This window comes from Uloborus diversus, unplaced genomic scaffold, assembly GCF_026930045.1.
Source record: "Uloborus diversus isolate 005 unplaced genomic scaffold, Udiv.v.3.1 scaffold_592, whole genome shotgun sequence".
In the NCBI taxonomy this organism is placed as follows: domain Eukaryota; kingdom Metazoa; phylum Arthropoda; class Arachnida; order Araneae; family Uloboridae; genus Uloborus; species Uloborus diversus.
This window is the reverse complement of record NW_026558783.1, coordinates 58,927-120,091: the sequence shown is the minus strand read 5'-3', so window position 1 is coordinate 120,091 and position 61,165 is coordinate 58,927. Positions and strand designations below refer to the sequence as shown.

Here is a 61,165-nt window from a genome sequence, read left to right as displayed (position 1 = left end):
GTTTCACGGAGGTGAGAAGTTACAGTAAGCATACTTAGTTTTTAAAGCAAAATCTGTCTTCTTTTTTATGACAAAAATCTCACAATTTCTTTATGGCTGAAAGTAAACAAGGGAGCCCCCTTGTATCATGGAAAATAAAATTTGATGTCAAGACTGCCACGTGTTAATGAGGAATGGCATTTTGTGCTTCAATAACGGAGGTGAGAATTTATTGTGTGACACAACTCCTTATCCTACTAAAACGAACTAAAACACAATATTAAAAATTAAATATACTTAAACAATTGGTATTTAAGTCACTTGTGAAAGGAATAATAAATAAATAAGTATAAACTTTTAACTAAACAAGTTATAAAGCAACATAAACAGTTACACAAGGTGTGTAACATGCCACGGAGGTGAGAATTCACATGTTGTGAACCAAAAAAACAAAAAATACTAAAATAAAAATTATTATTAAAAAGTTGTTGGCAGGTTTAAATAGATATATTTTTGATGAAATTATAAAGTATTGTTATTGTTAGATGAATTGTTCCTTAAAATTTTTACTGTGAAAGGCGTGCGACTCAAAAGTTACTTTTTAAAAAATGACCCATAAGTGAAAATATCGACCGAACGACCTATGTATTTAGCAGCAATACATGAAATAATCAACGACTATTTCAACAAATTAGAATCTCAAATAAAGATTAAAAAAAAAGAAAAGAAAGTACTTGAAAAAATTCATTTCATTTTAAAGTGCTTGAAAACTTTGGAAAAGTGTGGATACAAACCATAAATTTAAACATTTATAACAAATGGTAGGGGTTAGAGGGATAGATGCTGAAGTATGTTAAATTTTGTTCCTTGCCTCATTCTGCATCAAAAATGCAAAAATCATGCTTCTCACGTTTCTGTAACATATTAATTGAGATAAATTGTTGTGACTCAAATGTTTCATATCTTGCTGTTTATTTAATCCCAAATGCAATGCATTATTTTGGAAATTCTAATATACTGCTTGCTTTTATCTTGCTTTGAATGCATATTGTTAATCTGTTCAGCACGAGAAAAAAAACTCTGCAATTGAAGAAAAAAGTTGTTGAGATGAAAAATCAATATATTTTTTTTCTTTTAAACTTAAAGTAATTGTATCTTACGAAGTTAGAACAATACTGTAAAACTGTAAAATCTAGTACTAAATTTCAGAGACTGAAAAGGGCAAATGAAGCCCAGAATAGTTTTAATTGTTCAGGAGTCCTTGAAATGGATTAGACGAATTTTTGAAATTCCTAAGCAAAGAGTGCTTCAAATTTATTTCTTATCAAGTGTATAAATTATGAATTATTCAAATGAGCAGCATGTTACTCTCTTGTTACCTATTTTCCAAATCTGTACACCGTTTCTTTTAAAGCACTTTTTACTATTGATCATTTTGTATTTAATTCATTGTTGTATTTGCGGGTGGATTGAAGACGTGATCAAAAACTAATTGAATTGAACCGACAGCCGATGTAAGCAAATAACAATGCATAACCTTCTATTCTACCTTGCTTTTTCTCTCTGAGGACTGCTGTCACTCATTTTCCAACACGAAAACAACTTTTACTTTGTATTATCATAATTCGCATAAGATTATTTTGCTATTTTTTTCTGAGATTTTTGTGGTTCCAATTACCCCTTATAAGGCTTAAAAATGCAGAATTTCATATCTATTTTACAAAAATTCCTCTGGGAGGGATACCCCCTGACCCTTTAAATTGGGGATATTCTATACACTACTTAAAAGGGACACTATTTCCCAGCATATACCAAATGTATAATGGGGGGGTCGGGGCTTTAAAATACGGCCTTTTTTGCCACCGACAGAAAAGCTGTTTGGACTACAAAATAGACTCCAACCTGAAATAGCTTAGGGTCACATGAAGTCTAAATCTAGCCTTGATTACAACTAATATTGCTCAAAAAAAAAAAAAAAAAAAAAAAATCCTGCCCCCCAGGAACTCAGTCCTAAATCCGCCTATGAAAAAGAGACACAGTCATTAAATTTTGTGAAGGAGAACGTGAAAAAAGTTATTTATGCATCTATTTCTTCTTGAATAAGTTCAAATATTTTTTTCCTTCCAAAGATCACAACTTTCATGTTCTAAAGAAAAATAAAATTCTTGGAAAAAAAAATCCTCCCCAAAAATTTTGATGGCGAAACTTGCGCCATAATCCCCCCCTGTGGGCACCCCCGAGTGGGAAGTAAACAAAACTTGGCAATACATTTGCCTGCATGACACTGGGATGTTAAAAACAATGCTGATCAGATAATTGAAATGTTAATGAACAGAATCTTCAGTTCAATCTGTATTTCATGAAAGTGGCAAATGTTAGTGCCAAACAGCAATTCTCTTTGTTTATTTCCTCTATCACTTATCCCTAATTGCACTATAGAAAACTCTGCTGCTTGTTATATTTTTCACACTTTACATTTTGTCACCTCAGAGCAACAGTAGGATAACTTAGTGTTATTTCTGGGATTAGATGACTTAGCGTATAGCTTTGAGGCGACGATGTGTAGTAAGTGTTTTTGGTTAAAATTGACTGTTCTTCTAAAGATTTGCTTAATGGAATAATCCTTCAGTATCAAAGTACTATAGATGTACAAGTTTTCATTTTGAAAAAAAAAAACTTTCTAACATTTTCATAAGAACATATACCAGTGAAAGTAACTAAATCCTCACTAAACTGTTGTTGGTGATTTTCGCCAGCATTCAGCCTCCAACTTAGGTTGAGAGTTTAATTAGCTTTTACAGTATAGGTTAGACATTATATGCATTTTACACTTTTCATATTTTCTTTTAGGCTCTGGATAAGGCTAAAGATGCAGCCAGCAAGGAAAGGGCTCTCACTAGACAAAGAGATCAACTGGCTTTAGAAATCACTCCAAATATGGACCTCACATTTTCGGTAAATAGTCTCTAATGTTAAAAACTTACTTTCTGTATTATCAGCTCACATTCTTTATTTTTTTCCTTACTCATTAGATATTCAAGTATTCTTAATGAAATAGTAAAATTAAGTGAACTAATTTGTTTCGTTTAATGATGGGATTGCACTTTCTTGTTTGCATGTTGATTATGATTCATTTATCGTACATAATCAATGAGAAACCTGTACCTAAATTTTTCTATTTGAATAGGAAAAATGTGGTAGGATTGGGGAAGTTGCCTAATGTTACAGTAAAATTATGTGTTTTCAAGATTTCATTTGTATATATGTTAAATTTGCAAGATAATCATGCAATAAACTTCAAAGCTAATCCAGCCTTTTTTTTTTCTGAATATGTTTATCGCATCTAGTATTTTTGTTTCCAATTATTTCGAAATGTATGTAATTATGTGCTCATTTTCTCGTAGGTTTTACTGAATTTAGCAACTCAGTATGGCAATAATGAGATGTATGGTGAGGCCATGAATACTTATCAAATTATTATAAAGAACAGGTCGTTTACCAATGCTGGTATGTATGTTGTGAATTCAAATTGCACTGCGTATTTATATTATTCATATATGCACTGTGTATTTATATTCAGAACTTGAGAACCTATGTTCTCAGGGTTCGTACGCTCCTTCAAAACTCCTCCAATACTCCTTCATTTAGTAAATTTTTTTGAAGGGCCCTTCAAACTCCTTCATTTTGGTTTGAACTCCTTCAAAGCTCCTTCTTTCTTAGTTCAAGACATAATCTTCCTCTATGACAGTAGCTTGAAATACTTCGGTTGACAACTTAACTTTGTCACAAGGGTAAAGGTATAAGGGCGATTTTAATCTAGTAATTTCGTTTATATATACATTTTTTTTTCATAAAGATGTGATTTACAAATTGATCATAGAAGTTATAAAAGTTTAAGGTTAAAATATTTTAGATGACTAAGACATTTCATAAATGAAGTAAACCTGCTTAAATGGTGCTTGGCTATTTTTTCAAGTTTTATGGTTATTTCTTTTCCCTCCACCCCACTCTCAGCTGCAAAAGTCAGTTTGTCTAATTGTTATTTAAATATTTGAAAATACATAAGCTGATGTACTATATTAAGTGATTGTGTTAAAAAAAACAATTGTTTAGCAAATCACCGTTATGATATGAGTCATCCACAAGTGATATTATGCCTTGAGGGGGAGACGAGTTCATGAAAGTGTGACAAGGGGAAGAGAGAGAATGACAAACAGTAACATCTCGCAGTTAATATAACAATATGTTTTTAAAAAATGTGACACGTGATAAGAAGAGGAGTAAGAAAAAAGTGTGACATTATTTAAGGACAGCCCATTAGTACTCCTTCAAAATCTCATTTTACTCCTTCAAAACTCCTCCAAAACTCCTTCATTTTATTTCTGAAATTGAGTACGAACCCTGGTTCTGAACCAACAGTCTAGTAACCTCATGGAACTTCTCTCTCTCTTAACTAGCCGTATCCAAATTGCAGCAAAACATCACATCCCTAGAGGAAAGCGTAAGGACAATTGGATTCCTTTTTGGTAGGATTACAGCATAGATACACTAACCAAGGAAAGAGACCAAACCTGTAAGGAACTCCAAAGTAACAACAGTGAGGAGTTAAGACGTAAACTTATAGAAGTAAGTCATAAGGTGGAAGAAGCCATCTCAGCCAGCAAACAAGAGAAATGGGCAGAGCTCTGCCAAAAACTTGACCCAAGAAAAGGCACGTCCCAATATCGGAATTTGATTAAGGCTCTAAATAACTCAAGCAGTACAGCAGCCAACACACAGGCGAAACCTCAGTCAAATGTGATCTCCACAAATGGCTTAAATGCCAGAACAAACAGAGAGACAGCAAACCTACTTGCAAAGCACTACGAGGTTTCTAGCAAACTACAGTGTTCTGCAGAAAACAAAAAAGTCAATAGAAAATACAAATATGTTATTAAAAGAAGCAGGAATATGACCAATAACAGCATCTTCACTTTTGACCTTAGTCCTGAGGAGCTGGAATCTGCAATCGCCTAGATCAAAAGAAATCCCCTGGTCCCGATCTCATTTTCGTACAAATGATCACGCATCTTGGTGCAAATGCTAAAAAAGATTTGCTGTATATCTTTAATACCTCATGGCTCTCTGGTAAGTTACCCAGGTCCTGGAAGAGCTCTGTAATTGTTCCCATCCTAAAACCTGGAAAATCTGCAAGTAACTGTGCAAATTATAGACCTATCTCGCTCACCTGCATTCTGTGCAAACTTATGAACCGCATCATTTATTCTAGACTGATGATTTGGATCACTGAGAACAATATTTTGCACTCATACGAGACCATATATAGAGCCAATCACAGCACCGTCGATCAGCTTTTCCATCTCTGCCAAACAATTCTTGATCACTCGGCTACTTTCGACAGAGTCTGGAGGCAGAAACTGATCAACATCCTACACAAAACAGGCATTACTTCAAATGCTCTAATCTGGATCAATGATTTTCTCAGGAAAAGAAGCTTTAAAGTCAGGGTTAATGGTGATTTCTCCACCATTCACCATATCTCGGCTGGAGTTCCTCAGGGCTCCGTACCTAGTCCTCTTCTTTTTCTTCTGTACATGAATATGATAGACCTCCACATCAGTGAAGAAATAAACGTTGCCTGTTATGCCGATGATATTGCAGTCTGGCACACCCACTCAAATCTCAAAGTCTCACAAAAAGTTCTTAATATCTGTATGAAGGGCATTGAAATCTGGTCCAAACATCTTAAGCTTAAAATTAATCCAGACAAAACAAACTCTTGTGTTTTCTCTACAGACAGCAAAAATGGAAGTTTGTTTCATCCAATTTTAAATTAAAAAAATAGAAATTATACAATCTAACCCCAAGTATCTTGGACTAACTCTAGATGCAGAGTTAAGATTCTCTAAACACCTTGAAAATGTTTCAAATAAAGCACTGAAAAAGCTTAACATCCTCAAAAGACTTTGTGGTGCTTCCTGCGGATCAAGTCCAAAAACTCTCAAGAATACTTACACTTCTATTGTCAGGCCTGTTCTCAAATACGCAGCACCCATATGGGCATCGACGAGGCCTACTGTTAAAGAAAAGATCAACAATGTTCAATAGAGAGCCTCTAAAATCATCACTAGAGCTGTTTCTTCAACGAATAACATCAAAATTGAAAAGGAATGTGGCCTTGCCTCCTTGGAAAGCAGAAGAAAATTAACAAGCATTAAATTTACCAACAAAATCCAAACCCTTGCTGATCGACATATCTCAAGTAGAACCTTTGATGCATGGAGTGGAAAGTGCAGGCTGAAGAGATCCTCAACCCTCCAATTCGATCGTGATATAAGGAATGATATCATGACATCAACCTCAAATATGAGACTTTCAAAATTTCTAAAGAGCCTTACAACATCCTGTGCCCTCTCCCCCAAACTAAAATATATTTAAATCTCTTACGGCCTTGCACCAGGAAAGAATCCACAGCAATAATGAAAGAAAAAGGCTGAATTGAAAAAACTCACGACTTCAACTCAAGATCTGACGATCGCCTTCACAGATGGCTCTTCCAACTCTAATCTGGATAGAGGAGGAGCAGGAGTCTTTTTCATCGAACCAGACGGAGCACAGAAATGCCACGGTATTCCTGTTGGGAAAATGGCTTTGAACTACACATGCGAACTCGTCATCAAAAGCGCTCTGGAGATTTATCTTTCTAGGGAGGACCAGAGTTCCAGAGGCATTATCATTTTCTCTATTTGCAGGCGATCCAGAAGGGCAAATGTCAACTTAGCCATCAGATCATTGAGCTCACAAACAAAATCATTGCTGCCCAAAGATCCTGCATTTTACAATGGATACCGGCTCATGTAATTATTTTTGGTAATGAGAAGGCCGATGAGCTCGCAAAGGCATCCCGTAATTCTCCTCAGCCATCCAACTCCCTAATCCTCGTTGACGCCAATGCAGTTGCTGGCCGAAGACTAATTGGTTAACAAGCTAAAAGGAACTCCATTCCGGATTTGAATTGTGACAGAGCCATATCGACTACTATAACCAGACTTAGGACAAATCACTTAAATGGGATGAGGATTTCTGCGGACAGACAGCATAGTTACATCAACTTTTGTCCTCATCACCCAGATGACATCCCACTGTCTCATCAACACATCTTCAGCTGTCCGGCAATCCAGGCCAAACTTTTTAACATTGACTTAGAAGACCCAGTGAACCTACTCTATACAGATAAGGCTGTCGAAGTTGCAAAGGCTGTCTACGACAGCTTCAGAGCCATATAAATGCATATTATCATAGACACGACATCATCATTATTCATACTGTCTTAAACAGAGAGGAAACTGTAATGAGTGTTGCTCATACCTCAAGTGTCACTGGGTGCAGTAAGTTGTGGTGTCACTCTCTGTCTCCCAAAGGTAACTACCGTAGGCAGCTGCCACAACAAAAAAGGGGGGGGGGGGGTTAAAGAGGTATGAAATGCTAGGGAGAAGAGACTCCTGAGGATTTTTTTGCTTTTGTAAATTTGCAATGTATTACTGAATTTTATCAATATTGATTTTGATCTCGAAAAAAGTGTGGAATATGACCCCTAAATTCGGATCAGAAGGCTACTGCAGGCTCTCCTCTTCAAATTCAAAGTTGCATTCTTATAGAAAAACATGAGGTAAATCCATTTATTTGGATTTTTTAATTTTTGTTATCGTGAAATAAACCAATCCACCAAGTAAAAAATTATTTTTCAATCAGTTGTTAATTTTTAACTCTGAAAAGTGAGGGGACAAAGACCCTTTACTTTTAAAAGTAAGAGGGCAGTTATACATGAAATAAACTGTCAGCTCAGTCAATTCCAGCCGAGGACTGCAGTTTCGTGCTTCTTAGCACTCATCAGCCCGGCATAGGAATGACTGAGCTAGAGGTGGAAAACCTCTTAAGGAAGCCTAGCGTGCCAAACAAACTGGTAGCTAATACAGGATTAGCACTGACCAGACGAGTGACCGAAACAATGGTTCGGTTCAACTTGAATATTGAAGGCAAGGCAAGTATATTCAGTAAGTTACCGTCCTATAATCAGGGCTAAGGCAGAAATACATGAAATACACCGCCAGCTCAGTCATTTCCAGCCGAGGACTGCAGTTTCGTGCTTATTAGCACTCATCAGCCCGGAATAGGAAGTGACTGAACTGGAGGTGGAAAACCTCTTAAGGAAGCGGTGTATTTCATGTATTTCTGCCTTAGCCCTGGCTATAGGGCGGTAACTTGCTGAATATACCTGCCTTGCCTTCAAAATTCGAGTTGAACCGAACCATTGCTTCGGTCACTCATCTGGTCAGAGCTAATTCTGTATTAGCTACCAGTTTGTTTGGCACTCTTGGCTTCCTTAAGAGGTTTTCCACCTCCAGCTCAGTCAGTCCTATGCTGGGCTGATGAGTGCTAATAAGCACAAAACTGCAGTCCTCGGCTGGAATTGACTGAGCTGGCGGTGTATTTCATGTATTTCTGCCTTAGCCCTGGCTATAGGGCGGTAACTTACTGAATAAGAGGGCAGTTGCCCCCCGTATAAGCTTCCCATAGTAACTACTTTTAACGATATGTATAAACATGAAATTTCAACAATTTTTATTTCCTAAAAAAGTTTTTTATATACTTCATTTTATTTATTTAATGCTACAAGAGTTAAAAACAATGTTTATTTGCTTTGCATTTAAGTAAAGCCAATGCTATCAGTAACGTATTTTATATTAAACCTGTCCTAGATACATGATATGCAGCCCTCTTTTCTCTAATTTTCTGTATTTTTTAAGCACAAAAATATTTTTCTTTGGTTTTTAATTCTTACTGTTATTATTTTATTTATTTATTTATTTGCTTGTTAAGTTTAAAGACTTAATTCGTTTCTGCAGAGAGATTTTTCACTTCTATTTTAGCTTTTCCTCATTTAACTGTGTCACACAATGCTTTATTTTCATGTATATGTTATTAAAAAGGTAACAACTCATTTATTTGTGATTGTCTTTGAAGTAAAAGAACCATTCTTTAGCAATTTTGTTTGTGTTAATTTAGTGAAGCTTTCATTTGAAACAGGCTTGAACATTTAGACCAGTTTCCAATGCTGATATGGAATGAGTGGAACAAAATGAAACTGTTTTAACGTGTCTGAAATAAATTAAACATCAACTTCTTTAATACAGACCAGTTTAAATGTTTGAAGACTTTTGTCTCTGCTCTTCTACCATTCAGCCTGCTCTATACATTTTTGATTGGTTAAGTTTTGTGCTATTTGCAGGCCATTCCAGCTGTGATTATCTTGGAGCCAAATTTTAGGTTGTGTTGTAATATGATATAGAAACATAAATTCCTATCCTATTGAAACATCAATTCTTCTTTATCAGGTAAACAATCACATGCTCGAGGTAGCAGTTTAGTAATGAGTATTTTATTTATACTTTTTTTGGACATTTCTATCCCTGCTCATCATAAAAGCTCTGCCCACATTTTTTCTTCCTTTTACAAAAAAGGAAGTATTGTATTCGCAAAAAAATTTTCACTCAAAAATCGGCCTTAATTTCCATTTTGCTCGCCCCCGAATGAATATTAATTTTTTTTTTCAACCCGACCACACATGGATATATGCCTAAGAACGTATAGACACCTGAAGAATTCATTTTGACAATTCCCAAGTTAATTACAACGAGTTTTCTCATGATGTCCGTATGTATGTATGTATGTGCGTATTTGTGTATATGTGTATGTATCTCGTATAACTCAAGAACAATATGTCCTAGAAAGTTGAAATTTATCACATAGACTCCAAGTGGGGTCTAGTCGTGCTCCTTCTCTTTTGGTTGCATTCGGACGTTCCAAAGGGGGTCTTTTACACCTTTTTGGGGTAAAATCATTGTTAATTTCAATGTAAACTCAGGCGGTGCTTTATTTTGGCAAACACTTAGCAATATATCTCCAAGCTTTTGGTCGCCAAGTTTTGTCGCCAACTTGGCGACGAATTTTTTTTTCTTTTTTTTAAAATCTGGTTTCAATTTAGCCATATTTAGATAGTTAACTATTGAATCACATTAAAACTGCCAATATTGGGAAAATTTATCTGTATAAAACGTTTTCTTTGCTTCGGTTTGCAACAGACTTGGAATGAAAGTATTTAAAGTGTTTTTTGCTCACTCCGAGGCACTATCATCTTTAAATTGGAGTAAAAGGAAGTCATGTGATGCACACATCAGCTTGTTATTTCTGTTATACTAACTGGTATCGTAGACCTAACTAGGTAATTGACAGCACCTGTAATGCAATCAAGTGTACCTGTAATACAGTTGTTACCGCATATCTACTAGCATTCTTTTGTATGTGCTTTATTCTATGGTTTTATGAGAATAAAACCAAAATATTTCTAGTTCTCTTTCACTTGTCTGCTTAATAAATTTTTTTGGTTAAATTGATTAACTGTGCCACTGTTATTTTATTTTAGGACGCTTAAAAACAAACATGGGGAATTTATGTTTTAGTCAAGGAAATTATCCAAAGGCAATAAAATTTTATCGCATGGCTTTGGACCAAGTGCCTAACACCCACAGAGATATGAGGTATTTGCACAAAACAAAAGCTTGATTTTCTTTCTCCTTTGTTTTGTAGTTATAATATTGAAGTTAGCATTTTTGGGTGCAATTGTCTTTCTTTGCGTATTATGTTTTGACTAGATTCTCTTTTAACTTTTCATTTTATTTCATTAAGAATGTGTTAATAAAACAAAAATGCTAAATTGTTTTCATAAAGTAACATGAAACATTTTATTAATACATTTAATTATAGATAAAGAATTTTTTTTTTTTTGCAACATCAAAAAATTATTGTAAACGTTTATCTTCCAGTTTCAGAAATATTACTCATTCATTGTATTTTTGTTAATTATTTCTAAGATATCTAGATAATAATATCGTCCCCTCCCTCCTAAAAAAAAACAGATTGTGGATTGATTTAATGCTGCTTCAGAGACATTGGAAAACAAAATTAGGCACCACCAGCAGCCCCATCATTAATGGGGGGGGGGGGGAGGGGGCAAAAGCCTCACTCTGACTTTGGGAAATGAATGTACTTACATAGTGTGTGTGTGTGTGTGTGTTTTTTCTTTTTGCTGTTTCTGGCTTAATTTGCATCAAATATATACCCTTTACTGCCCCTCCCCCTGGAAAAGCTTAAAAATGATGGACCTGACCACCAGTAAATGGTAGAATTTTTATTTCTTCAGTTATCACATCCTTTATAATTTGTTGTGCAAATAAAGTATAATATATATCATTCAATATATATATATATATATATATATATATATATATATATATATATATATATTTATACTTGTTTGTTAATTTAACACATCTGTCTTTTTTTTTTTTTTTGCCGCCAAATTTTCTATGCTTGCCTATGTATTTATGTTTTCAAAATTTGTCCAGTGTATCCAAATTTAGTCCAATTATTTGTCTGTACATGTGTTTCTCTCTTTACTTGTCTGATCCAAAGACAATAGAATCTATGCATAAAATAACAATTTTTATAAATGAGTCCAGCACTATACTTAAATGTCCATTTGGTCTGTATATTACTATGCCTTATTTTTTGGTGTATCTACTTCTGCCTAGTAGTAAAAAATTATTCTTTGCCTCTCTAATTAATTTATTGTGTCTAGCTACGTTTATACTTTTATTAACTACCTGTCTGCCAGTGTATTTGTTTTATTTAAAATTTGCATGCGTGTGTAAAAAATTTTACAAATGTTAATTTTTTTTAAACTAATTGCATTTTAAATTTTGTTTAAGAATTAAAATTATGAAGAACATTGGCTTAGCTTTTGTAAAGCTTGGTCAGTATACAGATGCCATTACATCATATGAGTATATTATGGCGGAAAAAGCAGATTTCAGAACAGCTCTACATCTTCTTCTGTGCCATTATGCCCTGGGAGACAAAGAGAAAATGAAGAAGAGCTTTACAAAGTTGCTGGATATTGTTCTGGATCATGTAGAGGATGAAGACAAATATTCTACTACTTCTGTGAGTGAAAAAAATTATTTTCGTTAGAGCATTTCGTTGTTAAAAAATCAGTTGCCATCGTAGTGCATAAAATGTATAAATAAAGAATGACAGATTGTCCTGAAATGATCTCACACTTTTCTCCACATATTTGACCCACCCCCCTTGTCACATGTTACACTCTACTACATTGCTATTAAAATATTTTATTTCAACTTAAATGACTGATATCACCTTCTTGTTACCCCTCCCTCCCCCTTGTCACAATTGCACGAATTCTCTTCCTCTATCAAAGCGTGATATTATTTGCGGATAACCCCTTAGGTCCTAAGCTATATTTGGCACTGCATTATAATACTGAATGATAAAAAGCCCTCAATTTACCGAGTCATAAAATCCTACTTAACTATGATAGATGGATTTAAACCGATGAAATCAATTTTTTTTGGTGTGGTTTTGGACTAAAAATATTGCAATGAATAATAGCCACTTTCACAACACACTTTTCAACCCGGTAAATCCCCGCTCTGGCTCCGCAAAAAATCGATTGAAAAATTCCCCGTTTCCAAGTAAAAAGAGGTTTCCCTTATTGTACCACAGAAAGCAGTTTTTACCCAGCATCCTTAGCAACTAGTAGACGAAGTTGTTTCGCGTAATGCATTCTGGGTAAAATTCTGCTTTACTCCAGAAACGAGCAGGAGGAGAAAAAATCCACATATATCCCTCAAATAACCGGAATGCGGTGAAAAGCAAGTTTTTTCCGGGGTCGAAAGTGTCCATGGAAACGGCCCTATTGTATAAGATTTATAAATGATATCACACTGACTACAATTTTTATCCAGGGATGCCCACAAAGGAAGGAAGATGTCATGGTACAGACTACCACTGAAGTGTTAGTCAGTGTTTTTAGGGGACTTTTCCCATTGGAGGGGTCTAGTTCTTGGGAGGGTGCTGCATGGTATTTGAGGGGCTGTTCTATTGTGTGTGTTTTTGGGGAGGGGGATAAGTTCCCCTGTTTTACTAGATAAGAAACATTCTTATTTATCCAGAACAAGATGCAGGCTGTCATTAGTTGCATTCTCAGGAGCAAAATATTAATGAAAGGAATAAAATCATATTCATAATAACCAGTTTATTTGTGAAAAAATTTAATTCAAAACTTTTAAGTTCAGCAAGTAATGTCTCTAATAATGTGACCTCTACTGCATGTGTAAGCAATCAATAATCTATGAAGTATAGTACGAGCAAACCTAACTTGGCAGCATTGTAGTGCTGTTAATAGGATCTGTGTAGCTCTCACAATGCTGCCAGGTTAGGTTTGCTCCAACTATAGTCATTTGCTTTAACCTCCTTCGACCTGAGGTCCAGATCTGTGAATCTTTCTTCGTTGCCTCATAAAATCTAAATCATTTATTTCTTTGGTATTCAGATATGCCTATTAGAACAGTCACTGCAGAGGTCTGAATGGAGTAACTTAATGGAGTAATTATATCCACCCTGCATGTATTTTTTGCTTTGTAAAACACTGTTTTTTACAAATGCAAAAGAAAGCAAGATGTGCTGTTTTGGGAAATAATTTGTAGCACTTAAGTTTTTAATTTAGGAACTAGAAGCATTTTACTTACATTTCAAAGACAATTTAATCATACTTAAAGTACATGATAATTTCCATGGAACAAATAACAAAAAATTTCTAAAGTTGTCGCTATTTATTGAATCCTATTTGCCCCCATTTTAACGCAGCCAGTAGGTACACAATTAGAAAATCTTGCTTTCCAGGCACAGTAAATAAAAATTGGGGAGGAAAAGGAGAAATATTGTCTTTAAGTAAATTTTCAAGTAAATAGTTCATTTGAAATTGTTATAGATAGAAAACTGGTACTTGGCTTTTTGAAGCAAAATTTCTTAATATCTTAACTTTTCCTTTTTTTTTTTTTTCTAGCTGAGGAAAAAAAAGTCAAAAACCAAGACTTTCCTTGGCGCTCTAGGAAAATGGTTACACTAAGATTGAAATAATTTCAATTTTGGAATTTGTGCTCAACCCATATACTATGAAATTTTAAGAAACTGCTAAAGATCTAAATTTTTAATATGCCTTTTAATCTATTACTAAACAATATTATTTCTATTCTTAAAACTTGGTTTTAGTTCCTGAAATCACAAATGCATATCTCATTTCCTTCTTTACTACTCAAAAGATGGCTTTTTTTAGAATGCTAATTTAAAAATATTCATTTCCTATATTCTTTTTTTCAACCTAATAATAACAATTCTTTAAATATGCTTTAACTATCTTTTAATTTTCATGCTATATAATACTTACAGGATGATCCTCAAACTAATCTTATTGTTGAAGCAATTAAAAACGATTCACTTCGTAAAATTGAAAGGCAGAGGTAAGATTCATTGTTAATTTTTAATTTTAAGTGCTGCATGAAAGTAGTCTAAAAATATTTTTGTAAAATTATTGATCCTAAAATATGAAATATGCATTGTCTGAAAATCAAAGGAAGCAAAGCAAAAGAAAAGGAAAACAATTTAGGAGGTAAGAGTAGGATATAAAATCAAAGAGTAAAAGGCATAAGAGGAAAGGCCATAGATTGTCTGTCAAGCATGGAGGCAGCATGAGCTCCATGTGTTCTACTTGTCTGACAACTGTTATGTGCAAGAGAACATTTTTTTCTTGTTCATTTCCTAATCTATAGATTTTGCATCCTCCTGCAAAAAATCAGTTGGGCTTAGCATACATACACCAAAATATCCAAAAAAAACTGACCATTTCTAAAATTAGTGCTTTTCTATGGCTCCTCTAGTCAAGTACCAAATTTATCTTTCAACTTGGCAAAAGTTAATACATTAACTTCAAATTCATAGCTGTCACAAGTGAAAAACAAAGCTGTTTTAACCCTTTTGGGACGAACGACGCAAGTTTGCGTCAGCAGCAGCTGCAAGTCCCATCCGAATCACACTTATCTGCGTTACAGCAAATGCTACTCAAAAATACAAACGACTGTGCGGCTTGGTTTCGGAACAAAATGTTTACTGCCAGATGGTGTTGCTTATCCATGTTCAGTCCAAATGATTGGTCTCGAACGTGACGTCAGAATAGGGGGATCCATCAAGTGTCTGTGATTTATTGGATTTCGTGAAAGAAAATCTAAGCATGTGCTAGCAAGTGAAAAGGGAAATGCATACTCATTTTTAAGCGGTTGTTTGTAGTTTCGATTCCATTTTAAAATGGGATTTTATGGGAAATATTCTAGCAAGGGCTTTTACTTTTAGATTCATTTGTGTGGCCATGGTGAACACGTTATCTTTCTGAGGAAGAAATATCTAAATTTATGACTGATCCATATATGAATCTTTTGGGCTACAGTGAAACAACTATAAATTATTGGAGTTCTTCATACAGTAATTACTTTCCATAATCATATGCTGAAAAAGAAAGCAAGGAACTCAGACGGAGTGTAGTATGCTCAAAGCACAATAAAAGACATAGCACTACTAGTGCAGTAAAAATAGGGGTCGGACCCAAAACATCCAAAAAAAAAAAAAAGCTAAACCTGGTGCAAATTGTTTATTACCCTCCCAATAAGAACAGGTAAAAAGTCCCACCCCATTGTGCGTCGGCTTTTGGAATGGGGAGCATCTAAAAATTGCCGTTTTGGGTATTTTTCCAGAATTTTTAGAGTAAATTTAAAGTGAGAATATTATGTTATACTAAATTTAAAAGCATGAAATTAAAGATGTTTGACCCCCAAGAGGGATGGCATAACTCGCCAATGCTACAGAGTCCCCCTATCCCCATAAAAGGAAGCAGTACCCCCGAAACCCCTCCATAAATTTCATATGGAAACATTATTTTATGCTAAGTTAAAGTTAGAAATCGAGTGTGTCCATCCTCCAAGATCGATGGTGCACCTCCTCTCAAAGCTACAGCATCCCCCCTCCGCCAAATAAAATAAATCCTCACCCCCCCCCCCCTTTTATTTCAAATAGAAGTACTATTTCATGCAAATCTAAAATGCATTAAATCAGGACTGTCCACCCCATAAGAACAGTAGCTCACCTCCCAAAACGAAATTATATACTAAAATATTATCCTTCCCCCCCCCACCCCCTCTGATGGTGCACATTTGATTAAATGGCCAGAAAAATTACGCTGAACTGTGTTTTACTTTCAAATGATTTCTTCTAAGCTTGTAACAAAAAGTCTTCGTTATCAAGATGTTTTTTGGAATCTAGATCCTCAGCAAAATCGTTATTGTTGCAGATATGTCTAACACAGTTTGTGCACATAATTGAGCACTTCAGTCCACTTTCGGACTTTTCAAACATTCACTATATCCAATGAACTCTTTAGAGCAAGCACAAGATTTGAGACGCCGAAAGTCTTCTAGAGCAGAAGGCTTGGCTGTTGTAATAGGACGCACATTATATTTCTGTGGTGCTTTCTTTGCACCCATCAAAAATGACACTAACTTTCCCATACTTACAAGTTACCTAACCAACCCTGCATTGCTGGCATATTTCCTTGAAGCTTACAGATCATTTCCAAAAATATGATCAAGCAGGTATCTTCCATCTATTACATATGAGGCAGTGAGAAGCAAAGGGATGTAAGTGGCAAAATTAAAAATTTGTGGAGATAACCAGTACAAATGTTGGTGAACCTCTCCTCTATCTTGGGGCAAGAGATGATACTAGTAGACCTGGTAGTTGCTTCTATACAGCATGATTTAGAAAAGAAAATCAATGAAAGTCTACCTAGGATTTTATCTTTAAACGCGTTTTATTCAAAACTTGAAAATGTCCACTTACATCCCTTTGCTTCTCACTGCCTCATATATGACACCAGCTGTTCGTTCTGTGATGGTGGATGAACCTTTTGCTTCAGATGATAGCACTTTAACGATACAAGATTTCTTTCCTTCTGAAACCAGATTCATCGAATACTGATGGAGGATCAGCGCATAACTCGTACCAGAAGTTTTTAACAATTTGTTATTCCATCTTTACTGTTCATACCATTCGGTGTAAAAGATGGTTTGGGCTTACACATCTTTACAGATAGTAACTACTCTTGTAACAGAAGCTAAAGACATAACTGCTTACCTCCTTTACAAAGAAATGCCACAAAATTGTTTGCCTTCAATATCCTTTGATGTTACTACCCGAACGTTAAAGTTCTCATCGCAACTCACCTTATATCATCAGCGAGCAATACCACTACCAACTTGAGAGGTAGGAAACTTCTGGGGGCTTTAGAAACGGATTGTGATTTCCAAACTGGGAGACAAAAAGGTGTAAATATTTAGCATTCTATTGTTGTATTGCTCATTGCTCTCATCAAGAATTGTTCTATCGTTGAATCACTACAGGTTCTAGACCACCTGAATTTGTCACTGCGTTACATCGTTGGATAGCTGATGTTTGATATGATCAAATTTTTTTTATTGCATAATGTACTCAAAAGTTTGAGATAGTGTTGCAAGTATATGTCTGCATATTTAGCATAATTCTCATAACCAGCTGCGTAAAAGAGAGGTAGCTCGGTGTTTGCAAATGAGAACCCCCACCGACTTAGAGGATGCAGAATTGCAGCATTGCCTGTCTCACTGTTGGCAATTTCGGTTTGTCCCCCCTTACGATGATGGCAAAAGATTTTAGAAAAGTTGAAGTAAGTTAATCAAGAAGAAGTAGTGAAACTTTGGTCAGTTTGGACTTTTTTTATGCTGCACAGGAATTTTGTTTTCCAGCGCTCTAAACAGTTTAATAACTCCAATCACAAATAATTTGGTTACTGATCTCACTTAGATCTTTTAGAATTATCATTCTGACATTACCATATCATTGTGTGGCATTTTATACTTCGGAAAAGTTTAAATCAGGGAATTTTTTTTCGTGAACTTCAGTGCAATAGCTGATTTTAGAATGTAAATTCAGGGTCCCCCCCCCCAAAAAAAAGCAATGGCGCACCCCTTAAGTGTGACGGAGTATCCATCCAGAATAAAAGCCCTCAAAAAAGAAAGAAATACCCCTTGAAAAAACTGCCTTAAAAATTCCAATGACGCAAAGCTGCTCCATAACCCCCCATTCCCCCCCCCCCCCCCCGCCTGTGCACCTCTGTTAATTGGATTTTTTTCTGTGAGAGTTTATTATTTTACTATTATAGAGTAGTTTCTGCGAGGTTTGAGAATTTTTTTTTAAGTAATAGAAATTATTTTTATTTAAATAGAGGATTATTTCGTCTCCCCCCCTTCCCCCCTAAACCCGACTCGCAAAGTGCTGGGACTTTTTACCCTTTCTTGCTGGAAGGGTAAGAAGTAATTTGCAACAGGTTTCACCTTTTTTTTTTTTGGATGTTTGGGTTTGGCCATTTTTTGGCCTAATTTTACTGTACTATACCTATGAGTGTAAAATGCGCAATGCGCATTGCTCAGTGCTTTGAAATTTTTCATCCGGCTTTGAAACGTTAATTGTTACAATATTCTTCAAGTATTTCCTAACATTAAGTGCCAATATTTTTCCTCTTTTTTACAAAATATATTGTTTAATTCTAGCACTATTAGTTATAGTAAAAAACTAGGTATTTTGTAATTTTTCTTTTGCTAAATATTGATTATTTTCATCAAATTTTTTTGTTATGATCAAAATTATAATATATTTTATCATATATTAAAAAAATGGTTTCGTTTCCACGTAAAGTACATTTTATGCATTATTATGTAATGCGTACTTTCCAAAATTGCGTATTAGGCTTAGCGGGAGAAATTGCCTCGACCTGTACGCACAGCCTGCGTGTAACAGCTGGCCCTCCTGAGGGAGCGCTATCCCAAACCGGTTAATACATCTTGGGTTTTTCTTTTTAAAAAAATTTTAGCATTTGAAATTTAAGTGTGTTAGTTTGAAAAAGTTTTTTTTTGAGAGTTGTTTCTTGATTTCTTCAAGGATGGGGATCTCCTTGCATTACTGGGCCTATGTATACAAATCCTGGCCAATGTCCTATGAATGTAAAAATTTCAGAGGTTGAAACAGATTATTGAAATTTACTTTGAACCTTTATCGTATTCAATTCTTCTTTTATAAATTCTTATTAAAAAAGTGAATGAAAATAGTACATAGACATTGTTTTCATAGAACTTGGATATGGTTAGAAGGGTTTCATGTATGTAAAAAGTTCAGATTTGCTGTTCTTAAAATATTACAACTCATAACTAAATGATGACTTAGTTGGAAAACTGGGGTGATCAATTGAATGAAAATTCAACAGGTAGTGTTCTTTGAATTTCCTGAACTGAAATACTAGAAACGACATTCAAAATATAAGAGTAAAGTTTTTATCTCAATGAGCGTGCCACCTTTCTTAACTTTAAAGTGTACATAACATTTCATACATACTTAATTAATAATAATCTTAAACAGAAAAATCCAAAAGTATGTGATGATGATGGTTCACATTGAGTGAAAACATTAGAATATTCAAATTAAAAGGGAAAAAGAACATGTTCAAACAAAACAGTATCAAAATTTTGTCGCCTCACTTTTTTGCTGGAATCACAACTCTAATCAATCCTTCATGCATAGCTGTCACAAGTGAAAAATAAAGCTGTGTTTTAACCCTTTTGGGACAAACAACGCAAGTTTGCGTCAGCAGCAGCTGCACGTCCCATCTGAGGCAGGAATTCCACCAGCTGTTTACATTCATTGCAACTGATACTCCTAAATGTCCTCTTCAATGCAGCAATGAGTTCAGTTTTGTTGGTGGGAACTAGGGCAGGTAACTTACTGAATATACTTGCCTTGCCTTCAATATTTGAGTTGAACCGAACCATTGTTTCGGTCACTCGTCTGGTGCTAACTCTGCATCAGCTACCAGTTTGTTTGACACTCTTGGCTTCCTTAAGAGGTTTTCCACCTCCAGCTCAGCCACTTTCCTATGCCGGGCTGATGAGTGCTAATAAGCACGAAACTGCATTCATCGGCTTGGAATGACAGAGCTGGCGGTGTATTTCACGTATTTTTGCTTTAGCCCTGGATAATGGGCGGTAATTTACTGAATATACCTTGCCTCGCGTTCAATCTTCGAGTTGAACCGAACCATTGCTTCGGTCACTCGTCTGGTCTGCTAATTCTATATTAGCTACCAGTTTGTTTCGCACTGTTGTCTTCCTTTAGAGGTTTTCCATTTCCAGCTCAGTCACTTTCCTATGCCGGGGCTGATGAGTGCTAATAAGCACGAAACTGCAGTCCTCGGCTTGAAATGACTGAGCTGGCGGTGTATTTCACGTATTTGTGCTTTAGCCTTGGCTAATGGGCGGTAATTTACTGAATATACCTTGCCTCGCGTTCAATCTTCGAGTTGAACCGAACCATTGCTTCGGTCACTCGTCTGGTCTGCTAATTCTATAATAGCTACCAGTTTGTTTCGCACTCTTGGCTTCCTTTAGAGGTTTTCCATCTCCAGCTCAGTCACTCCTATGCCGGGCTGATGAGTGCTAATAAGCACGAAACTGCATTCATCGGCTTGGAATGACAGAGCTGGCGGTGTATTTCACGTATTTTTGCTTTAGCCCTGGATAATGGGCGGTAATTTACTGAATATACCTTGCCTCGCGTTCAATCTTCGAGTTGAACCGAACCATTGCTTCGGTCACTCGTCTGGTCTGCTAATTCTATATTAGCTACCAGTTTGTTTCGCACTGTTGGCTTCCTTTAGAGGTTTTCCATTTCCAGCTCAGTCACTTTCCTATGCCGGGCTGATGAGTGCTAATAAGCACGAAACTGCATTCATCGGCTTGGAATGACAGAGCTGGCGGTGTATTTCACGTATTTTTGCTTTAGCCCTGGATAATGGGCGGTAATTTACTGAATATACCTTGCCTCGCGTTCAATCTTCGAGTTGAACCGAACCATTGCTTCGGTCACTCGTCTGGTCTGCTAATTCTATATTAGCTACCAGTTTGTTTCGCACTGTTGGCTTCCTTTAGAGGTTTTCCATTTCCAGCTCAGTCACTTTCCTATGCCGGGCTGATGAGTGCTAATAAGCACGAAACTGCAGTCCTCGGCTTGAAATGACTGATCTGGCGGTGTATTTCACGTATTTGTGCTTTAGCCTTGGCTAATGGGCGGTAATTTACTGAATATACCTTGCCTCGCGTTCAATCTTCGAGTTGAACCGAACCATTGCTTCGGTCACTCGTCTGGTCTGCTAATTCTATAATCTATATATATAATTCTCTTACGTGCCGGCAAATGAAGGGGTGAATTTCTAAACCTCTGTTGGCAACACTTCGCCGATAAATCATGTAAACAAACTTCTACGTTGTTTTGAAATCTTGAATCACAGAATACTCAACGAACTTTTTTTTTTTTGAGATGAGTTTGAGTCGGGCTGTGGCCCATTTCAACCTTAATCAGCAAAGAAAAGCTCAAAGAAGGCAGGAAACCGTTCTTGAATCCAATTTAAGACGAGCCATTTCCAGAGTGGTATTCTCTGATTCGCTGCCGATAATTTTTAGCGGCTGGGGAATTTTCAGTCAGCAGTTCCTTCAACAGATCAGGTGCGTCACACAATGCCGGTAACCGCACCTTTCCGTCATGGCAACATTTAGTATATTTATTTGCAGTATTACGCTCTTTCTGCCAATAAAGAGCACCACAAAATTCGCATTCTTCACACATTGCTCCACAATCATGTTCATCGGCAATGTTGTTTTGAACGCGTAGGCGCTTTGAGCGTCGTCTATTCTCTGCTTCAGTACGACAGTTCAGTTCAAAATGAATAACCGAGAAAGAATTTACTTTATTCCTTTTATTCTCAGCTGAAAGGTTTCGCCAAATTTGTTTAGGGTTATAGTAGTTTTAGTATTGTGCAAGCAAAGTAGCCTTGGCGAGTTTTCGCGTTTTTAGTTAAACCATTTTTTGTTCGTGACGTGGCAAGGATTCAGAATAACAACAAGAAGGACAAACGTTTGAGAAAATATGTTTGGTGCTCTCTGAGCCTGTTTTTAGTCATGGCCAGCTCTATGTGGCATTATCAAGAACAAGATCTTTTGAAGCAGTGTCAGTTGTGGCTCCCAAACGGGACATTTTTAATTGTGTATATGAGGAAGTTTTCTCAGATTAGAATATATAAGAGTGTAAATATGTAAATATATAAGAGTGTAAATAATGTAAATGGCGGATAGGGGAATGCCTTCATTGGTTTTCCAATGGGTGGTAGAAGGGAAATAAAATACCTTCCGCGGACCAACAGGTAGAAGTGCAATCTCTCCAAAGCAATGACAGACACTTTTGTATCTATAATGGTAAAGTTGTGCACATTGCCAAGGCAGTCATCTTACATACAGCAAAGTTAAACTGTCGAAAATCTGGCTAAAGCAGACAAATTAACATTATGAACGTAATTTTCATATTGGTTAAATGGATGGTGACCTAAATGCAATTACCAACTTTAATTTTTACGGAAAATTTTAGCTAGGCTAATGTATTGGCATACAGCGAGCGAGCGAAGCGAGCATGGATCGCGAAGCGATCCACAGGGAACTGCGTAAGCAGTTCCGGGGGTTGGCGAGCGATAGCGAGCAGGGGGCGATAGCCCCCTAGTAGCTACCAGTTTGTTTCGCACTCTTGGCTTCCTTAAGAGGTTTTCCATCTCCAGCTCAGTCACTCCTATGCCGGGCTGATGAGTGCTAATAAGCACGAAACTGCAGTCCTCGGCTGGAATTGACTGAGCTGGCAGTGTATTTCATGTATTTCTGCCTTTGCCTTGGCTATAGGGTTGTAACTTACTGAATAAGATTTGATTCTTTTCCTTTGGATTTGACTTTGCCACTTTATCATATTAAGATAGGGAGAGTTGCTTGGCAGTTTAATTCTGAAAATTCCTGTTCTGTTTTCCATATGCAAGTTGATTTAGAGATGTGACACTAAGCTGAATCTTGCTGAAAGAAAAATCACTGCTGAGTATCATGCAGTAACCTTGCTAAACTGCGGATTTAACACCTAGTTTTATGCTACATTATTGCCTAGTTCCAGCAGCTGTCGGGCATTTTTTGTACCACAATGGATATTTCATATTTGAAATAGCGTCTTACACAAGATTTCTTAAACACTTCACTTATGAAATGGTAATCTCAAGCTCCTCTTTTTTTAACAGATATTTGAAATAAAGATTCATCACTGAATGAACAGCTTTCTCAGTTTTTTTTTTTTTTTGCTACCAGATGAGCTTTTTTTCGTTCCAGGAGAGTTGTGCACATTTGTGTTTCACATTAATCTTTGGCTTTTTGTTGAGGACCTTTATTTGAAACTGCAATTTATGCAATCGTTCAAATGTTGTTGACTTAGACACAAAAGTACAAATTCTTTTCAACACTTATTGATGTCAGAAACATTTTCCGGGTGATTATTTTGGATGATTCACTTTAATTTGCATTTGTATTTGACAGTTCTTAGTATCCTTTTACCACGTTTACTTCGGTTACGTTTTAGCTACTCAGTTCTTCATGGGCGCCCATATGCAAAATTTTAAAGGGAGGCTCAGAAATTTTCCCCATGGTTTAGCAGGATATTTTCCCCATAGAAAAAACGATTTCAGTACAGATTAGAGTTATTAAAGTTTGACATTTTTAATAAAGTATTCATTAATGGCTAGAGAAGAAATGTTTTTACATTTTTGCAAAGACACAAAGTACTAAAAGCAAGGAAGTTCTAATTTCTAAGGGGGGGGGGGGCTTGAGCCCAAACTCGCCCCCCTATATGGGCGCCCTTGCAGTTCTTCTATATTCCCTTAAAATCTTCAAAACGGTAGATTGTAATACATTCATTTGATCTGAGATGAACTGTTTTCTAACTTTAAACTAATGATTCAATGCACAACTTTGTTGTTTCAGAATTATCATGTTGACAACCCATTTTGTTCAAATGAATAAAGTAAGATTTTCCAAACACGAAGTTTTATACTTGTCATAAGTTATCGGTAAACAGGTGCTAATATTTTTACTGCCTTTCAAATTAACATTGAATGAGTTGATTATTCTAATTCTATGCAATTTTTTTTTGTATAAAAATATTTAAATTTTTTAATGCGTACCCTACATTTAAATTGCTAACACAAACATGCTTCACTCTTCATTTCATTTACACAATTCATTGGCATGTTTTGTAGAAAAAGTTCCTGATATTCTGCTATTTTGAGTTTGGGTAGTATTATAGTTATTACACTTAGGAGTCAATAAAAAATTATCCCCTTGCTGATTGTTCATGCAATTCTGAGACTTTTCTCTTCATTGCCAAGCATTGCTTTGCTGTTTTAATTTTTTTTAATCTAATTCGGATTTTAGTGAAATTTGTGGAATTATTTCAATGTAAGTAGAAAATAAATTTCTATTTGTATCTCCTTGAATGTTCAATTGTTGATAAGTAATGGTTTACCGTGGAAAACTGTAACATTCTTTTTGCCTGTGAAATGAAAGTATTTTTCTTTGAATATCAGGAAACAGGAAGCAGAATGGACTATATTGACTGCTGCAAAGCTCATTGCACCTGTTATTTCAGATTCATTTGCTGCAGGATATGAATGGTATGTTGTGATTTATAAATTTCAATACAGCAATGATATCAAATGGATATGACTTTCACATTATAATTACCCCAGTCTATTCCTAACTAATCACTAAGATTTTTTGTTTCTAAACATTTCTGTCCCCCCCCCCTCTCCCCTGTATTCTACTTTTGTACTCCATCATATGATTTCTTCCAATATGAGGCCTGATTATATTTGTGTTCTTTTCCTTTTTGGCTATAAAAGTATGTGAAATATACAAATAGCTAAAGTTATATATCTATCAATTCAACTATACATATCAGTCTTTAGTGTAAATTGAGTTTTCAATCTTAATAAAGGATTCAGTTTCTATTTCTCTTATTGCTCACGTTTATTTGGATACATGAAATAGTAAAAGAATCCTTTGCACGTAAAAAAACATGGTTTCGTCTATTTTACACGTTAATATATTTGTTTGGTTGTAATATAAGATCTATTAACAAATTTGTGTGATCCAACAATTGTATTATATCACAATATGTATTTCATTACATTTCCATTATATTGTCCAATCTATCATTCAAGCAATTATACAAACATAAAACTATTAGCAAATAAATAATTGAAAGTTAGTACTCAACAGTCATATTTTAATACATCCACTGCTCAAATTTATTAATGATGCTTTGTTTAATTTTTATGCTGCTCGTGTTTTTTTAAGAGTATGACTCATGACAGTTGTGTGTTAAAATTTCTATCCCTTAGAAAAAATAATGCATGCAAAACTTGATTATGTGGTATGCTTTCTTTATCTTTCTTCATTTCAGACTATATGCTTGAATTTCAAGCACATTGCCTCTAAAAAGTGATATTATTTACAGGTGTGTTGACCAAATAAAGTTATCCCCATATGCTGATTTAGGTAATGATCTTGAAATCAATAAAGCTGTGACATATCTTAGAAAAAGAGAGTTTAATCAAGTAGGTATACTTCTGCCAAAGTTTTTGATTTATCAACACTAATAAGAAAATCGGTTTTATTCAAAATTTTTAGTTTTTTTAATTACAGTCGAACCTCCATTTATCAAAATAGCAAATTTCCGGAAACAATTCGATATATAGAAATTTTGATACACAGAAACAATCTTAGTTTATCATAAATAATCTCCTAAAACTTTATAATTAAAGCTAATTTTTATGTCAAACCCAATTTCTAATTTATATGAGCATCAGATTAAATGAAAGCTAATAATTAAAAAAGTAAATGTGAAACATTTACTGAGCCCTGCATACTTTCTAAAAAATCTATTGTAATGCTGTTTCCTGATTTTGAGCAAAAATTTTCTGTAAGTTTCAGTACTTTTATTACAGCTTTCCGATTTCTCATAATAGCAGGTACTCTGCTTACGGAAATACTAAATTTACCAGAAATGACATTTTTGCTCCTTCGTACATCTTCATTCTTCGGCAATTCAACTTGATCCACAGCATTGGGAGATTTTCATTTTGACAATGTAATCGAGAGAAAAGTAAAAAAAATCAATCAACTTAACTTAAATGATTTTCACTGAAGCTTAAAAGCCTGGGAATGATAATCAACAGACAATAGGGATAACTTTAAACTAATTTTACTGTATTACTGGTTGCAACTTAGATTTGAAATAAACTTGGGGGATTTTAAGAGCTCCAGAACGGAACAACACCCTATCTACACACCCCTCAATCCCAGATTCCTTGTGAGTTTTGTAGCAACCTTTGGTGAACTTAATTTTCTTCCCTAACCTTCATTTTTCATGAAACAAACAGTCTAAAATGGAAAAAAAATCTATGAATGTCTCGAAAAGAATTTCGATATATAATCGACTCCCGCTACAACACAATCTGACTTACGCAAAAAGGCTATAAACACAAGTTTTTCAGGAGCAACGAATTTTAGAGCTAAAGCAAATTTCTCGCTCTCAACACGAAAATATTTGGAAAGGAGTCGTGATACTAAGTTTCGGCCTTGTTATTGACTACTAAACATTGACTTCGTGAATGCACTTCACCATGCAAATACCACTCCTCATTTTTTCATTTATTTAGTCTAAATATGAAAGGTGATGAAAAATTGTGGCACCTAAGCACGCTGTTTCATCTTTGAAGATGGAAACAAAAAGTGAAATTTTGCGACAATTTAAGAAAAGGTAAAGATTCTTTATACGCTTGAGCAACTAGAATGTGGGTCGAAGGTAGCACGACAGTTAGGTATGAGTGAATCCTTCATTCGTACAATTAAAAGTTAAGACAATCAAAAGTCCAGACCTTATTTTTAACATGAAGCTGGCAGCATAGTGTTAAAGCAAAATGAAACAATATGAAATTCGAATCTGCTCTTGTATTGTAGATTATAGAGACCCTGAAAGAGGAGTGTTACCATAGATGTAAATGTTATAAAAGTAAATGCAAAACTACTGCATTTAAATATATATTAGAATGACGATCCGATTGTGCAGCATAAATCATTATTTTCAATTTTAAAGTTATGAATGTAACTTATTGTATCCTACTGTGTACGTACCATACCGTTTTACTTTTATGTCTTCCTCTCGTATTAATCATTGATTTTGTGCATCGTAACAGTATTTTATGTTGAATAATGCAGCTTTTTTAAAAATAAGATAAAAATTCAGCTCTTTATGTATCTACCCTTATATAGAAGTTTGGTAAGACCTCATTTGGAGTATGCTGTTCAGTTTTGGTCTCCTTATCTTAAGAAAGACATTAATGTATTGGAAAGGGTTCAAAGGCGGGCTACAAGGCTAATAAGTGGACTTTCCCACTTAGACTATGATTCCAGGCTTAGAAGGCTAAAAATGTACAGTCTTGAGCAAAGAAGAGACCGAGGGGACATGATTCAGTTGTTTAAATTTATTGAAATGAAAGATGTTGTGGGGCTGAAGTTTAGCACTGAAAACAGTACAAGGGGTCATCGTTTTAAGCTATTTAAATCTCAGGCTAACATGGATGTTAGGAAAAATTATTATTTTAGCAGGGTAGTGGAACCTTGGAACAGCTTACCGGAAGAGGTGGTAATGAGCAAGGGAGTAGATAGTTTTAAGAGGGCCATTGATCTTCATTGGGGATTGTAAATTGACTAGGACCAGTCTAGCTGGGCCCAGAGCCTGTTGCTGGTCGTCACTTTTGTATTTGTATTTGTAAATGTTAATATATAGTTAAAAAATAGTCTGAAACAGTTTATAAGATGTTTAAAAATGTCTAAAATGATTGGGTTTGTTAAGAAAAAAATTATATACACAACACTTTTCCACAATGCGAAGTTTTGACTTACGCGAAGAGCCTTGGAACGCATCCCTCGCGTAAGTCGGGATCCGACTGTATGGAGATTTTTTCGATGAATAGAAACAATTTTCATATGTAATGGACATGGAAATTTGCTGAGCTTTTGATACAAAGAAAACTTTGATATGTGGATGTTCGATATATGGAGGTTCGACGGTATTATACAGATTACATCTATTACAAAGCATTCATGTAATGAAAATATTAATTTTTATAAAAATAGATTGTAAATGTATTTAGTTTAAATATACTGTGCAAGTAAGTAACATAGAGAAACTATCTTTTTTAATGAGGTACTCAAAATGTACTGTGCAATAGTTAATGTTAATGATAGAATAAGTGATTGTTATGCATTTTTAAATGTAAGATACTTGTTACAATGGCAACCTTATTCTAAAAACATGTTTAAGATACCAAAATCATGAACATAATACAAAAATTGTACAAAGCATAACATAACTACAATGTATTTTTGGATGTAAAATTGGTATGTATTAAAATTATATTAATTAACAACTGAAACTGCAAGTTTCTTGATCTGAATTAGTACAGAGGGGCCAGATGTTTCTGTTTGTCTTTTTCAAAAAGCAGCCAGTGGCGGATTGGTTCAAGAAATCGGCCCTGGCATAAAGGATGTCACGGCCCCATAGCTCCTAATACAAATTTTTTACCAAACGATTGGAAAACGGTATCCCTAAAATATGAAGAAATCATTCGTAAAATTAAATACTTAAAAATTTTTTTTAAAAATAACGGAACGGATCCATTCTGTGTTTTAATGGTGAACTATTGATACAAGATAAGCTAAATCATGGTTTGTAAAAAAAAAGGGGGGGGGGTGAAAAAATCTATTTAAATATTTTTAAATGATTGGAGCTTCATTGATTATTTCCGTAATAATATCTTCTAACATAACTTTTGTTAGAATAGAAAGGTTGTTAGGGAGGCGGGGTGATTTCTTGATTTTGTAAAACACATGCAGCAATACACAGAGAGAAAGAGAGTAGATTTATTTTCTTGCTTATGGGAGTCACTACATTAAATGTTAGCTATATAAACCTAATTGTAAGTTTAACATTAGATCGGAAATAAGGGGTCCGGGGGTTTCTCCCCCGGAAACTTTTTAAAATTGTAGTCTTAAAAACAGAATTTTAAATAATCTCTGGTGATGTAGAGAGAGTGGAAGTTCGAAGGCCCTCCTCTGGCAATTTTTGGGTAGTGAATCTCCAAAATTGGATTTTTATATTATTCTCAATTATGGTAGGAAGATGGCGTGCAGGAAATTTTCAAACTCTTAGCTCTGAAAACGCGGTTTTAGAAGATTTTGAGCGATGCTAGTGAAAGGAGAGGTTCGAGCAGCATCCACCAAGAATTTGTTTAAAATGAAGTCTTAAAAACGTGATTCTAAGCTTTCTTTGATAAAAACTAGGGCATAGAAAGTTGTTCAAAAGTTAAGTTCCAAAAACGAAACTTTAACTGACCTCCTATGATTTTAGGAGGAGGAGTAATGGTGGGGCTCTCCCTAGCTTTTTCCAAAATTGAAGCATTAAAACCGAGATTTCTGACGTGTTTTACTATGATGACGAGGGGACGGGGGGGGGGGGCCTTCTTTCAAATTTTTCGATGTTGTAGATTCGGAAATGGTGTTTTAAATATCTTTCGTAATGTTAATAAAAAGAGAGAAGATCGATGGTAAACTTTCGAAACTAAATCCTATCAACGCAACACTGTAGACGGTCTTTGGTGTTGTTATGCATATACATACACCTTAGAGACTCCGTTATTTGTCACAATTAGAATTTGAATGTTAAAAAACACAATAATAAGTACAATACAATACATTAAAAGTGCAGAATGATTATAATTATAAAGCTGCGTGATAAATGGCATAAAAAGCAAAAATTGGCACTAAAGGAAAATAATTCTGTTAAACCAAACATAGACAATGTGAATCACTATGTTCTCGGGGTGAAGGGGAGGACTGAAAACAAAACAGTTTATTAAATTTTTGAAACACCAATAATTTTTTATTACATGAGTTCATAACTTAAATTTGAAAACCCTAAACAAGATAACCCTATCTGGATAAGAATGAAAAGAGGGTGTATATTAATTTATTCTCATGAGGATGAAAGAAAGATTTCCGGAAGAAAAAAGAGAGGGGTTTATATTTAATGTGAAAAGATGAGGTTAGTGGAAGATATAAAGGTCTGGTGTGTACCTGGGAGTGCATGACACCATAGTGAGAAACGAAGTACGTATATAAGGAAATGATTATGGCCAGTTACAAAAATTGTTTGGTGTCTAGATTTAATTTGAGGTTTTAATTTAATTTTAGGGAATTGGTTAAAAACTCTTCTGTCATGATGTTGTTATGGGGGAAGGGGAGATTCGGGGGCTCTCCTCTTTTTTTTTTTCTTTTTTGAGATTGAAGCTCAAAAAAGTTAATTATAGACAATCTTCGATGATGTTATGGAAAAATGTTCAAGGGACTTCCGAAATTTTTTCGACCCTGATTTCTCAATGATGCTCTTCAATGATGGGGAGGGGAAGTTTCTAGGTAGGTTGCACCAGAAACACTCTCCTCGAAGTTTTTCAAAGCTGAAATCACAATTACGCTGTTGTGGGCCATCTTTTATGATGTTAAACTAAGGGCGTTTTTCCGAGAATTCCTAAAAAGCAAAGTTTTAAGAACGCACTTTAGGCTAGCTGTGGTGACTAAAAAAGGAAGATATAAGCTTTTGGATCCCTCTCCCCCCCCCCCCTTTGGCTACGTCCCAATCTTTATTTATCTATTTATTTTAACTACTGATAAAAAAAAAGAATCACCAGCCTACAGTTTTCCCTTTCAAAACCATTTAGACTTAGATTTTCCATAGTAAAATTTTCAATTTCCAGCCTGGTATTTTTATTTGCTTGAAATGCAAGCCATCTGCGGCCGCAGGTTAAAAAAAAAAAAAAAAAAATTTGTACTGACCTGATGCTTTGGTTACCTTAAATAACCTTAATGACCTTAGGCCTTTTTTCCAACTCTACATTTTATTTTAATTTCATAATCTTCTTCACCTCTTGATAAAGTTTTGTTTCACATTCAAACACTTAGAACACTGGTGTGGCTATTTATTTCAATATTTTCAATCACTCTCGCTGTATTTTAATTTTTTCTCCTATAAAAAAAAAATGGGGGGGGGGGGGCTGTGTATTTTTCTCCACTTGAACTCTGATTTCCAGGATGATATTTTTTATTAAAAAAATAGGAAAGGTAAATGGTAGAAAGGGTAAGTTTGTCGGCGACCCCTTAAAACCAAGTTTTTATTTATTTTTTTTAAAATCTAATCACTTTCAAATTTAACTGTCTTAACTAAGGGTCTTAAACTGTGGATTTGAACCCTTTGAAGGATACTGAGGGAAATTGAATGCTTCATTTTTCGTAAAAAATGTTAGAAACGCACATTTCGGAGGTCTTTACTTGAATAGTCTTAATAATATAGTATTTTGGATGCTCTAAATTGTGTTTTAAGATTGCAATTTATGTTAAAATTTTATTGAAAAATGTCACTTTTATTGCAATTGTTATGAAATACAATTCATAACAATTGTTAATTGTCATTCAAAAGTAAAGTAAATGTGAAATGTCATTCGTAACTGACACTGACAATTGGGCAAAAGTATTTTAACTTTTCAATACTGCCAACGTTTTCCTGTTTTTTATTGCATTAATAAAATGAAATTGGCGACCCCATTTCTGAAAAACTGGGGTGGTGTAGCATCCCCCCCCCCGGGCTTCTTGGCGCCTGCCTTACCACCTCTACCCGCGGCTCGGGCATGAGCTTATGCGTTAAGAGGGATTGAAGCAAGAGAATTTACGTATCGGTATTCACATTTTGTTCTTTATAGACAGGGCAACTGAGCGGACCCAAACATGTCCGGCCCACCGGGCAAATGCCCGGTTGCCCGCCGGGTGTATCCGCCACTGAAAGCAGCTCTCAAATACACAAATGAAAAAAATGAGTTTTTAGAATATAGCATAAGAGAAGTTTTTGAAAACCTGTCATGTGTAATTTATTTGGCTAAAATTAATTATTGGGATTAAACATATACAAAAGCAATACATATTTATTTCAATTAACATTCTGCCTTTGGAAGAACTGTTTTTGTTTTTTAAAGGAGAAATTAAAAAGAAACACTTACAGTTTGTGTTAAACTTTTTAAAAATGAATATTCATGCTGTTTTTTTTTCTTTTTTTCATTTCTGCATAAAAACTGATATGTACAGTTCAAATCAGGGTTGCAGAGTTAAAGGAAAACGACCAATTCCGACTCTGACCGGCAAAATTTACAAGTTTTCGACTCCTGCCCCCCCCCCCCCCTAGCTCCTTCACTCAAAAATCAGTCTGACTTCGACTCTGCAGCCCTGGAAGAGCTGCAGACTTGGAGGGAAAATTATCGACTTTGACTTCTGAAATTTTAGAGCCTACGGCCCTGGACCTAAGACTCTTTTACCCTAAAATCAGTCTGACTCTGACTTTGCAACCCTGTTTCAAATGTGTATGAAATGTATTTTTATGCACATTAATTTTTTTTCTTTCTTCTTTACCATTTATATTTTTCAACTACTAAATCATCTTCTTAGACTCCCAAATTGTCATTGCTGACATCTATCCTACTTATCTTTACTAATAATAAAGCAGAAAGTCTCTCTGTCCGGAGGATGTCTAGATGTCTGGATGTCTGTAGGATATCTGTAGGATGTCTGTGACGCGCATAGCGCCTAAACCGTTTGGCCGATTTTCATGAATTTTGGCACAAAGTTAGTATGTAGCATGGGGGTGTGCACCTCGAAGCGATTTTTCGAAAATTCGATGTGGTTCTTTTTTTATTCCAATTTTAAGAAAAAAAACTATCATAAATTACGAAATCATCATAACGTGGAACCGTAACATGGGCACAAGCCAATTGGCGAGATACGAAATTATCATAGCATGGAACCGTAACGTCGGTACAAGCCAATTGGCGAGAAAATTCACCATACATTATTTGTAAATATACAAGCGAACCAAAAGACCTTTAATTTTTCTATTACAGGCGAAGCCGTGCGGGTGCCACTAGTTACTAATAATAAAGCTCAAAGTCTCTCTGTCTGGATGTCTGTGACGCACATAGCGCCTAGATTGTTCAGCCGACTTTCATGAAATTTGGCACAAAGTTAGTTTGTAGCAAGGGGATGTGCACCTTGAAGCGATTTTTCAAAAATTCGATTTTGTTCGTTCTTTATTTCAATTTTAAGAACACTTTCCGGAGCAAAAGTATCATAAGATGGACGAGTAATTACGAAATTATCATGACGTGGAATGGGAGAGCGAATGAACATAGCCAATTGGTGAGAAATTCGTCATCCATTATTCGTAAATATACAGGCGAACCGAATGTCCTTTTAATTTTCAACTACGGGCAAAGCCGTGCGGGTACTACTATTATAAAATAAAATGCTAAATTACAATTGCCCTCAATGAATTTTAACTAATATTGCTCCTAACAATTTCTTTACAGTGCTTTTAAATTCAAATTTAATTAGTTCTTTAACAGGCACATTGATGACCTGTTTTGCTAAAAATGTTCGTAAGTTTGAAAAATTGTTCTTGAGCTAATATTTTATCATATTTCAGGCAATCGAAACATTGAAAGCTTTTGAAAGAAAAGAAACTAAAGTTGCAAGTACTGCTGCTACCAATCTAGCATTTCTGTATTTCTTAGTGAGTATAATATAGTTTTATCTTGATCTCAAGCAAATTCTCTGTTGGATTTGACTTTATGGATATTAAACTAGTTAACTATCTCCAACTTTAACAGCTTTAAAGGTACTTCAGAATATGATCAATAAACATCCCTGCTGGCTCTGAGGTATAATTATGTCTCTGATACTATTGCAGTGGCTTTTTTTAGCAGCACATTATTTTTACAAACATATTGTTGAAGTGTCCTTGAATTTGTTGAGGAAAAGTCATTACATTGAAGGATTTAAGAAGTCAAAGTATTGTTACCCAGCATAGAGACCAGGGTTGGCTTTCTGCCGGCAGAAAGTAGTTTTTGCCGTGCCCGGTTATAACCGGTAAAAACCGGCAGAAACTGGCAAAAACTTAAAAGCATCTTTAATTACTTATGTGATTGCTAAATGATATTCGTTTAAGTAAACTAAAAAATTAAACTTCTTTCATCATTTAAAAAAAAAAAAATCCTATGCTAATGCCCTTGATTTAGTTCGAGAAGGGAACTTGCAGATACTCGTATTGTTTGGATTAATCTAACAAAGTACGAAAAATCATATAGGTGCTCATCAAAGAGAAGTGACATACAGAATTAAAAGGCATTTCTGATATTAATTTGCTCACTTATATGCTTCATCTAAATTATTTGTGATCGAAATTATCACGTGCTGTAAGAAGAAAGTGCCAGAATTTTACTTGCCAATATTAACATAGATTTTGTACCTAATGTCACAGCTTTGCAAAACAAATTGGCCCTATTTCTCGAAACTTATTTTTCCAGTCGAATTTCTCCCACTACCCCAGTTACTACATGGTGGACCAGTTAAAAAAAAAAAAAAAAAAAACAATAGATGAAAGTTTTACAAACATTGCTTGTTCCTTCATGCATTGCCTGCTAGCTCTTCTGTTGCAGGAATATTCTAAAGTTTCTCATTTGTACATATTAGATTGAGAAACTGTTTAGATTTTAGAAACCACCTTTTCTAAGAAGCAACTGCAGGGTCCAAACAATGTAACATTTGATTTTAACTTGTGGTAATATAGTAATTAAATTGTGCTTTGGTTGATAATTATTTTTTACCATGCACTTCCTACTGCATGTCAATAATTTAATTTTTTTTTTCATTTTGTGAGTTTTTGCCAGTTTTTGCTGCAAATGTGGCAGAAAGTGGTTTTTGCTATGCCGGTTTTAACCGGTTTCTACCAGTGGTTTTAACCGCCTTGGCAGAAACTTGCCAACCCTGATAGAGACCAAAATAATCTATGCTGGTAGATACAAGTGACAATAAGAAATTAGTTAGAAAGTGCTCAAATTTTTGTTAATAATTTTAAACTTTTGATGTGATCAAAATATAGTTATAGTTGATAGTTACAAATGGAAATATGACTGTTGCTTTGAATGTGTCATTATTATTATTATTTTTAATTTTAGAAATAAATTTTGAATGAAAAAAAAAATAAAAGAAAAAAGCAAGTTTAACTCTGAGAAATGTAAAATGTTTTTTTGATTAAAAAATCTTTTTGTTTAGCAAGGTGATGTTAGTCAAGCAGAAAAATGTTCTGACCAAGCTGTTATAGCTGATCGATACAATGCTGGAGGTTGGTTAAAGTTACTTCCCTTTCTTTCTTTCTGTACTTTGGTGTATCATACATCTGATATCTCTATATCTTATGAAATGTTAATTGAAAATTTTGTGAGTAATTTAAGTTATTACTACACTCGATAGAGCACTAGAATCTTGTAACACTGCATAGCAAAAAAAAAAAAAACAACACACAAAATGCTTCTGACAGCATTCTTGCTGATTCTTTCGTAAAATGACTCCCTAAATCGAAATATGACCACCATTTTTCTCCACCAACCATCACTTTTTGAAGATAGCACCGCCCCCCTTCCCCCCTTTTTCTTCAGTTTTTAGTTCCATAGTCATATTTATTTGGAGCGGAAGGGAGCATTTTTTTTAATGGCTTTGTTCTGAGAGGCTAGAGAGGGGAAAATTTCAAAAGCATGAACATATGTACCCGATTAGGAGACTCGAAGGGCTATTCCCCCCCCTAAAATCATAATTCCAATAATACGTATAAGGCAGAAACAATTGGAAAGAGATTGGCTAAAACACAGTTGAATAAAGAGACAGTATTATTTAGTAAATGGTACCAGAAGATAGCAAATTCTTGATCATGTTTTTGTTTTTCGGAGAAAAGATTGTTGCTGGAACTTTATGATGATTCTGACCATCTTTGGCACTTCAGCGCTTGGGGCACTTTAGCGCTGTTCACATACATCCTTCCGGAGAGGACCCATTTCTTCCTATCTTTGCTAACCAACCTTTTGCTTCTGAGTAGCAATAAATCAAAGTTGCAACATAAGATTATGTCAAACGATCATCAGAATGTAAAAAACAATAATTTTAAACTAACTTTGAAAAAGGTTGGTACAATAGTTTTAAATCCCCTCCCCTCAGGTATTTAAGATCTAGAAAAATGTTTGCTTTTGCACATTTAATACATTTTGCACAATAATACAATACATTAGTTTTTATTTATTTTCAAAAACATTGTTAAAGATTTGTTGTTTCATATCTTTCTTAGCTTTGGTCAATCACGGAAATTGTTCATTATCCAAAGGAGATCATGAAAAGGCGATTGAATACTATAAAGAAGCGTTGGCCAATGAAGCTAGTTGTGTAGAAGCTTTGTATAATCTTGGTAGATATTTTTTTTAATTTTTAACTTCATTGTTTTCATGATAAATTAATGCACAGTGAATGTCGTTAGCTGGTCTACACACAGACTTTCTACTAAATGTCATCATAAATGTACTGATGTCGTAACCAAATTAGCTATAAAATACATAATTAAACAATAGCTTAAAATGCAATTTCAGATTTAATGCATTATTTAATAATTTTACTCTCTTAATTATACTGATGTAATTTTGAATTATTGAGTGAGACAAGGCACAAATCATAGAAAAAGACCTTTTTATTTCATACGTATATATTTCCCTATGAGGCTTTGTTTGCTTCTTGATTTTCAATTTAAACAGCCCTACTTTCTACGAAGTTGATTTTTAATTATTAAAAAAAAATGCTCTTCTGTTTAGGAATCATGAGCAGGGCCGGATTTAGACTTAGCAAGGCCCTAAGCTATTTCAGGTATGGGGCTCCTTTTATAGTTTGAACAACGTTTCTCTCGGTGGTTTAAGAGGCGATTTTTTATTTATTTTTTAACCTTTACCATGTTTGTACGTTTCCTCTTATACATACAGCAATACTTTTACTTTGTTGATCATGTTTTAATGTGTTTTCTCTGATGTCTTGTTCTAGATTGACCTTAAAAGGGGGAACGGTTCTCAGCTGGAGGAAATTTTGAAAAATAAATACAAATTGCTGCATTTTGATGCCTTATAAGATGTAGTTGGAATTACAAAAATATCAGGATAGAAATAGGCAAAATAAACTTTTTCAAAGTTATATACTCTTTCGAAAATTAAGATAATGCACAGTAAAAATTGTTTTTGATTAGAAAAATCAATGACAGCAGTTGATAGAAAGAAAGAGCATGAGAAGAGAAAAGACAATGTACTCGCTCACATTGGCTTTTGGTACAATTAGTTTTTAATCACCCCTCCAACCCACTGACAAATACAACAATGAATGAAATATGAAATGATTAATAGTAAAAAATGCTTTAAAAGAAATGATGTTCAGTTTTACAAAATCGATAACAGGAAAGTAACATACTGCCCATTTGAACAATTCATAATTTATGCACTTGATAAGAAATAAAATTGGAGCCCACTTTGCAGAGGATTTTCAAAAACTTATCTATTTTCAAGGACTCAAGAACAATTAAAACTATTTTACGCACTTCATTTGTACTTTCAAGTCTGATATTTTAGTACTTGATTGTAAATTTTTACAGTCATGTTTTAACTTTGTAAGAAACAGCTATTTTAAATTTAAAAGAAAAAAGAAACTATAGATTTCTCATGACAACAACTTTGCTTCAGTTGCAAGTGGGGCAAAAAACGAAAAGGAATAGAAGTAGTGTATTTTTCTTCTCATGCTGAGCAGATTGATAGAAGAAGCTAGGGCGCCCATATAGGGGGCAAGGGGGGGGCTTGAGCCCCTCCCCCTTTGAAATTAGAACTTCCTTGCTTTTGGTACTTTTTTATTTGCAAAAAAGTAAAAACATTTATTCTCCAGCCATTAATGAATAAGTTATTAAAAATGAAATATTTTAATGACTCTAATGTCCTAAAATTGGTTTCCATGGAGAAAATACCCTCCTAACCCATGGGGAAAATATCTGAGCCCCCCACCCCCTTACAATTTTGCATATGGGCGCCTTTGAGAAGAAGTAAGGTAAAAGCATGCAATAACAAAAAAATTTCCAAAATACTGCATTCGAAATTATATAAATAGCAAGATATGAAACATGTGATTCACAAAAGTTTGTAATATGTTTCAGCAAAGTGAGAACCATGGTTTTTACATTTTTGGTGCAGGCTGTTGCAAGGAGCTGAATTTGACATATATTGGCATTTCTTCTCCCTACTCTCTCTCCCATTTGTAGCCAAACTTTTCCGAATTTTCAAGGTTTTCAAGAACTAGAAAATGAAATTTATTTTTCCAAGTACTTTTCTTTCTTTTTTTTAAAAAATGAATCAGGTTAATTTCCGGTAGTTGGGGGCCCCTGACAAAGGTGGGCCCCTGAGCTGTAGCTTGCTCAGCTCGTAAATCCAGGCCTGGTCATGAGTGAGAAAGAAATTATTTGTAGAACTCTTTATTTTTAACCACACTCTGACTTGAAGTGGGCAACTTATTCCTTACCACCTTTGAAACATTGAAGAGCATTTTATAATTCTTTGCTATATGTTTAGGTTGTGTGCTCCTAATCAATCCTAATATATATATATATATATATGCATACCTGCCAACCCTTCCGGATTTCCCGGAAGTTTTACGGATTTTTATGTCCTTTTCCGTTTTTCCGGTTATGAGCAAAATCTTCTGGATTTTTTACGTTTTGTAGGAAAAATAATTATCTCGCCAATTTTGGCGCTAACGATACTTTTGTGGAACGCAGCACCGCGTTTTAGGCCAAGTAGCCAAGGAAAGGTTGCCGTAGGAGAATGCCACGAGAAGAAGCGAGGCAAGATTATGACGTCACTGAGTGATACAGCGCATGACTTCATCGGGATCCAATCAAAGCAAGCGTCGCGGCGGGCAACTAGGGGCACAATTTCGGCGCCAATTATCTTCTCATTCTCTCAATTCGAGCTGTTTTTGCTTCGTTCTTTTTTTAAGATGAGTACCAAATGTTATTTCCAAACTTTTAAAGAAAGCAATAAAAGTAATATTTACTAAACGAAAGTAAGTTCAATTGATATGAAATTCATAACTAATATATTGTTAAATGTAAAGAGGGTAGGTGTCCTGTTTGATTTTATTTTGCGTTAAAATCTTGTGGATAAAAATAAAAAAATCTTCCGGATTTTTTTTCTCCGAGGTTGGCAGGTATGTATATGTGTGTGTGTGTGTGAAAATATTTTTTAAATATTGGAATTGAAGTAAACACAGTTCAAGTTGGTTGTAGTGACCTCGTTTCTGGTAGCAACTCTATTGTAACATCAAGAAATTCTGGATCCTTCACTCCTCTTAAGATTTAAATGTTAATTCCCTATAATGGTATTTGGCTCATCAGAAATGTTCAGCTCTGTCTTGAATGACATCATAACAGGGTTCAAGTGTATATCTCTCTTTTCAGGACTAGCCTACAAAAAAATGAATAATGCAGAAGATGCTTTAGAATCATTTTACAAGCTACATGGTATTGTTCGGAATCATCCTCAAGTTATTTACCAGATAGCCAGTTTGTATCCTTCAGACCAAATTAAATACAATTTCATTCGTGTGTAAATTAATTTAAATGCTTTAAAATGAATTAAAGTATTCATTTAATCAAAAAATATATTGATTATTTAATTTTAGTGTATTCAAGTAAGAGAGACCAGAGTTGCTTTTTTCCATCTTGATTCTTTCATTAATTTTATGTCATTTGTTATATATATAATTCTTTCGCCTTATGTTTATATGCAGGGGTGCCCATCCCCAGGCCCTGATTACCACACAAGCCATGGCCCTATCTTGCAAAGGATCCCCAAATTCTTTAAAATTATGCATAGCATTATTTTTTTTTTCGAAATTTACATGTATAATTGAAATAATAATAATAAAAATAATGACTTGTTAATTGGAAAAAAACTTTCTTAAAGGAGAATTTTTATTCATTCTGCCAGTTGTGAATTTACCATGTCACAATTATGAGCTCCCTCCCCCTCCCCCCCCCAAAGAGGATTCATAAATTCACATGATAAATAATTTATATAAAGGTTTATGATAGACAATGAGGCCCCCGAAAATACATTTTGATGGGCCCCAAACCTGTAAAACAGCCACTGCATTCTGCTATAGTCTTCAGGGGGCCTCCAAATTATTGTAGGCCTAGGCCCTCTCTTTTAGTCAGTTGGGCCCTGCTCTCCCCCCCCCCCCCAAAGCAGTGGCACATCCCTCAAAAATGAGAGCCTCCCGAGAAAAGAGAAAAATACCCCTTAAAACAGCCCCCCTAAAAATTTTCATGTAGCAGTCTAAACAATCTTTGGTGAGTACCCCTGTCATATGTACATTTTGTAAATAATATAGTGTTTCTGGGGTATATATAAATAAGTGGGTCGGTTGTTATAACTGCCTCGTCAACGAATATGTTAGCATTAGTAACTGACATAATTTGCACTTAAACTATAAATAAAATTCTATTGTCTAGTTTTACTTAGTGCTAAGACTGTATAAAGTTAGTAAGCAGTCATTGTGTAATAAAAACTTGTTGAAGCAAGAACCCCAGCTTTTGCCGCACTGCAATGATGTAATATTAATGGTTTTACTCACAAATTTTGGAATATCTACTAGCTTGTAGTCCTTACAATGCCTAATCAGATATGAACAGCTGGAAGACATAGATCAAGCATTAGAATGGTTTGTTATTTATGCTATTTCCTTGCTATTTTTTTTTTTTTTTTAATGTTTGAAACACTTTCAGAGTCAAAGCCGTCACCAGAAAGAGAAGTCCTTAAAAAGCAGTTGTGTGCCATCTTTTATGACATTGGGGGTTCGGAAGGAACTTTCCACCAAAAATTGTTCGAAATTGGAGTCTTCAAAATATCGTTGGCTATCTTTGGTAGCATTACGAGTTTTATTGGGTCAGGAGCTGTCCCTCAACTTTTCGGTATTGAGTCTTCAAAAACGCAATAGAAATCCCCATTTAAAGACACTGGGCTAAGGCATAATGTTCGAAACTCTCCCTCTGAAATATGTTGATATTAAAGTTACAAAAACATAGTTTAAGATCATTTTTTCATGTTAGAAAAAGGTGAGGTTTTGTAGTCTTTCCACGGAAGTTGTTTGAAATTGGAGTCTTAAAAACGTAATTGCTGGATGACTTTGATAATATAGGCAAAAGAATGGGATTCATGGAATTACCTCAGTGTTTTTTCGTAATTAAAGCTCCAAAAATTTTAAGTTTTTGACGATCTTCAATCACATCTGAGAGAGGGGGTTCAGGGACTCTCCCCTGGAAAAATTTTGGAATTAAAGTCGTAAAAATACAGTTGTTGGCTATTTTTTGAGATGGAGTTTTTTTTTGGGGGAGGGGAATATTTGGTCATTTGGTGGTCTTTTTCCACAAATTTTTCGAATTTACAAGCCTTTTGGGGTTGGAAATGATCGCCCCAAACGCCCTCCCCCCTGTGGATTCGCCACTGCGTGCGCAGTGAGAATGAGCATTATCATGAATCAGAACAATTCCTTAAGTCAGCATGCCTCTTCGTTTGTTTTGAATAGCTCTCCGTAAGCGTTTCAACGTTTCACAATAAGAATCTGCGGTAATTGTTGTTCCCGGCTGCATAAACTCTAGAAGTAACACACCTTTTTGTTGCCATAATATTATGGTTGTTGAGGGTTTGCTTGAATTTTATGGGTTGATTCAGTGAATTAGTGTGCATCCATTGCATTGATTATCGTTTCGTTTCGGGAGTATCATATTGAACCCATGCTTCATCACCTGTCACAATGGATTTCGAAAAATCATTTCCATCAACATTGTAATGCTCAAGAAATGACAAAGCTGCACCCATTCAGAGAATTTTGTGATTATCAGTCAACATCCTTGGGACCCAGCAAGCACAAAGTTTTTTGCAGCGCAACCGTTCTATAACTATAGAATGTAGGGACGATCTTGAAACTTTTGGAAATTGCTTCGATAATTCACTTATTGTTAATTTTCGATTTTCCTTTACCACTTTGTCGACTTGTTGAACAAGGTCGTCTGTAACCACAGACTTGTGCCCCTGACCCCCTTCATCTTGCACATTAGTTCTGCCCTCTTTAAATTTTTGGCACCACTTACGAACAACACCAGCACTTATTGAGGTGTCTGCGTATATACACGACTTATTCTTCGATGAATCTCCGCTGCCCTGTTACCTTCTGCTTCCAAGAAACGAATAACACTTCTCAATTCATGTTTGGTGGGAGACTGATAAAGACAGCCATGTTTTCGTGTCTGTAGCTCAACAGGAAATGGAAAATTGGACTAGACAGTAACTGAGTGTTTGGACAGGGGTATGTGCAGTATCCTAGTATGCAAACCAGCCACCTGCCGATCACCTGGCTTCCCTACTGTGAAAACGGAGCTTGAAAAAAAAACAAAAAAAACCTACGTATACATTTTTAACAATGAAACATTCAGCAGGGTTCGTACGGGTCATGGAAATCCTGGAAAGTCATGGAAAAAAAATAAGCGAATTTCAGACCTGGAAAAGTCATGGAAAATTGAAATTTTCACTGAAAGTCATGGAAATTTATTTCAAGTCATGGAAAAATGCCCTGGACAAAGAGAAAGTAACAGTAACTAAAGGAGCATTAGAAATCTTGAGTGATTTAACAGTATAGCACATAAAAGCTATTAAAAGCGGAAAATTGAACAATCCCAAAATCAAATCTGTATTTTGAAATCTCATTGCATCCACTTCTGTTGCAGCCGCTTGCCTTTTTTTGCGGTGTGATTTTACTGCTTGGACATCACTTATTTTGAATTTACTGTTATTTTCGACACTTCTTATGTTTCATATTCTGTAGTAGCGAAATTTCACGTTCTTAGTTTTGCCACGCCCACTCAAAAAAAAAGCAATTCAATTGCATCCAAGTTCGATTTCATCACTCGTAAGAACTTTATCATTAAACTTATCAGAGTTTATCTTAATTTGTTGAAGTATTTTAGAAAATAAAGATCTTTAGTCAGGCAATAGAATACAGAAAAAGAGAAATTCTAACACTTTAAAACAGTAATGCCCAACATATGGCTCGCAAAACTAATCCATGTGACTCACTGCTACATTCAATGTCAGAAATCAAACATGTTCTAAAATTTCTTCACCTATTAATTTATATGCATTTGAAAAAGTGCAAATAACTAAACAAAACAAGTATACTTTTGAATCAGAAGATTGATTCATTATTAAATGGTTTTTTCAAAAAAGATCTGATTTAGAAACATAAAAAACTAAACTATATGGCTTTACTTTAAAGAATCAAAATACTGTCAAGTAACGTGGATGATTAAATGCACTGTTAACACTAAAAGGCAACTTTTGAGGCAAATTTATTGAAACTTAGTGATGACTCGTTCAACCTTTGTCCCATTCAATATCATTCTGCCTATTTATAAATAAAATATCAGACATTTAAGTATCATCATATTTGTTTTACTGCATTTTTACTTTACTTAAATTTATATGATGAAGACAATTAAGAATAGTTTAGTTTTTTAAGTGTGTACTTATTATTTTTCCCATTACGAGTAAGTGCTTCAATGCGGCTGTGGCATTCATGTAGACGTTTTGCTAATGCTCATTTCCAAAAATTATCAAGTTTTGAGATTAAATAGTGCTATTCTCTTCGAGCAACGAGGTCATGAAAATTTTCATTGAAGTCATGAAAAAGTCTTGGAAAAGTCATGGAATTTTTCCATCCAAATAGAGTATGAACCCTGATTCAGGAACCATTTAATTCTTGTTCAGAATAAGCCAAGGAGAAAAATTAGTCTAATCACTTAATTTGTTTTTCAAGAAATAATATAGTTGCTTTTTAAAATAAAATATTTTAAGGAAAATTTGAACTTCTTATCATTTTGTAAATTATCTTTGTGGTGCACAAATAGAATTCCCTTTCCTTTTTGACTTATTTGTTTTCACTGGTGTACTAAGGAATAATGCTATGTATGAAAAAGATATCAAGCCTGGAAATTGGGAAAATATTTTAAAAGTAAAGTTAAAAAACGGTTGCATGCTTCAAAAAAAGAAAGTATGACACCTCTAAAAATTCTTTGATTGTATTCACTCTGATTTGAAGTTTTTTTAATGTAGTTTTAGTAACATAGCATTTAAGAAGTAAAAAAAAATAGCATTTTGAATTGTAAAAAGAGTTTCTTGTTAACGTGAAACTTAAGTATGCAAGTTTTTATTGTAATTAGTACTTCAGTTTTCTATTTTTAACCCCAAATGCTATAAGGAAGGGAGCAATAAGTTTTGACGTATCTGTGTATTTGTCTGTGAATGGCCCCACTAGATGGGACAGTCGCTTTTGGGCCTTGACAGTTAGCACTTTTCTGTGTTAAACCGATGCAACTATGATCTGCTCTGTGCATCCACCAATCAATGACAAGTTCTTAAGTTGTTTTATTCTTGATTGGACGTCGCCCATTTTGGCCGCAATAGGCTCTGAACAGAATCCTGTGCATCCACCAATCAATGGCAATATAATGGAAAACAGGGGTTCCCTGTAGCCAGGGCCGGATTTGGAAGTATGGAGGCTCCGGGGCAACGAAAGAGTGGAAGCCCCTAATCAGGGTTTGAAAAGATCATCATATTTTCGAAAATATCCGATACTTTGATATATTATAGGGGTTTCTCCAACTTAAAGGGCTAAATCCTTTCTTTGGTTAAAAAAAAGAGCGCCCCCATGCAATGTATTGCAAATAGAAAATTATAACAGATTTTTAATGATTAATTCAGACTTCTTTGTTATTATTTAAAAATGTCAAAAAAAGGGGAAGCAGGAGAAAATCAGCGTGTTCAATAGATATTTTCGTTTAAAAATTTCCATTCAAGTCATTTCGTCAAATAAGTTTTAAATTTTTGAACTCAAGAAGCGAGAAGTTGTAAGGATGACTTGCAAAGTTAACCATTTCTCGGATTTTTTTTTACTCACTTTATTTCGCTTTAACACATAGGTACAACTTACAAATTAAATGAATAAAAAAAATTTTGCCACTGAAATGCTTGATCAAAAAGAAAAAAAAAGATAGTAAATGGATACTTGCAATCAGGGCTTTCTGATATATCGATAATAATATTCTTTTTGTGCAAGCATTCTTTGTAGACATTCAAAAAAAAAAAAATGTCTGGGAGAAAAAAACATAAAATTTGCTGACCCGTGAAAGTTAGGATATTTTGTCAAAATTTTATTGTGGGGGCCCTTTGTTGTGGAGGTCCCGGGGCAGTAGCCCTGCCTGCCCTCCCCTAAATCCGGCCCTGCCTGTAGCACCCTCCTTGTTGCCATGAGTTTCAGCGATTGTCACGGCCTATAAGCATCAGCAAAATTTAGTGGGTCCATGGTCTATAGCACCACAGATCCTTAACGGTTGACCCGATTTTGATAATACTTTTTCTATTCAAAAAGAGCGTTAATCAAGGACTGCTCTTAGCTAGTTCTCGTCTGTATGACTTTGATTACAAACATATTAATTAAAAACCTTGGAAATTGACATTTTTTTACAATTTTGCTAGGGAAAACTTAGTGCAAGTTTACAATATTAGATCCAATTGAAAGATCGGATTTTTCTGCCTCTGATGGAATGTGTTTGGAATTTGAAGTTATGTAGAACTCGAGTTATAACATTTTAAGCGGATTTTAAATACAATCTAAGCTTTTATTCACGCAATTGGTAACAACATCACTGTTGCCTCAAAAGGACAAAAAGCTCAATCATTTTAAATTTTTGCTGTTGCCAATTTCTATTTATTGACACATAAAGTACCCGTGATTCATTTTAGAATATAAGAAAGGCATTTAAAAGAATTTTTAATTTTTTCCTCTTGATTCTGCTTTTTCAACTAAAAAATTTTACTAGTTGTGATTATCTTTCGCTTTCTGTATTTCCCATGTCATCTAGAAAAATTTAAATGTATGTAAATGTTATCTATATCCTGACCCACAGAGCGCATCTTAATATGAGGTCGGCGATCGGGGGTCAGGGTTTTCTAAATTTTTTATTTAATATTAGTTTTTATTCAGGAAAAACTTTCATTAATTTCTGTGATGTGTGAATGACCTATTATTTACAGACATTTATCAGTTTTTCTTTAGCAATATTTATTGCAATTGTTTAACATAGGTACCAGCAAGTCATTACATTAGTACCAACAGATCCACATCTTTTGGCTAAGATTGGAGACATGTACGAAGCTGAGTCAGACAAGCAGCAAGCATTTCAATACCACTCTGATGTATGCATACATAAACTTATAATTTTTTAATTTTGTGAAAATATTTATGTATGATATTAGAATTTCCTTCATACAGTCATTTCTTCATTCAAATGATTCAGTGCATTGTTTTCGATATTTTTCTTTCTCTCTCTCTCTCTCTCTCTCTCTATATATATATATATATATATATATATATATATATATATATATATATATATATATATATATATATATATATATATATATATATATATATATATATATATATATATATATATATATATATATATATTGTCTATTATTAAAAAGGGATTTTTAGTTTTGAAAAATATTGCCTTCTTAACTGTCTGCATCTATAGTATACTCTCTTTATCTGGACTGCAATGTGAACACCTCGATAATTTGAACACATTTTGATGGTCCCGGGGAGCACATATGCATTAATTCCATCTTCCTCTATAATGAACACTTTCATAATCTGTTGATTTTTGTTTGGATGTTCAGAATAGAGAGGGTCCAATGATCAAGTTATTCCTGCAACTGTCAATTTTTCACCAGTTAGCTTTTATTGCAAACTTTTTCTTGGGAATCATAACTTTCAGTTTCAAAATTTTTTTTCTTCACAACACAGACTTTTAAATTTAGCTAATTATATGAGAGTTAAAAGGTTTAATATGTGTAACCTGGTGAAAGGGAAATTTAGAAGGGACATGATTCAGTTGTTTAAATTCATCAAAATGCAAGATGTTAATGTGTTAAACTTTTGCACGGAAAGCAGGATGAGCGATCATTGTTTTAAGCTATTCAGATCTCAGGCAAATCTAAGAATTAGGAAAATTACTATTTTAGTAGGGCTGTCGCACTTGGAACAGCTTTCCCCGAAGGAACTGTGATGAGCAAGGTGGTAGATAGCTTTAAGAGAGCCATTGATCTTTATTGAGAACAAATAATTTGACTAGTACCAGAGGTCACACTTGTACTTGCATTAGAGCTTAATATTTGCGAAAAAGTTGGCACGATAAATTTTTTTTCTCTGTATTTAAAATCACTCACATTAGTTTAATATTAGTGTCATAAATTGGCAATGCAGTTAACCCTCATTAATCTAGACCTTATTAAACTGGACTTTGCTTAATCTGGACAGCCATTTAGATGCACATAGAAAAAGTCAGTTAGTGCAGTGAAGTATTTTTGATGACCGTATTTTGTACTTTTAACTTATGCAGTTTAAAATTTTATTCTCTTGAATTGTAAGTACAATTTTTACTGTGTAGAGTAGTTTGTTGATGCACCTTCACTCAATTTCATAGGTTACTTTGTTTAATCCATACTTTCATTAATTCAGATGACCTGGAGCTCTTTTTAGTCTGTGTTAATGAGGTTCAACTGTAACTTAATGATCAATATAAACTTTTGTTCAGTTACTTTAAATTAACTGCACAATTGACTTGAACTATTTAGCTAATATTTAATTGTCTTATTTTATTTTATTTATTTATTTATTTTTTTTTTTTTTTTTGTTCAATTACTTGGAGATTAGTACTACAGTACAAACACGATATCTCGAATCTCTCGGGACGAGGAAAAATTTCAGGATGTCGAGTTTTCGAGTGATCAAGGTTTTAAAATAATTACACTAGTAACTCTCGCAACTACACACGTACACTATATGCATTTATATATGTACTATGGGACCACTTCGATTTACGATCAATAAAGTAGTCTTCACTATTTTACTAGATTTGAAATTTTAAAATTGTCGAAAGTGCACAGAATGAGATTTTGAAATGAACAATAATTTCAACTTTGTTTTTTCACCTAAAAATTTTAAAATTCTAATTTTATCTTGAACCAGTAACCCCACTTTCAAAAAGTTTTCAGCAGTCATTTTGTAGGCGTTAAAAATGTAGAATGATGAAAATGAGGAACGCATTTTCTGTTTTCACTTGAAAACTGACGGACGAAAAATCGACTTCCTTTCTTCAAAGTGGACAACATGTTCGAGAGAAATGCACAAAGATTCTAAACTCTGGGGAAAACACAGCACCCCCCCTCGTACCAACACTCCCCTATTATCTTGCTCCAAACCCCTATTCACAAAATTCCAAGAAAAGGGATGAAAAACGTTAAGCAATTGTCCCTGGAGAACTGGTTTTACTACAAAAATTGCCAAAGAAAAACAACAATTGAAACCTGCTTCTGTGCAAAAATTTCGACATATCAAGGGTTTTGGAAAATAAATTTCAAGATAACTATGGAAAATACATGGGGGCTTTTATAAGAAAACGCTGGGCAATTTTTTTTTTTTTTTTCGAGATATCGAGAGTTTCAAGATAAGGAGGTTTGAGATATCAAGGTTTGACTGCATCTATAATTTCTAGTTAATACTTCTGATGTAGCATCTGCAGCATCTACCATATTCTCGAGCGTTATTGAACCTTACAGCCGTGAAACAATTTTCTGCTTATTTTTGTCTCCTAAGTATTTAAAAAATAATAATTAATTGTGAAATCCATATGCAGTTTTAATTTCTAATACCTAATAAAATGTTCAGAAAGGAAGGACAATTTCTGGACTTTGTTATTGACCATTATAGTTATTATGTTTTGTTTTTTCTTAAGTAAATGTTTTCAATATGCAGTAAATTCTAAAAAAAAAAAAAACCATTCATAGGATAGTGGGTTTTTTCAAATGCGCCCACCCCAAAAAAACTCAATTGGGTTTTCTCAGGCTGGACTCGGTTTGGCAAACCCTGTCCAAGCAAAGTTCTTGAATTCTTATTCTTGTTTAAATTTAAATTGTTTTGAACAAAATATTTTTAAAACAATAATCCCTCTATGACTAATTTATAGATGGTAACATTTAAAGGCTCATAATGTTTGCCTTCAAGCCCTTAACCAATCCAAAGTGTAATCTTGTATTTTGCATCCAAAGATCTATGTGCGGGAAAATATTAATAAAATCGGAAATAGGCGGGTGTCATGTTTTGTATTATTTGACATGGATGGATTGTACTTCTATCTTATGTTAGTCCTAATAGTTTTTGTCTTAGTCTTATAGGTATTTCCCCTCTAACATGGAAATTATTCAAAAATTGGGTTCTTACTATATAGAATCTCAAATGTTTGAAGAAGCAATAAAATATTTTGAGAGAGCAGCTATAATTCAGTAAGTATGATACATAACAATTAACTTGTAGTTATTTTATTTTAAGTGTAAAATGGCATGCATGCTCTTGATGTAAGGGCAGTCAATACCAAATCATATTTTACATTTTATCAATAATTTTAAAAACATAAAAAATTAGAATGATTAATTTTTTTTTATCATATATCATATTTTTAAAAATGCCAAGAGGTTATCTTTTCACCTCTCAGTCATCAGACTTTTTTGTTTTTCAATTTTTGAAGCAGAAAACATTGAATAATAATTCAAAAATAGCGGTCTTTCTTTAATTAATTCTAGATAAAATAACAGTAATTCATTAAGTTTGATGCAATATTGCTAGAAAGCCCCAAAACCTTATGCAACTAATACCAAAAAAGTTTTCTTTTACTTTTCAAGCGAAACTAAAATATAACATTTGATAGTAAGTAACCGACCCTAAGCCTAAGCCCAGGGCGTATAACATTTGATGTTTTCTGGGCAGCACTCTTATATTTCTTACTTGTTGTAACCATAAGTGCATTAAATGTTCAGCTAACGCAATTAAAAGATTTGGATGTAATTTCTTGTACTTATTTTGTTATTTCCTTTTAGGAACATTTGAGCATAAAATGGGCATAAGGGTAGGGTGATTCTCAAAATAAGGACTTTTTAAAAATAAAATCTTAAAATATTATTGTTAGTATAATTTGATAAAAACAAGTTGTGGGGGGGGGGGGGTTGCTAATAAAATGTTCTGTAAACTTTACATGTTGTCAGCAGAGCTAAATATTAAAATTATCATTAAAAAATAGTAATTTTTCACGAGTTATTTATAATTGGCATGGACATTAAAATCCATGCTAATGACAATTGGAACTTATATGAGATTGTAAAGCACATAGTAATTGCAACAGCAAAATCCATTCTGTGGCATTTAAACATACCAAAGTAAATACAAATCAGTAAAATAAAACAATATCCTTTTTCCCTATGCCCAAAAACAAATCATATTGTTGCAAGGACAGTAAATCCAAATAAAGTTGTTGCTTATGAGAAATGTTTTTCAGACCAAATCAAGTTAAATGGAAACTGATGGTTGCTGCTTGCTTGAGAAGAAGTGGAAATTATCAACAGGCTCTAGAAGAATATAAAACTATACATCGCAAATTTCCAGATGATGTAGAATGTAAGAAAATCTTTTTGTGAAAGATATATTACATTTTTTCTTGATCAATGTAATAGTGAATTTGAAATCGCAAATCATCAGTGTCAAGTGCATACTACAACTAAGCTGCAAGTTAGAATCTTTAATATGCAGTGCTCAAGAAGCATTTTTTTTTTTTGAAATAGCTAATTAATTTGAATATTAATGAATTTAGTTTTACTAGACACTGTGGAAAATAAGTATTTTGTTTTGAGGAGTAGTACTGCTGCTGATATTGAAGAGCAGTTCTGTAAAATTGAGCAGCAGTTTTGCGACATTTGCTAATTAACATTTTCAACAAGGAATCAAAGAAGTTTTAAGAAATGTAATATTTAATGTGTGCATTTAAAAAGTTTTGAACAGTTACAAACTTTTGTCACTTATTTCTTTAAAATAGAACTGGTGCAAATGGCTGGTTTTATAAATACAGGAACATTTAGGGTATGAAAATTAAAAAAAAAAATTAATGTACCCCATTAAAACGATAAAACCATTTGTACCATTTTTATTAATAAAAGTTGTCATTTAAAATCATTAAATACACTGCTTAGACATTTTTTTTTTAAAAATATTTGCAAAATTTTTGATGCAATTTATAATACTGTATCCTGTTTCATACGTTTTGAATCTCAAACTGCAATGCGATACCGCTTATTTACTAGGTTGATCAGGCGTAATTTATTAACAAAAGTTGCCTCCTTCATCAATATATTCCTTGCAGTTAATGATTCCCCCCTTCATCTATATATATAAAAATGAATGTTTGTCTGTATGTCATCCATGAACTCAAAAACTACCCGACAGATTTGGCTGAAACTTTCACCGTTTGTTATTTTTGGTACTCAGGGCCGATCCTAGCAGGTGTGCAGAGTGTGCACCGCACAAGGGCGGCCAAAGCAAGGGGCGGCCGCAGGCCGCATCAAAAAGTTATTTTAATCAAGCAAAATTCCTCAAGAATTTCTCAAAAGATAACTTATAATAAGTCAAATAAATGTGCTAAATTTTAAATGTTCAATTATCAAAGTAAGTGCCGATTTCCCAACAGCATAGCATAGTTTAAGAAAAATAGATTGTTAGGGAACATTGTGCTGGTTCATTGTCCATTAATATCTACTCTTTACACACATGCTTCATTTGGTTGCAAAATTTATGACAGAACCGGTAATCAGGCATGGATACAGGGGAGGGGAGATGAGGGAAATGCCCCCTCCTGAAGCATGAAAGGGTGCCTTCTAAAAGGAGCACTCAGGGCCACTAATTTTACCCTCCAAGCATTTATAGACCTAAACAATGAAGACATATTTTATATATTATATTTTAAAAAAGCTATACTGATTAGACACTCTCACAAGCATTTCAAACAACAAATTCTGTTTTCAACAATCGCGGCTGCGTGGAGAGACTGGAAAATTGCGATTCCCCTGAGAGTCAAATATATATGAATGAACTAAAATTTTGTATTTTTTCCCCTTTACAGCATTTTTTTCGAATTAAAATCACTCATGAACTGCCCGGTTTCAGATCAGGGCTCTTGCCCCGGGTAGTAAATTTAAACGTGGCTTCAAAACGAAGATCCAAAAGGATGCCATGACCTTCTTGACGAGACTAAAGAAGACTTAAAATGGCGTTTTTAGGACTTTAATTTCGGAAAATTTTGCTGATTGAACCACCGATCTTAAGGACCTAATTAAATCTCTGATTCACCCCTTCCAACTTAACTTAATCAAACATAGCCTGAAAATGCTGGCTTTAAAATCCAAAATGTGTTTTCAGAGGACAGCTCTTCTTAATGTCATCAAAAAATTGGTTAATTTTTTTTCCTAATTCTTTTTCGAAATTTTTGTGATGTAGGGCCCCGAAATCCATTCCCAAACATTACTATTAAAGATAGTCTCAATTAGCGTCTTTAGAGAGGCCCCTAATCCCACCCCCTCAGTTTGAAATTGACTTCGGTTTCAAAAAACAGTTCGTGAGGATACACTGAACCCCTGCCCGCTCTTTGTCCCATTGTAATCAAACAATGCCTAAAATACGATTTTGGAAATTCAATTCCTAAAAAACTCTAGAAGAGAACTGCCTGGCTTATGTAACTTTTTACGGCGCTAGGGCATATACCCATCTATCGTCGAAGTGAGGTGGACAAAAGTCTATAGTTGTGTTTTTCAGGTATTAATATCGAAAAATATCTGAAAGATCCGCCGAAGCTTCCCAGTTTTGTAAACGTCACCAAAAGATAGCATAAAATTGCGCTTTTAGAAATATCCGCTTGGGAGCCCCAAAGCCCTTCCTTCCCAAAAATAGCCTAAAATGGATTTTAGTTCCGAAAAATATTTCGGTTCGGAATTTTTTCACGTTTTCCCTATCGTTTTCAAATATAGCCAGAAATGGGTTTTTGAAACAATAGTGCCAAGAAATTACCGGAAAAAAGCCGCCAGATCCCTTACCGTCACCAAAGACAGCCTAAATTTGCGTTTTAAACTTCAATTTCGAAAACTTTCAATGGGAGATGATTGAATCTCCCTCCCTCTAGCAACGTCAACAAAGATAACCCAAAACTGCTTATTTAAAGCTTCAGTTTCGGAAAATTTTCGGGAAGAGCGGCGATTTTTCCTAAGCTACGGTCACAAAAAATAGCTTCGAATTGATTTCAATTTTGAAAGAATTTTAGGAGAGAACTCCAACATTACTTTTCCCCTGAAGTCTCAAAAAAGTTCCTAAAATAGCGATATTTAACGTCAATTTCGAAAATTTCTCCATGCACCTTGAATATACCCGACTCTTTTCTCCTTTAAACCAAACACAACCAAAGATTACTAAAACTATTTTTCATTCGCCAATTTCAATAATTTTCTGGGAGCAATCCCACCTCCCCTGATCTCCCTCCTCCATCCTTTCACTGATGTCACCGAAGAAAGACTATAAAATGCGTTTTTTACGACTAGTAAATTTTGGCATCTATTATTTTCTTCAAAGATATAAATTGTACCTAAGAAGTTTCTTACTAGAAAATTTTTCTTCATTTTTATAAGTTCAACCTTCTGTTTCTTTTTATTTATTTTTCTCTTTTTAATTAGAACTTGGTTTTTGAAATTTGAAGAAATATTTATATGGGCGTCAAAGATTAGTCAAAATATGCAAATTACTCTTGAAGGGCGGCACAGTAGGTCTTTGCACACGGGCGGCCGACACCCTAGGATCGGCCCTGCTTTTACCCGAGCCCCTGGTAAACAACACCTAGCCACCTTACGCTTTACTCTCCCAACTGTGTTACCCACCTCCCTTACCATAGAGTCCCCAAAATTACACCCTTAGTTTCCCAATCTAACTCCTCATTTGAAACTTCCCCCTGAATCTCTGGAACATTTATACCCTCTACAACTGGCTTACACCCTAATGCTAACTGGGCTTCCAAAACTAGCATCTTAAGTCTTAAGTCTGAGAGTTCAGCACATTTAGTGCAAATATAATCCTCTTCAAAAACAGACTCATTTTCCCCCTTATACAGGCAGAACATATGACATAGATCACAAGAGATCCACCTGTCCCCCTTCCCACTCTTTACCTCTTTCATAATGCATATAACACCCATTTCTACTCAGTGAATATGTTCCAAAAGGCAAAACAGTAAGATAAAAATGCAAAAAAAACACAGAATAAATACTAAAAACAGCAGTAAATAAACAGAGTTGCTACACCCAATAAAGCACACAAGATCAAAAACCAGGAGATCACCACATGTTAGGCTTAGCTCCAAAAAATGCAAAAACACTTCAAGAATACAATAACAGCAAAAATGAGCCCCCAAAACACAATAAAACTAAATTACATGATAAAGTGAAGTAAAAAAACCTAAAACTAGACAGTAATAATGAAAAATTATAGTAAAAAAACACTTATCAAATTAGCAGCAAAAAACACTCCCTGCATCACAGGCGCCCTCTAGTGGCCGAATCCAACTTTTCCAAACCATTTGAACTTAATGTAACATATTTAGACATATCTGGAGGGTAGATTACAAAATTACGGCTTTGAAAGGAAAATAGAGCTAGAAACAGTAAGACTTAAAGTGTGGTTCAACACTTACTCAGAAATTACGCAAAAAAAAAAAAAAAAAAAAAAAAGAGAGAGAAAAGAATGAAATCTATTCCCAGACGTTTAAAAGGTGTTGTTGATACTGCATGATATTCTACTAAATAATTACTTAATAACAAGAAGTTCCGTCTAAAACTAAAAAACTCTAAAACTTCTCAAAAATAGCTATTATCGCAAATTGTTTCAAACATATTTTTTAAATATTTTAAGCTATTTCTAGGAATAAAATATTTTTTACTCATCTAAAAAAAATAAAAAATAAAAAATAAATAAAAAATAAAATAGCAGCACCTTTTAAACAAAGCTGCTAATACACTTTTTTCAATTAAAACAAAATCTTTAACAGTTTTCAAAACGAAAAAAAATAATTGAAATTAATAAGATCATTAAAATAAATACATCATATCAAAAAAAAAAAAAAAAAATCGTTTCTTTTCCCCCTGTTGCCAAAAATAATTTTTTGAATGAATTAATGCACTTACCAAAATAAATAAAAACACTAAAATGTCAACTTAAAGAAATAATTTTCATTGTCAAAAAAAAAAAAAAAAAATCGTCTGCGCATATCTTTATGTAGAAACATAAATGACTTCGAGTTCATTCGCCGAAAACTGAATACCTAAAATCCAACTTTACCGTGAAAATAAAAAAAAGTCATATCAACAATAATTATTTCACAGTTAAAACCATAGCTGCGGAATCGGAGTCGGAGTCAATCTCATTTTGGGATAAAGTAGTCGGAGTCAAATATCCAATGATCGGAGTCAGTCATTTGTCCTCCGTGTAAAAATTTTTGCCAAAGCTACGAAGTCAGAGTCGAAGTCGTTGAGTCGGATTCCGATTAATTGTCGGGCACAGGAGTAGGAGTCGGAGTCATGTACCCCTAAATTCTCGGAGTCGGAGTCTGGAGTTTGGCGTCAAGAGCTATTTCCAACAAAATTTGTTTGAAGCAAATCCACCTAACAAGTACGGAATCTACATTGACTTTCAGTTTCCCCAAAGGCGCTAATGTTAAGGAATTTGCACTATTCAAAATTGAACGGAAAATTGTTCAAATAAAAAAGATATTTTATATACAAGTTTTCCATCAAAAGCTTTTCCCTACGAAGTTTGAAGCTGATTCGCCTCACATTTCGGAATTTCCTTGAATTTCCCCGTAGGCGCTGTTAATTTTTTTTGAATTCTTCAAAATTGAACAAAAAATAGTTCAAATCGAAAAGTGAAATATGGGAATGAGGTGTCCTTGCCGAGATCTTTCGAACAAAAAAAAAGTTTGTTCGAATCGAACTATTCATTCAAAAGTTATTAGGGGGGGGGGGGACAGACCGATAGACATTTTTCCCATCTCAATACCCTACTTTCCAATTTTTAATTTTTCGATGTTTATTTAATTATTTTATTTATTTTTTACTTTTTTTTTGTTTTTCGGGATATTTTTAAGTTGCTTGTTGCAATTCAAATGTTTTTCAGTTCAAAATGATAAAAAAATTGCTCTAACCAATTTATTTATCATTGCATCTGAGCAGATTTCTAGTGAAATGTAGTGTTGTAATTAATTTGTTACCCTGACAACAATAAGAAATGTAGTGATATGGAAGCAAACTAATGAACTAATCATGTAAATATTCTTATTTTATGTAATAAAGTGTTTCAGTGTGTTATGAATTTTATTGACTCAAATTTTTAATGCAATCTTTATTTTTCATGCAAACAATACAATTGGGAAAATGAGAATACATACCAAACTGATTGAAGTCAAGGTAAATTTAATATAAAAGGAAATAACTAATGAAATTGCCTATTGATCATTAGAATATTAGCTCTATATAGGCTGTAGTACACATTACGTAGCATAAAAAACATTGTTTTACGAAAAACATTGAATCATTTCACCAGAAATGAATTGAATTTGTGGGATCAAAGCTATTTTTTAAATTAGACATCTTTCATTACTTTTCATCATTGAAAGACTATCACTCATTATCATGTTACCGACCTTTGTAAAAAATTATTATTATTATTATTTTTTATATTTTATTTTATTTTATTTTATTTTATTTTATTTTTTTTTTTTGCACAATCTAAAACATTTTCACTTTTATAAGATTCTGTTGAATTTGTCAAAGTGAAGTTTCAGTACGAGTTCTCTCGAGTACATTTCGGGACGAAAATAGTTTTAAACATGAGTTTTTAATTGTTTCCATCCAGGTATAACTATTTTGAATAGTTTCGTACGGCGAAATGGATCAAGCTTATTCTCTTCCTACTTAATCATGGAAAATTATCGAACTTTATCGAATATCGAAGCAACTTGCACGCTTAATAAGGGGACCCACTAATGATTTTTGGAAAACTGCTGAATGATCCTAGTCGTTGTTACTTTTTAGGAAACTCTGTAAAGATACATTTACCGGGCTTTCCCCCTTCCCCATCTCTCTTATTAGTTCTGTCTTCTCTTCCTTTCCTCCGAAAACACCAATCACTACCCATCACCCCCAGAGGCACGGAAGAAAAAGCTATGTCCGTAAGGTTAGTTCCCCCTCCCCCCCCCCGGAGATCATCAGTGAAATTGTTAATGAGGTCTAAGGATATCAATGGTGCAATACTGTACTGCCGTGTGCAGGGGAAAAGCAGTAACTGCAAATTTTTCATTTTTCATTTTTTTGCATTTTTGTCATCTATTGTGCGTTATCTTTACTGTACAAGCTCGCTTATTTGGTTTCCGCTGAAAATAACGCGCGAAAAAGACGTCTAATTCCAACACTTTCCTATTGTTAGCATTAAATCCAAAACGCGTTTCTTCAAATATCTTGAAAAATCATTTCTGCAGTTACTGCTGTTTACCTGCACAGGGCAGTATGATAAGGTTTAAGGCTCTTCTATACCGTCCATCTTGGTTTTCGACACTAATGCTTTCTCTACGGGAAAATCTGCTACCTATACAAAGCATAACACGAGAAATTACTGGAATATTTTCATGCGGTTTGTTTTAAACGATGGCTATGACTTAGAACTAGAGATGCTCTTTTTTATTTTTTCTGTAGTTATTTTGAAATTTTTTTAATAACATTTTAAAACTTTAAACGACTATTTTAACACGTTTGAAAAATGATATGGAAAAACGGAAAAAGGAGCGCAAGAGATTGAACATTTCTCTTTAAAAACATATTTTGAGATTGTTTCTGAGACAATTTGTTCTATTGATATTCTCCACGGAGTAAAGCCTTATTTTCGAAAAATTGAGAAAAACTGCGAAAAACACGCCTTCCACCAGACCACACCCATTTCCCCCCCACACCCCACTTTGAGGGACCACTTTCTCTTCTCCCCCAGGGTCTTTGGCTGCTTCTCCGGTTTTCCCCTCTGCCTCGCCACAGGCCTCGCCAGGCAATAAACTGGATCCCTACTAATGACCATTCATTCTTTGTCGTTTTTTGTGTTGGTCTTGTATCTATGTGACTCGAAGGTGACATCCGTTCTAAAAAGAAAACGCATTTTTTTTTCTTTTTTCGAGTTCCTCGATAAGTTTTTGAAATTATTTAGGTGATATATTTTTCAATGCTGTTTTAATATAAGTACACCGTTTGAGTGTAGAAGTTATTTTGTTTAAAGAATCTGTGTAAATTACTGCATCTTATAATGGGAAAAAATGTGAGTCTTCTCGTTTGAAGATTCATATACATATTTCAAGAATTGTCATTGCTTGAACTTTTGTCTTAATCATTTGCGCATAACCAAGATCAAAGAGCTCTACTCAGGTCCGCGCCAAGCCTGATCAACGCCGTTGTGCAAATGTCTTTTGAGCGCCTTTATGCAGTGGCGTTCGGCGAAAATATAGTTAACAGCTGGATTGACGTTTGGTAGACCAATATGACGTAGAAAAAAATACGTTTGTCATTTAATTGATTTTGAAAAAAAATGTGTATTTAATTTTGGATTACAGTGCACGTGTGTGATTACAGTTTCACTTCATATCTCGAACTTATTTCGAGTTCAGTAGCTCCTCTGATATGCTAATGCGTTTAGGAAAAAGAAAATATTTTAAATATTAACAATTCTAAAATACGGAAGGCATTGAATATGATATCTAAAACAAATACATTGTCCAAAGCTCTTTTTCTGACACACAAATAGTTAAAAAAAAAAGGAGGGGGAGAGGAATCGAGTAATTATGGTCAAGTCGTTACTTTTTGGAACTAAAAAGTTAGCCAAAATTGTAGTCTACAAGATACAAATATTACGCACAAGTAAAATATATGCAAATACACTTACCATAATTTTTATGTATGATAAAATGAAATAGTCGAATTTCCGCGAGAATAATTTAAAATCACAAAGAGACATATTGCACAAATTATAGTACAACATATTCTCCTCAAGATCCAAAATGAAGAATAGAAAATTTCTCGCGCCTCATATGTTCAGCTTCGTGTACTATTAACCATAAACAGCATTCACGCCTCCACACGAAGAAGAAAAATGCTGATGTATGCATTAACTAGCATCACGTGATTTCAGTGTAAAAGATTGCACTCTTGAAAAGCATGTTTAGACACACAACATGGCAATATTTTTTCATTTTAGATAGGCAGCGAGAGGATTGCTTGTTTCAGTGAGCAGTGTAATTTCTCCGCCACCATAGGATATATAATCAGGGCCTGATGAACTCACGGTCTGGTAAATCCATGGACCTGTGCACCACAATTTTAGGAGCACCAAAATGGGGGTAAATTTCTTTATTTCTTCCCGTTTTTGAAAACTTCTACACAAAAAAATTGCAGATATTCCTATGAGAGGGGGCACCAAATTTTGCCAGGGCCTGGGCATCACTTTGGGCTGAGCGGGCCCTGTTGGATACTGGATATAATGAAAAGTTCTTTTTTTTCCTTCTTTGGTTGGAGAGATTCCCCCCATTTGGAACATTTTTGATTGGTAGTGAAAGGCGCCGTTTTGACTCTGGCACCGTAGTGCGCCTCACGACCTCGCACATAAGGACTTCGCGACCATGGATCTACTCTCTTAATTCACAATGGTTTTTTCGAACTCTTTAATGTTTCATTTTAGATAAAGGTTTTTCTTTTTATTATTTTTTTTATTTACAATATCAATTTATCAGTCATTATAATTGTGTGAAAAAAAAGGAAAGAAGGAGACTGCGAACAAGAAAGTTCACTATGGTAATACTCTCATCAGCCAGTATCTATCTTTTTCCCAGATAATTGTTTTTTTAAATTTTCATATTATTTTGTGTTCCTCCTATACTCAAAATGGAAAGGGATCACATTTGATTAATCCAATATATATATATATATATATATATATATATATATATATATATATATATATATATATACATACACAATTTCATGCATTTTTTTCTCCCCTGTGACTTTAGAGTCACAGGTGAAAGTATTTTTTCGAAGAATCAGCAAAGTCAGCACCTTGTATCAAAATGCTTCTCCTTTAAAGATTGTACATATTTCAATAATTATCATTACTTTTATTTTCGTCTTGATCATTTGCGCAGGCTCACAATCAAAGAACTCTATTCACAATTTACAATGCATTTTCCGAACTCTTTTGATGTTACATAAAGTCGATTTTTGCAAAGCGAATTTGTCTATCTTCGCAACTGCGTGAAAAAGAAATAAGACTGCGAACAAGGAAAGTTGAGTGTGGTGATACAGCCATCAGCAAGTAATTTAGTACCTCACAACCTTTTTTCTACGATCAATGTTTTTGAAATTTTCATATTATTTTGTTTTCCTCCAGTACTCAAGGTGGAACAGGATCATATTTGATTCAATCAATTTCATGTATAAAATGATGCTTTTCGGCCAGATAGCTATTTAAAACCTCAAGTGGAAGTATTTTTTCAAAGAATCAACAAAGCAATGACGCCTGCAGCACTTCATATCAAAATAATTCTCGCTAGTACAAGAAGTATCATCAGTTGAACTTTCGTCTTGATCATTTGCGCATGCTCACAATCAAAGAACTCTATTCACAATTTACAATGCATTTTCCAAACTCTTTTCAGGTTACATAAAGTTTATTTTTGCAATGCGAATTTGTCAATCATCGTGACTGCATATGCTACGAAGCACTCCCCTCCCCCCCCCCCCAAGTCCAAACCCATTCAAATTACCTCCCCTCCCCCTAAATTTTCAATGCCACAGCCTGAGCCATGGATCATATTCCCTCAAACTTTCATCAAAAGTCACATTTCTTTCGGCAGATATGCTGGTCATGTCACCGTAAGCTTTGGTTATATGAGATAACATCTATAAATAGTAATAAAAAGCACCCATAACACGCACAACATGTGGTTTGAGGGGGAGGAGAACTGGGGAAAAAGTTAAGCTCATTAGAGAAATTTGCGCTTTTGAAAATGAACAAAGAAATCAAAATAGCAATGCCTCAGTAAACAAATC

General features: G+C 34.4%; 1 protein-coding gene across 1 annotated transcript; it reads left to right on the top strand.

Annotated features, from left to right (window-relative positions):
* Window positions 1-2,829: 2,829 nt before the first annotated feature.
* LOC129233659 (intraflagellar transport protein 88 homolog) lies at window positions 2,830-50,641 on the top strand (the record flags this gene model as incomplete). The annotated part of the gene is made up of 15 exons (XM_054867635.1): window positions 2,830-2,934; window positions 3,384-3,486; window positions 10,463-10,577; window positions 11,808-12,042; window positions 14,347-14,417; window positions 24,521-24,607; window positions 25,453-25,552; window positions 33,580-33,666; window positions 35,208-35,277; window positions 36,271-36,387; window positions 39,454-39,562; window positions 40,680-40,718; window positions 46,195-46,306; window positions 49,341-49,456; window positions 50,503-50,641. Coding segments are annotated over 15 exons (1,605 nt in total), but the record flags the coding sequence as incomplete, so codon positions are not given.
* Window positions 50,642-61,165: the final 10,524 nt, after the last annotated feature.